General features: G+C 40.3%; 4 protein-coding genes across 7 annotated transcripts in view; 1 reads left to right on the top strand and 3 right to left on the bottom strand.

Annotated features, from left to right (window-relative positions):
- The window catches only part of cita (citron rho-interacting serine/threonine kinase a), a 39,305-nt gene extending 4,441 nt beyond the window's left edge, over positions 1-34,864 (bottom strand). The window contains exons 1-40 of one of the 4 annotated variants that reach the window (XM_085353918.1): positions 34,763-34,864; positions 34,506-34,647; positions 33,964-34,139; positions 31,817-31,918; positions 29,584-29,726; positions 29,120-29,213; positions 28,828-29,034; positions 28,497-28,650; positions 27,057-27,246; positions 19,717-19,822; positions 18,970-19,113; positions 18,280-18,399; positions 17,470-17,640; positions 16,638-16,691; positions 16,445-16,533; positions 15,993-16,206; positions 15,744-15,872; positions 15,158-15,253; positions 14,743-14,859; positions 13,989-14,098; positions 12,663-12,837; positions 11,475-11,672; positions 11,203-11,256; positions 8,640-8,837; positions 7,515-7,708; positions 7,265-7,400; positions 7,046-7,150; positions 6,755-6,895; positions 6,442-6,549; positions 6,151-6,343; positions 5,759-5,914; positions 4,866-4,889; positions 4,255-4,392; positions 3,688-3,868; positions 3,498-3,589; positions 3,240-3,344; positions 2,855-3,024; positions 2,418-2,462; positions 483-563; positions 215-350 (exon numbers count right to left, since the gene is read on the bottom strand). In XM_085353918.1, the coding sequence (XP_085210044.1) occupies positions 215-350; positions 483-563; positions 2,418-2,462; positions 2,855-3,024; positions 3,240-3,344; positions 3,498-3,589; positions 3,688-3,868; positions 4,255-4,392; positions 4,866-4,889; positions 5,759-5,914; positions 6,151-6,343; positions 6,442-6,549; positions 6,755-6,895; positions 7,046-7,150; positions 7,265-7,400; positions 7,515-7,708; positions 8,640-8,837; positions 11,203-11,256; positions 11,475-11,672; positions 12,663-12,837; positions 13,989-14,098; positions 14,743-14,859; positions 15,158-15,253; positions 15,744-15,872; positions 15,993-16,206; positions 16,445-16,533; positions 16,638-16,691; positions 17,470-17,640; positions 18,280-18,399; positions 18,970-19,113; positions 19,717-19,822; positions 27,057-27,246; positions 28,497-28,650; positions 28,828-29,034; positions 29,120-29,213; positions 29,584-29,726; positions 31,817-31,918; positions 33,964-34,139; positions 34,506-34,647; positions 34,763-34,864 (5,290 nt within the window). The remainder of the gene's footprint in view (positions 1-214; positions 351-482; positions 564-2,417; positions 2,463-2,854; positions 3,025-3,239; positions 3,345-3,497; positions 3,590-3,687; positions 3,869-4,254; positions 4,393-4,865; positions 4,890-5,758; positions 5,915-6,150; positions 6,344-6,441; positions 6,550-6,754; positions 6,896-7,045; positions 7,151-7,264; positions 7,401-7,514; positions 7,709-8,639; positions 8,838-11,202; positions 11,257-11,474; positions 11,673-12,662; positions 12,838-13,988; positions 14,099-14,742; positions 14,860-15,157; positions 15,254-15,743; positions 15,873-15,992; positions 16,207-16,444; positions 16,534-16,637; positions 16,692-17,469; positions 17,641-18,279; positions 18,400-18,969; positions 19,114-19,716; positions 19,823-27,056; positions 27,247-28,496; positions 28,651-28,827; positions 29,035-29,119; positions 29,214-29,583; positions 29,727-31,816; positions 31,919-33,963; positions 34,140-34,505; positions 34,648-34,762) is intronic. The other 3 variants (XM_085353920.1, XM_085353919.1, XM_085353921.1) reach the window with 3 other exon arrangements.
- Positions 34,865-36,023: 1,159 nt separating this feature from the next.
- On the bottom strand, positions 36,024-37,877 carry LOC146631813 (beta-crystallin B3-like). Its single transcript, XM_085353917.1, has 6 exons — positions 37,609-37,877; positions 37,165-37,246; positions 36,946-37,061; positions 36,692-36,824; positions 36,460-36,602; positions 36,024-36,300 (listed from the first exon to the last, which is right to left on the bottom strand). The coding sequence occupies exons 2-6, from the start codon at positions 37,237-37,239 to the stop codon at positions 36,024-36,026; spliced, it is 744 nt and encodes a 247-aa protein (XP_085210043.1). The 5' UTR covers positions 37,240-37,246; positions 37,609-37,877.
- Positions 37,878-39,997: 2,120 nt separating this feature from the next.
- On the bottom strand, positions 39,998-62,159 carry LOC146631812 (uncharacterized). Its single transcript, XM_085353134.1, has 10 exons — positions 61,983-62,159; positions 58,343-60,031; positions 54,637-56,776; positions 45,137-45,255; positions 44,662-44,752; positions 43,472-43,616; positions 43,247-43,374; positions 42,907-43,106; positions 42,710-42,795; positions 39,998-40,564 (listed from the first exon to the last, which is right to left on the bottom strand). The coding sequence occupies exons 2-9, from the start codon at positions 60,019-60,021 to the stop codon at positions 42,720-42,722; spliced, it is 4,578 nt and encodes a 1,525-aa protein (XP_085209260.1). The 5' UTR covers positions 60,022-60,031; positions 61,983-62,159; the 3' UTR covers positions 39,998-40,564; positions 42,710-42,719.
- A 1,703-nt stretch (positions 62,160-63,862) lies between these two features.
- On the top strand, positions 63,863-69,846 carry LOC146631811 (protein unc-119 homolog B-like). The gene is made up of 6 exons (XM_085353916.1): positions 63,863-64,183; positions 65,005-65,118; positions 65,561-65,660; positions 65,881-66,053; positions 68,529-68,658; positions 69,370-69,846. Exons 1-5 carry the CDS (start codon positions 63,949-63,951, stop codon positions 68,639-68,641), a joined length of 735 nt encoding a protein of 244 aa, XP_085210042.1. The 5' UTR covers positions 63,863-63,948; the 3' UTR covers positions 68,642-68,658; positions 69,370-69,846.
- The last annotated feature ends 244 nt before the right edge of the window (positions 69,847-70,090 follow it).

The raw sequence follows: 70,090 nt of genomic DNA, 5'->3' as shown, positions 1-70,090 counted from the left end.
ATGCGCATCATCTTCTCTTTACTTCACTTTCGTTCGCTGTTACTTCAAAGCACACATTATGGCTTCTAAAAGATAACCATAATGTGATGTAATGTGTTACAATAAATGCACACTATCCAGAAGCATTATGTTACAGCTGAAACAGTGTACCAGGAAAACATAAATCTGATAATATCATAAAATAACTTCAATATAATGGCCTCCATTAACTGACCAGTGATCATCAGCAGCTTATCAAGCTCCTTCAGGATCTGGATCTGGAAGACGGAGGTCAGGCCCGGGATGTGAGTCAAAGAGTTCTTTATCACATTCAGAGCATACAAACCCTCCTCAGAACCAACCAAGACAATCTGCAAGAAAGGACGAGATCACCAGAGCTTTAAAAAAACAAAAAGAAAGAAAGAAACATCCAGCATGGTGATGTCTAACTAGAAAGCTGACCAATTAGGTTTTTAACTCTGTTTACATGTTTGTTTTTATACCTGGTCAGTGAGAGGCAGAGTGCAGTTGATGTCCAAACGGTCGTCACCCTCCAGCTTCAGCAGAGAATTGCCCAGAAGTTTCTATGGAGAGAGAGAGAGAAAGGGAGAGAATGGAGCAGGGGAAGGAGGCGGATTAAGACTTCCTGCAAATCGGGAGCTTTAGCAAGACAAGCTAACACAGCAGGGATGCCAGCCGGAAAGCTGCCACAAAATAACCACAGCAACATAACATTAAAGATGTGTCATAATTTAGGTGAATCTGGTGTCTAAATGAGCTAACAGTAAAAGATAGTGAGAAAGACAGGGAGAGAAAGAGAGAGCCTTGCAAAGTCTTTCCTGTTGAGACTGAAGCTCACTTGCAATGCTAACAACAGAACAACTACAGAGCAAGAAATACATTTTATGTTGTTTAAAACAGACAAGCACAAATGAGCTATGTCTGACCATTAATAAATGATATTTTTAATTTGAGGACACACTGCCTTTTGTTGACAAATGGTCAGAATAAAACCCTCCAAGTTTATACATTTCATGACTGTAATGGGTTCTGTGGAGAGTGGCTCTTTGTTTCCACTTTATACATTAAAATCAATGATGAAGCACAAGCTCAGCAAATATCACAGTGCCATTTTTCCAGTAATGTTGGCCTTGAGGCTTTATCACTGAACATTAGTGCCTGACCTCAGTAATGTTCTTATGGTTTAGTGGGAAGAAAACTCCTCAACTATCTTAGCGTTAGATCTGCAGTTACATAGCCTTTTCGAAAAAGCTGATACAGTTCAACAACAGTCTCTAAAACCAGATGAGAGGCTGTGTAAAATACACATAAATGAGAATGGAATGATTTGGAAATCATTTAGACCCTTCATCTAATTTAGAATATTAGAAAGATAACATATCAAAGTATGGAACAGAAATGCTGTCTGGGGGGGGGGGGTTATTTTGAATTTGATGCCAGCAAAAAAGTCTGAAATAGTTGTTGATTGTTAGCAAGAAGGAAAACCCCACACACTCAACAATATTTAAATAATCCAAAACAGCTCAATAACATAAGAATTAATGATAATAATGATGATAATAATGATGATAATAATAATAATAAGCAAAACAGGTGAGGAAAAAAAATCCCTTTAGATACAGGAAAAAAAGGTGCTGCATATGGGTTAAAGAACAGAAGGGAGAAAAGCTGCTGGCATTAATTTAAAAAAAAATATGTTCACAAAAGCAATAACAGAGTCAACGAAAATTTCACAGATTATGCATTTCATATGTTATCTTTGAAGTATTTAAATAAATATGGGGTTAAATGATAAGCAAAGCATTGTCATTGGTCTTATTTACATTTTACACCCTGCACTATCCTTACTGTATGCTGTACATACAGTAAGGATACGATGTAATCAAGCTGCCGCAAGCTGCATGTTCAACTTTCCATATTTAGTAAGTGATACAACTGAAAAACACAGCAATGCAACTTTTTGAGAATACTGAAATACACTTGTGGAACCATTTGACTTCCTACTTCACTTTTAATTTAAGGGTCATTTTGCAGAGAACATGGAAGAAAATATTTCTTCAGTTTCTTCTAAAACTGCAAGAAACACAGAAGCGCCAACAGCCTATAGCTGCACACTGAAGTTAAATTGCTCAAGGTCTGTTTGTGTGACGTCATATTTCTGAGAAGGGGGGCTTAAGCAGTGCATGGGCTTTGCAGAATCATGCATGACATAGCATAGGACACCAAATAAATGGTGCACAGCAGTCTATTCACATCCATGCACTACATATGTTTCTGTGTGAATACACACACCATATTCAGGAACTGATTCAAGGACTGTACTTATAGTGCATCAGTGTCATATGTATGTACAGCTACTGCATGCTCAGTCGATCGGTCGACTGAAGCTCAAGCATTCGTGCAGCTACTTACTGTACCTGAACCAGAGGGGACAGGTTCTTCTGTCTTTTAGAAACACCTGCCTATAATATGATTCACACAACCGAGTTGAATGGAGATACACACACAGTATAGTTATATAAAGAAAAAAGACAATGACAACAAATAAACACAAGACGTGGATGTTGAGAACATGCAGAGAGAGAAAGAAGAGGGAGGGGGAGAAGAAGAAGTGAAGGCACTGGCTGATGTTTAATGGAGGTACTCAATATTTTACCCAATTTTCACACAAAATGACACAACCAGCTTTGTATTAATTTGCTCATTCATATGGGCCTAACAACAAAGCTTGTGCTGTGTAAAGGAGGCAATGGCTTTTTGCAACACCCCAAATACAGTAAGCCTAAATTATGAACGCTATCAAGCCTGACACAAGGACATTCATAGGTATGTAATATGCAGGCATGATACTTACAGCATCAGAATCCACTTTCTCTCTAGATCCACGACTACCACCCACAACAGACTCCAGTACTGCCACCCAGCGCTGCTTGTCAGGAAAGCTAGGAGCCATGAAGTAGAGGGACTGGCCAGGCCAACATGTGGTGTGCGGATGTGATTCCAGCTTCAACACATACGGGATGTCTACGCACAGACATAAAAAAAATGCATCAGTTTGTTCCTCTGCTAGCAGCTTAATTTCACAGCTGAGCAGAAGCGTCAACATTTTTGCTGTATTTTGTGTTTAAACATTTTAGACAGGAGAGGTAAATCCAAATCAAAATTTGGAGAGAGGATGATACACTTAATATCCTACAACAGATTGAGTACACTGGGATTAACTAGTATTGATCCAGTACCAGACTTGGCAGTGTTGATGAGCTCAGAGGCTCCAACAGCTCCATGGACAGTCACCTCTCCATCAGGCAGACAGAGCTCAAACTCTTCCTCAGCCTTTACAGAGTCTACAAAGAAGGGAAGAGAAAAACAGAGGATTCTCCAATTTGACCTACATGGTAACATTCACTATACAGTTGAATTATGAGCAAAAACAAAGACAGAATCAGTCATCTTGAAAAATAATAAAATAAATAAAAAGAATTTAATGAAGTACTGACCTTCTCTGGGCTCAGTATCATAGATGGACACTTTGGTTCCATCAAGAACCACATATTTCCTCTCCCAGCCTTGTTGCCCACGCTTGCCATTTCTAAAGGAGTAAATATACAAATAGGCAAACTATATTCAATGCAGTGTACATAACATACTGCATACATTCAGGATGGCAGTAAGGACTTAAATAGTTACCTAGGCTGCTTCATCCATCCTTCCAAGCGAACATGCCCACTGGCTTCTTTAACCTGCAGTGCAGGTGAGTTTGCCTTTTCTCGGCACAGGGCTTCTGAAAAGTGAGTGGCATACTCAGCTGGCAGACCACAGGTGGCCGGAAGACACGGCGAGCATTTGGGATGGCAAATAGTGTGGCACTCTACAATGAGACAAAGAGAAGGATGAAAAATCTGATTGGATTTAGTGAAAAGTTCTTTACCATGCTGAATCTTGTCAATAAAGAAGGCAAGAATACAGAATGGTAGGGATCATCACATAAAAAAATATCCAAATTCTATCTATCAACATTTCATTTGTACAGCTGTACATATAAAACATGGAAGGGTACTGTTCTAAAATGCTGATTTGGGAACACATCCAACTTATTTTCTAAGACTCACAACACTTGGAAGGCAAGACTGATTCCACCATGTGATGGCGATGCTATAATAACTATTTCCAGTATTTTTGTTAAAGCTGGCCAGTAATGTATCTTCTGAAATATTTTCACATTCAGTCTGCCCAGCTACAGCACAGGATACAGACCTAGACAAGTGGCAGCTTGCCGTCCAAAATGCACAGTGTCCAGGCAGACGGCACACTTGGCAGCCCTCATGTTGAGGCCCACGGTGAAACGATGAGGGATGTTGTGATGCATTCTTTCTTTCACACGATGACCAAACTCTATAAAGCAGTACAAGTAGGCAGTGTAAGGAGTTAGTGAAAATAGGCATAGTCACTTACAGTCTTAATTACTTAAGAGTCAGCAACAGTTAAATGAGATCCAGCTCTTTAAAGCAGTATGAGGCAATCCAAATAATGATTTTTTTCAATGCAGATATTGCATATAAATGAAAGCTCAAGTACCAAAGTAGTTGACTGGAATCAGATTGTGCATGCCAGTGTGCATGGGATGTATTAAAATGTTTCCAGGTGAAAAGGTACCTATCCTACCATATGCTATCTAAATCATGACTCCAGAAATGAGGGGGGGGGGGGGGGACTTGACTCCTAAAAAAGCCTTTGGTCAAGCTACAGTTAGCCAGTGGACAAGAAGACAGATGTATAATACAGCAATGAGCATGTGGGTGCACAATTTACCACGAGCAGCAGATGAGCACATGTGTGAAGAGACACTGTAGTGGCTGCTAACTTACTTTCAAACGTGACCCTCCTCTTTTCTGTGAGGAGCAACAGGAAAAAGAAAGAAAGGAGAGGAATCTAACAATAGCTAAGTGAAACCAAAAGAACATGGACAGTAAGGAGCTTGAAACACAAAGCAAGTCCAACTTAACCACTCTTATGGATTTGGGCAAATCATTGTTTTAGGCCGGTCTGTAAATACAGACTAAAATAGGGTATAGCAACATTCCCTAAGTACTCCCTAAGCACCTTCTGTATCATAAAAATCACTGTATTAATGGACTCATCAATAATTTGGAAAATACAAATATAGTTATTTCAGGTTTTTCCTAAAGAAGTTTATTAGGAGACTGTTTCTTTATACCTTTGGATGTGATCTATTGAGCAAGCTACACAGCTATGACAGAGTATTCAGCAAATGTTCAGTTTCCATGGTGATCAACAGCATAAAAAGATATAATTTTGCTTTGTGATGGTGGAAACCCTGGACTAAAACCAATGATACCTGCCCAATCCACTGTTGCTTTGCTTTGTGAGACAGACACGAGCAGGATTACAAAGTCAGCTGGATAAATGTCGTGAATGAAACCTAAAACAATGATTTTTGTTGCTTTGTGTCAGCCCATGTTCCTGTTTGGAGCGAGTTCTAGTCTTAACATGTTCTGAGAACAGTTATCCAACTTTATTTCACTTCATAATCCTGCTTTGTGAAACTGGTCACACATTTAAAAAACAAAACAAAACACAACGTAAACAAGACAAGTGATTGGGGAGTCCATTTATTAGCATAAGGTGGAATGCTCCTGTAAGAAAACTGTACAGCCTCAATTTGGGAATCTGAGGTTCAAATTTGGCTGCATTTAGATGAGCTGTATATTTGTTTATGGTCTGTGTGTGAATGACTAACCTTCAGGTGTAGATGTCTCCTTGCAGCGGGTGGAGGGGTTAAGCAGGCTGCTGGGGTTGGGCTGATGTTCTGGGGATTTGACAATGGCTGACATGAGGATTTGATGTCGAGCCTGGGCTGGTGTGGAAGGGGCTACATGGTCCTTGAAATGAGCCGCTTTGGGAGTTTGGGAGGAAAAGGAATTATAAGAACACTGTTTGCAAAGACTGAAGGGCTTACTAGAGGGTAGATGTATTTATTTGAACTTTTGTCCTTTTCTGGGATGATCACAATCCAGTGTTGTCTACATAAAATATTCTGACAGATTTTTAGTCTTGCTACATGGCACTTCAGTAATCACCACACAAACAAAAACTATAAAGACTAAAAACACTCAAGATTTCCGTCCTTACCCTCTTCTCTGAGGGACCGCAGCTCTATCCTCATCTTCTGCAGAGCCTCCTCCAGCTCTGCACACCTTGAGCGCTCCTTCTCCAAAGCTAGTTTCATGTCACTGTACTGCAATGGAACTGCTGGCTGGGCCTGTGGAGCTAATGCCCCATTAGTTGTGGTGCCTACATCTTCCCGCCGCCGCCCAAATATACCCTGCTCAGAGAGGAAACAGTACTCAGTTGGCTTTACCTTGAAGCTGATTATTAATGTAACATGGTTTGTACATAGATTTTGTAAATATTTTCCCACACCTTCTTTTTTTTAGTGGGTTGGTCCATTTTGGCCTGGAGGAAGTCAATGAGTTTAGTCTGCTGGGAGATTGTCCCCTCCATCTTCACCTTCTCATGGGAATATACCGCCTGTAGGCAGGAAAACAAAAGCTCAGAGAAGGAAATACTTCTGAAGACAGCTATGAGAAGAATTTCCACTGGGATTGCATGACTTAAGATTACTTTATCCTTCTTATGCACCGGTATCAGTGGCACTATTTTAATATCCAGCTGGGACTCCTCCTCCCCAGAGACCACAGTATTTTATCTTACTGCAGAGGTTTGCACTGAGCACCTGTATATTCTCCAGCTGGTACTCCAGATCGGTCCTCTCTGTCTTGAGCATGTCGGTTTGGTCCAGAGCATCCTGCAGGCCCTGGGTCAAACGGAAAATGTGGCTCTTCTGGAGGTCCATCTGCTGCTGCAGTTTTGCTTGCTGCATGAACACCAGCACACAAATCTTTTTGGTACAGTTTGCTAACAGCAGCAATAGAGCAATAGTTACAATAAGTAACAACAAGAAACCCAAGTTTCTTAAATATATGTGTAGAAATATCATGCAGGTTAATTGACTTTCACTTCCTACCTCTTCCATCAGCCTTTGTTTCAGTTCTCTCTCAGTCTCCAGCTTCTGCTGTAAGCTACGGGCATTCATCTCCAGCATGGCATGTTTCTTCTCCAGATCATTGAGCTGTGAGAACATGTGAGTGCCTGTTAACCTCTAATTCATCCCAGCTACAAGTCAAACCATATTTTTGAAAGATTGAAGCTGGGGTTAAAGTTAGTTCATGGATAACAGACTCACAGTATCAGATAGACTTTCAGCCTTTAGTCTTTGCTCCTTCAAAGCCTGTTGTAAGGCCAAGATCTCAGCCTTATGCTCTTTGACTGCCAGCTCTACTGCCTGGCGAGACTCAGTGCTGCGCTGGTCTGCACGCAGCCTTTGAACACAACAATAAAGTGTTATGACTGTAATAAACTAATTTATAAATAGAAATGACATACAATGACCACTTTCTATGTAATAAGCGCAAGTATAAATTTAAGAATGTCACCTATTCTGCTTCTCATTGTCCAGCAGTCTTTGCATGTCCCTGGAGCGTCTCTCAGCTTGGCTTTTTTCATCTTCCAGAGCTGCTCTCCAAGCCTCCCACTGCCTCTCCTTCTCCAGCAACTCATCGTTTAGGGACTCCAGCTCCACCACCTGCTCCTCCAACATGCTGCATGTGGTCTTCAGTGTCTCAATGTTCTGAGAGCATAAATGAAATAACAGACTGAAGAGAACATCTTTCTCAGCGTTTGGCAATACCACGTGATTGTTGTCTCTATTCAATGATCTATGATGCATCATAATAAGTTCTCTGGCCTTGAATATTTCAGACAAAAAATACAAATAAATTGTGTTTTAAAAAAAGTAAATTAAATTCAAAAAGGATTATAAATTGTTGCTTTTTTAATCTGCTGGCAATATTTGAGCAATTAATAATGAATCTTTCTACTCCATCTACTAACCTGTGGTAAGCATCTAATCTTTTAATTTAGGTTTAGACTGTTTCAGAGATACACTCCTTCCTATTCAGCTGCTGGTATGAGATGGTCTCAGCACCGTAAGTGAATGGCACGAAGCTGACAGAAGACACTGACTGCATGCATTTAGTTATCAGAAGGACATTTAGCTTAAACACCCCATACAGCACTAGACAGCAGCAAAAACCATCCATGACATGTAGCAAAAGTGCTAACTTCATTAATTACTTCTAATAAAACCTGGTGACGAGATTGAACAGCAAATTACACTGTGTGCACCGGTTCAAACAGCTGAGCCACACAGAGGCACAGTTTATAAGCTAGTTTAATATTGTCTGATCTGTTTACCAGTGCTGCGTTGTAATGTTTATGGAAGTGTTCCCATAAATACTAGTATATAACCCCTCTAGTTATTAAAACAAGTAGAAAAATAGAATTGCCTTGTGCAGAAAACTCTGATCTAATATATTAAGTGTTACTTTGTATGTGTCACTGTCAAATCTCACCTGTAAGTTCATAAAACAGGCTCATTCAATAAGTGTTGTGGCAATGTCTCACTGAAGCAAGGCACATTACCATGAAAATGATTTACATCTGAATGACACTCAACACACTGAGAAGCCAGCAATTTGTCTGGAAACGGTTTTTGTTACCTGTTTCTGGTTGTTGAGGTGCATCTCACGGTCAGCCACCTCCCTCCTCAGGCGGTCCACTTCCTGGCTGAGCTGCAGCCGATCCTCTCTCTCATCTGATGCCTCATCAAGCTGTTTGGACAGGTAGAAGTTCTGGCGATTCAACTCGGCGTTCTCCTGACTAAGCTGTGTCAGCTGTTCCTCTAGGTCAGTGATCACCTGAGGAGGCACAAACAGGTAAAGGTTTACACGTGCAAACAAGAACACATTTTAAGGCTTTATGCACAAAACTGGCTGTGTTGTAATAATTCTAACTCCAATTTTTTTCATTTCATGATGTTCAAAATGTTTTCAATTGGTGAAGTTTAGAACTCGACTCTGTAATATGTGCAGTATGCAGTTTAGCATCGTCTTGCTGAAATATGCAAGCCCTTCCCTGGAAAAGATATTGACTGGATAGGAGCATATATATTTTCTAAAACCTGTATACACCTGTCAGTACTGAAGGTGTCTTTCTAGATGTGCATGGTGCCAATTCTACAAGCACTGATGCACTCTCATTCCATTAGAGCTGCAGCCTTTTGAACTGAGCGCTGGTAACAAGCCAGATGGTTCCTCTCCTCTTTAGTCAAAAGGACATGAAGTCCATGTTTCCCAAAAAGAATTTTACATTTTGATTTATCTGACCACAGAACAGCTTTCCACTTAACCTCAGTGCATTTTAAAAGAACTTTGGCCCAGAGAAGACGTCAGCGTTTCTGGATCATGTGCATATATGACGTCTTTGCGTTACAGAGCTTTAACCTGCATTTGTGGATGGCACGGTGAACTGTGATCATAGACAGTGATTTATAGAAATGTTCCCGAGTCCATGAAGAGATTTCTGGGAGGGAATTGTATCTGTTGCTAATGCAGTGCTACCTCATGGCACAAAGATTACAGGCATCAAATTTTTATCTTCAGTCTTGTCTCTTGCACACAGAAATTTCTCCAGATTCTCAGAACATTTTGATGATATTATGCACCATAGATGACAAGATATTCATAGTTCAATACTAATTAAGATTCTTATATTATATTATTTGTAGGTGCGAGTTTTGGCAAATTGGTGAATCTCTGTCCATCTTCTGAAAAACTCTGCTTCTCTTGCTACCCAATCTGCTGCCACTTAATTAACTGATTTAGTTTCAAAACATCCCTCAAATATTTCATGACAGAGTAAAATGTTACAGTTTAAAGATTTAAAGTTTTCTATATTCTGTTAGGAATAAAATAGAAAATTTATGAGATTTCCAAATCTTTGCATTCTGTTTTTAATTTATATCATCACAACTTCTTTGGAAGTGGGATTGTAATAGCACAGCTGTAGTGAGTATAATTTACAGGTGTAATGAGTACAGTGACAGCAAGTCATTTCCAGTCAGAGAAATAGGAAACATGTTTTTGGCACATATGAACCACACTTTAAATGTAACATAATAAGAATTTGTTTCTATTTTAACTCCATGACAAATAGTGGTGCAACGGATCAAAAATCTCACGGTTAGGAGATTTTAAGTCACGGATCGGATCAATTTTCGGATCAGCAAAAAATAAAAAAGACAAAAATTTAACATGTGATGCCTAATAAGTAACACATTTACTTATCGCACTCCGCTGTGATATAATGAGCTGTCACGGTCACGTAGCTTTCCGTTGCCCTGGAGGTCCACCCATTTGTAGTAGTTAGGGCAACAGAAGGTGCCTGGGACAGTTCAGCCATAACTTTAAACTTTTGCTGCTCATACATGCTTGGAACGATCTTGCCACTAAAGTGGACGCGCAACGGGATATCATAGCATGGCTCAAGCACGTTTATCAGTTTAAACCCCTTGTTTTGCACAACGGAATACGGCCTCCCGTCTGCAGCTAAACACCCCAATAGCTTTTGTAATAGCTTTAGCCCGGTCGGATTGGGCAGCAAAGGGCTGCTTAAATACCGCAAACTCCTCTGCTCCTCCACTTGGACCACTAGCGCTGGCCGTAACTATGCTTGTCAGACCCACCACGTGCACCATACACATACTTTTTTTTTTCTCTCTCTCTCTTTTCTTCTGTGGATAGGGATCGGTTCGGATTACGGATCAACCATGATCCGTTGCACCACTAATGACAAATAAGATAATTTGTTGAAGACGATAGATGGACATGTTCATCTTACATTTACAGTACATTTTTAAAAAGAACTGCACAAATTGGAAGCTACCTAACAGTTGAATTAAAGTGGTCTCAGCACTACTCAGAGGTAACTGAAGTAATGTGTTAGCTGCGCATCAAAAAGATTTTTGTCTTTGTGACAACTGTAATGGCACCTTTTATAAAAAATAAAACAAAAACAATTCACCAGTAAAATGCTAACAGAGTGCTCTGCACAGCAAGCTGCATTTTGCTGCCAAAGATTGATTCAGTAGACTACATTGTTACATTAGAACAATCTTTTGCAGCTACACATGAATCACTATATATTCAAGGGTCTTGTGAAACCTTTGAAGAATTTTATCTCCTGCTGCTGAAAGCACAGACAAAAGGCTGTGGAATCACTTACTGAACAACTGTCTCTTAAGGCATCAAACTTCCGCTGAATATCGTCTCTGTGGTTCTGGAAGAAGAGCAAATGAAAAGAAAAAATACAAGCAAATCTGAGTATGCATAATGTGTAATCGTAAAGAATGCCATTCATACTAACAGCACTATAAAAAAAAGTTATTATTGTATTAATAATACAGGCTTATATCCATATATAGGAAATGGTGAATACCACCATTACTTTGGGTGACTGTGATTGCATACATGTGTGCTTCCTCTTGCTCGTCTTACCCTGAGGGCCGTGATCTCCTCCTCAGCCTCAGCAGTTGTCTCTTCCAGCTCAGTCTTAGCTTGCTGCAGCTGACTCTCTAATGCAAGACGTGCAGCCTGTAGGCTGCTGATTTGGGACTCACGCTCCTGGAGGGACAGGGTCAACTCTGACACCTGCCTCTTAATCTCCAGTTTCTCCTCTTCATGTTCTAGGCCCATCTACAACACAGAGAGGGTTAGTGTGAATACTGCGTTGATATTGAACAAATCGAACCTTTAACACTTTGTATTTGAATATCATTTTCAGCATAACTTTAACCTTAATCACATTGTTAGGAAAGCAGAGTGCTACTAATGAAAGACTGCTGGAATGAATATGCACTTTTAGTTAATCTCAGGTTCTGCACTTCTTACTGGCAAATACAGAAATTCAGTCTGCTGAAAAATACACAAGGGTTCATTTAGCTGTTTCATAAGTGTTTGACAGATGGAACGGCCGATCACAACTGAAGTACATATTTGTGTGTGTGAGGACAGTGTGTATGTGTTTAAGCGAGGGTGCAGAGAGGCCAGCAATTAGTGCCAATCTGTGTATCATGTCTCAGTAGCGAAGACCGTGTGGAGGTAGAATATGACATCCAGTCAGCAGGCTGTCGACCAGGAGCGTCGACAGACAAGCACACTGGGGGGTGAGAGCGTTCAGAAGAAAGGGGGCATTGTGTTCCTCAAAATTAAGCCGGGACTTCTTTTTATTGAGCAGATTTGCAATGGGTTCATAAAGACATCATGAAATTGAGGGGTGCGCTTCTCAGTGACTGAAAACATTACATACATACGAGTATAACTTGAGTTTAATGCTTGCAAGCAATTATCAGTCATCCAGTTTGAGGGTAAAATGTTGACTGTCCATGCCAGAACTTCTGGTCCTGCTACATTTTCTTATGGTTTAGGATTTTATCAGTTGTTAGCTAATAAACAGCACTGCTCCAGAGATAATACAGGAAGAGAACTGCAATTTTGTAAAGAGTGCCATTACAGATCTGTTTTTAATTAGCCGTTTATCTGAAAAGCATCTGAGCTCGCTTGCTGATCAGCTGCCCTAATCCCTTTTGTGGATAGTAAGGCTACACTGTGTGTCGGCTAAAGTGAATTAGTTAATCTTGAGCTTGAACAGATTTTGTACTGTCTCTCGGCCTCCTGTTGCCTCACCTCCCGCAGCCTGCTCTCCAGCTCCAGCAGCCGGGTTCTCTTGGTTTGCTCCTGTTGACTCATCTTCTCCAGATGTTCCTCTAGTTTGGCATTTTGGGCCTCAAGCTTGCCTGCCTGAGACTCCAAATAAAACTTTTGCTGTCGAAGCTCTGAGATCATTTCTTCCTGGGCTTTCCTGACAAAAATACAAACAAATGCCAATTATATCTCCTGTTTTGAATTTATATTCGTAAAACAAAAGTTGGAGCTTAATGTGTAAACAATTTAATTGCACTAATACAAAATGAACAGTGCAGCAATTTAAAACATCGGTACCTGCCATTAGACTAATTATTATCTTAAAAATCAATATTAGACAGAAATTTAGAGTCTGTGCATCTCTAATTGTATTAAACAATCGTGATACGATGTAAAATATAAAGAAAAGCACAATGCAATCATTTTCATTCTATTAAATGTGCAAATTAATTTCACATTATTTACATTAATTGCATTTTTTTTTCAAATTTGAAATTAATGTGAATAATGTAAACCTGATATTTCCTTGAAAACACTACAAAGCCGAGTTATCAAATGTTGAACCTGAGAAGCATATTTAATAATATAATAAGCATATTTTCCCCCCGTGCTGCAACAACGCAGTGCAGGAAAATATTCCATTCGCGCTGCAGGCAAAAGCGCAGGCAGGCCAGAGTTTTATAATTTTATGGCAGAGCTATGCTGCAGTAATGCACACAAAATGTAGTTTGCCATGTTCTTGCTGAAGTTAGCAAGGCCTTCCCTTAAAAAGATGTAATCTGGCATTGTATGTTGCTCCAAAACTTTATCTTTCCTCTTAAGTAGAATAAAGCGTGCATGGTTATTATTCTTGCCATTTTATATTGAGAATTGCTGATTAATTTGCTCTTTCTGTTCACTTTTTACCTTCTAAAGACTCTGGCATTGCTTGTATTGTACTTAGTTATTACCTACTGCTACTTAATATCAGTATGTTATTTGAAATATGTAACTGGTATATAATTGAAACTAAGAAAATATTTTAGCGTTTAAAGTCATCTTTGTACCATTTTGAATTAAATAGCATTCAAATGGTTAGTAAGCTGTTGAATTCTGTTTTTGTAGAGCAGACTAACTTCTTTGGTAATAGGTTTGTATATTCTATTAAGACTACATGAAAAATGCATTTCCTGTACTTAATCTTAAAGATGACACTGTATACACACAGCGGGGACAGATCAGCCATGTTGCACAAAGATGTAAGTGCAGTCAATGTGTGTGGACACACTCATCAAAGCACAGTGTGGGCAGAAGGTCTAGTTAACTCACATATTCTTCTGGGTGTAGATGCTGCTGTTAGCAGCCAGCTTGTTAGCCTCTGACAACTCGGCGATGCGCTGCTCCAGGTTCTTCATCTTTGAATCCATAGCATTAATGGTCTTTGGGAAAGAAGAAAGTGCAAAAACATGCTGTAGATCACATCCCAACACAAGGATATATTCTCCACTGACTGATAACCAGATTCGGGCTAGAATATGGGACATTCACATTTTTTTTAAAGGTAGAAAAACCTTTTACTTCAGAAAAATCCTATTAGAGACTATTAAGGTGTTGCCTGAGTCGTCTACTGTCAATGTCAGATGACTACCTCTAAAAGCTTCTTAACTGCCTCAAGTCTACCATATTAACCAGATTAGAACTTGAGCCCAGCCTTTATAGTGCAACATGAAGGATACTCTAATTTAATCTGTCTTTTTAACCTGTACATTTCAAAACAAAACAAAAAAATCACTACTATAGTACTATAACAAATTATGGTGTAAAACAAAAAATTATATTTGTCTAATCCTTAAAATAAATGCATAAGAGACAGCCTATACCCAATGAGATTAGATTGGGAATGCTTAGTATATGTAAAAGGGAATAAAATACTTTAAGCAGCCGATAAATTGCATATATTGTTTTTCTTTTAATATCACAAAAGTTAAAGTTACCTTTACTCGTTTTAAATATGGCTTTGTGTCAACCTGAGTATAAAATTTACAGCAAATGCCTGAGATGATATGAGGTTTTGTTGCCTTACTGCTTTCTGTTCACTGATGAGTTTACAGTTCTCCCTTGACTCCTCCTCCTGCTGCGCCCTTCTGGCCTCAAGGCTCTCCTTGTCAGCCAGGTCTGCTTTCATCTGGGCCTCAAGAACCTTGATGAGCGAGAACCAGTGAATAAATCCCGTTTTAATTTGACACATTGCTATTTAGATTCCAGCCTCCCATGTGAAGCAGTCATTCAATGATATGGTTGTAAATTTATAACCTGACGTGGAAATATTAATTAGTGTGGTGTCACATCTCACCGTAAGACATGTGACAGCTCTGATTTAATCCAAAGCTACACTTATTTGAAATGTCAGGACTGACTAAAACTGACTGGAGCAAACATATATGCTAATATTTCTTTAAAATATCTACAACAGTCTGAGAAACATTAAGCTGACTCACTTTGATCTTGTCTTCATAAAGCCTTTCCTTTTGAACCAGTTGCGTTTCCATCCTCTGGGCAGTTGACTGGGCATCCCTCAAGTTTTCCTCCAGTTCCTGGACAAATTACAGTTGTAAATGGATAAATCTAACATGATGGCCACAGATTAAAAAAAAACAACTACATTTTAACAAAAATAATAATTTATAGGCATATACACACAAATTCTGTATTACATACAAAGAAAAAAAAAATGCTAAAACACAGATGAAGCAGATGAATTAAAAACTAGGCAAAATGCTCTACTGCACCAAAAACATTACAAAAGAAACTTGCATGGAAAAGCTGGAAATCCACAAGTCGACTGCAGTGATGCCTGCTCATGCTGACACTGGTAAAATCATGAATATGTTAAAGCCTATTTATGTACCAATACTGGATGACTAGTAGCCATTTGTGATGGCTCAGCTATCTAAGTGAAGAGTATGTAGTGTGTACATGTATGTTCTCCGATATCTGTTGAGGATAAATGGACAGAGGGCTGGTTGAGTAGGCAGTGGGGTGAAGTGATGGAGAGTATTAGCAAGTCTTATCTGTAGCTCTCACCAGGATCTTTTCAGCCATCTGCTGAATCTGTTGGGATTTGGTCTGAATGTCATCCTTCAGCTTATTTTCCCGACGCTCAACCATCTCCAGCCTTTTTACCTGATTCTCAAGTGTCTTCCTGCCCTCCTGCTTACACAACAAAAACGTAGCAAGGCTAATTACACAGAAAATTGTAGGGTAGTCCAACTGTCAAAAAGGTTATTTAACATAGGACTAGAAAGCATTAGCATTAGCAGGTCAGTCTGGTACCTCCGTCTCCCTAAGACGACGTTTTAAAGTGTCACTAGAGTCGGTTTTGCCTTTCAGGCGCTCCAGATCTCGTTCCAGCCGCTCTTTGGCCTGCCGAACATTCTGCAGCAGCTCTGTGGCTTCTGTGCTCGCTTTCACTGCCTGGGGAAAAATCAGGAGGTCAAAGGTTGTTAGTAGATCCCCAGACAAACATATTGATATGCTTGTGCAATTTCTGCCCACTAGGACAAAGAGAAAACATAACAAACCAAAAAAAAGACAAAAAACAAAAGCAATTCTGCTGAATAAATAAGGAACAACAGCAGAAATGGCTGCACAGCTTCATCCTGGATACATACACATATAATAGTGGTCTTTTTTGTTGTTGTTTTTTCCTTTTTCAGATAAATAGGAAAGATTACAAAATCCAAAGTCTTTAGTAATTTAAATGTAGGTAAAAAAACAAGCAACACAAAACACAATGAAAGACAGTTGTGAAAAAACCTACCTTGGACAGTTTGTCTTGGAGCTCCTGAATCTTCACCTGCTGCTCAGAGTTTGTCTTAAGGGAATAAAAAACAATTTAGAAAGTGAAAAAAAAAATCAAACTTTGGGGTAAATACAGTTCTGTAAGCTCTGTACACATTTTTGAAAAAGGAAGAAAACCTTTTCAAGTTTGGAGAGAAGCTCCTCCACTTCAGCTTTTCCCTGCTCTTTTGCCTAAAAACATTAACAATATGATAAGAATTGAGCATAAATTCATCCTGAAATATTTGATTCACATGAGTAAAAACAGCTTGGATCCAGAAATTACTAATGATGGAAAGAGAATGAATAAAAACCTATTTGATATTTACTGCAATATCCTACAATAAAGTGTATGAGGCCCTTTCTCTGATTTATAGTATGCATATTATCATTCATTTATTCTGCAAGAGGGTAAGGACAGCAGCAGAGAAAGCACTTTTCACACATTTTTTCTTCTGAAGGATCCCTCCCCTGTTTTTAGGTCAGCAGGGAGATGTAATCACTACAGCAGTGCACCCTGGGTCTGCTCTGGGATCTCCTCACAGTCTGCCATGCCCAGATCACTTCCAAAGGGAGGCATTCTGGGCCCTTCCAAACCACACGACTGTACCGATTCAAATGAGACTAATAGTTTTTATCATCAACAAAACTGTCAAATATTAAACTCTTGATATCCAAGTAAAATGCCCCCAAACTAGGAAATGCAGTTCACTTGAATCCAACTGTATTTTATGATCAAAAGCCAAAACAGAAATCATCTTCTCTGTAAAGTGACACAGTCATGTTCATAATTCATGAGTTGTGCAACTTGTAGTTTCATTCCAATCCCTCTTAACAGGTTTGTGCTTTGCTTTTTAGAGCAGATCAAAAATACAAAGCACAAAGTGTTCCTGTTATTTGGTTCAATTTAGATTTAGACATGACATGAACTATAAACATATATGGTGAAAACATATACACATTTACATACCTTCTGGATCCTTTGTTGGTATTCCACAGCTTTTCTTTTGAGCTCCTCACTTGTTTGTCTCGAGTCTCTAAGTTCAGCTTCATAGAGGTCGCTGCGACGTCGGGCAGCGGAGAGATCCTCCTCCAGCTGCCTGATGGTCACCTGCATCTCCTCCAGCTGGGCATGGTACTCCTGACGTTAATAAGCACAGAGTGGTTAACACAATTAATTAAATTAAACATAAAATTTACTGTAAAAGCAACCACATGTTATGCAAGCTAAATAATGACCAGATCCAGCTCCTCAGTTGGGTAGAACGAAAATTCTTTTGTACAGATTTAATTTTCACCTCAGTTCAATTTATAATTTTCAATTAAAATCATGAATTTATATTAAAAAGTGTAAACACTGTGTATCATCTCCCTAATTAAAGGGTCGATGAATCTGTAGATTAATGATCAAGTCGCCACTTTTGTACCTTGCAGTTATGCCATCTGCAGGAATGACCTTTGAGCGCTAAGGACAAGGGAGTCCTTAGAGGGAAAGCCCTCCCTGTGTGACAGGGACACACTGAGAGGAAAAGTAATCTCATCCCTTTTTCAAGGACTGCACTATCAGTTACAACGGTACAAACAACACCGTGTCAAATAATTTCCCCAAAAAACAAAAAACAGTATGCATATGCAGTTTAAAGGCATTTTTCCCCATTTCACTAGACTGTTTTATTATAAATACCATGAAGTGTCCATGAAATAATTCTTCATCTGCCCCACATCATTATCATGATGAGGAGGAGGATTCAGAATCATTTAAATGAGAAAATTTACATACTTGCTCCTTAATTTCTTGCAGCTTGTTGCTCTGTTCGCGTATGTCGTGCAGCAGCTGCATGGCCTTGTCATCCTCTCTAGAGACTTCCACTCGTGCCTCCTCCAAGCTTCGCTTTAGGCTCTGCAAACAAATACGTGTTTCAGACTAACACAAAGTGCACTAAGATTTAGAAAATAAAATAAAATAAGTTAGTTTACAGTATTCTACCCTTCTTTTTTTTTCAACTACTTAAGCTCTAGGCTACTGTCTGACATTTCCAATTGAAAAAACAACCCACAATTTCATCAGTAAAAGCTGCAAAACTTCAAGTTGTATAACAGACACTTAAACAGGAATTTTTACAGAGTTTTTTTATTACAAGGCTAGAGGGAGTTTCAAAAAAAACTATGGCCAATAGTGCCATCAACATTTCTGCTAAATCAAAACCCAAGTTTGAAAGGAAACACTTTGTTTGTTTAACCTGTTCTAAAAGTTGCCAACTGCAACTCTACCATACTTAGTACAACAGAACTTAAACCCATATAGCATTGTCATGCTTAAGTCATTATTGTATGCCTCAGTGATTGTACTACACTTGCAGTCTTCATGAAATGGTAGATGCATTTTTATAACAGATGGAAAGCCTCCAGGGTAGAAGAGGTTAATTCAATAAAACACAAATGGACATGCTGGTAGTACAGTATGACTCACGCTGCACTCAGTAATGTAGGTGGCAAGGTCTTGCTCCAGGATACTCCGCTGAGTCTCAGAGGCCTTCAGCTCCACATCCTTCTGGTGGAGCACTGACTCCAGGTCAGTCATCTTACGCTGGAACCTGGAGATTTCCTGCTCCATCTGAACACAGCAGTGAAAACATCACTTATTTAAAATCTTCACCTGAAGGTTGATTAACATTGCTGGTTTGTGTCCCAGCTGTCTTCTGCCTGCGTCAGAAGTATAAGGTACTTAAAGTGGCTATTTACTTCACTATAAATAAGGGGTCCATTAGCTGTAAATTATTTTTCTAACAAATGGCCAACCAAGAATGCTTTAAAACGAGTAAGCTGCTATGTTTTTCACACTACAAAATGAACTTGGCTCATAACAGCACCAACAGACGCTTCCTTGATCTGTGTTAGGCCAGTCAGCCAGAATAAACACAAGAAATCTGCTAATAAAATCCAGAATAATGAAGTGATGTTGCTCAAAACAAAGTTTCAAACTATGGAAGTCCAATTTCACAGTTTGTCTAAAAATAAAAAGCCTTCTTTCCAGAATATGTTAATGTTATTTATTTGCTTATCAAAGGAGCATTTTGAGTTTGCCAAAATAACAGAGACAGAAGACAAAATATACTGCGGATTTACTAAATTACGTTAAAGCTGAAAGCTTTGTTAACAAAGGTTTGTAAAAAAACAAAACAAAGAATGAGAGCCAAAACAGGCTGTAAATGCTCACCTTGTGACATTTGTCTTGAGTTTCTTGTAATTCTTTGCTTTTAAGGTGCAGTTTCTTTTCCATTGAGTTGGTCTTAGCAGGAGAGTTGAGGCCTGCAGACACTGACCTGGGGCAACAACATTTACAGAAATTCTTGAAACATTAATATTTCAACAATCAAACTGGCGCACATAATTTGAAATGTGCATTGCAATAATTTTTATTTAAACACAGAGACATATCCACTCTAACTAGGGGCAATGTTTTCTCTCTGGCGAGCGAGTTCCTGTCAACCTCTTTATAATCAACAGACCAGAGAGCACAAAATGCTTCGAAAATCTTCCTTTTGTGCAACAAACTATGACAAAAAAAAAAAAAGAAAAAAAAAAAAGAAAAAAAAAAAATTAATTAAAAATGCAACCAATGATTCGAATAATCAGTCAGACTAATGAACAAGAATGGGACTCGGCTGGCAGTCTTATATTGCCACATAAGGACACAACACATAACAGCAAGGCCTACAGTCATTGTATCTGTAATGAAGTCGGTCAAAACGCAGACACAACACCCACACTTCATAAACGAGTAACAGAAACCAGGAGCATAAAAGCTGACTCAACCTTCCCTTTGGAGTTGGCGAATGAAGAATATCTAGTAATGACAATTATTCTTTTGACAACAGAACAGCTGAGCAATTTTTATGCAGAGCAATCAATATATATATATATATATATATATATATATATATATATATATATATATATATATATATATATATATATATATATAAAATATACATACATATACATATACAGTGGGGCAAAAAAGTATTTAGTCAGCCACCGATTGTGCAAGTTCCCCCACCTAAAATGATGACAGAGGTCAGTAATTTGCACCAGAGGTACACTTCAACTGTGAGAGACAGAATGTGAAAAAAAAAAATCCATGAATCCACATGGTAGGATTTGTAAAGAATTTATTCGTAAATCAGGGAGGAAAATAAGTATTTGGTCAATAACAAAAATACAACTCAATACTTTGTAACATAACCTTTGTTGGCAATAACAGAGGTCAAACGTTTACTATAGGTCTTTACCAGGTTTGCACACACAGTAGCTGGTATTTTGGCCCATTCCTCCATGCAGATCTTCTCGAGAGCAGTGATGTTTTGGGGCTGTCGCCGAGCAACACGGACTTTCAACTCCCGCCACAGATTTTCTATGGGGTTGAGGTCTGGAGACTGGCTAGGCCACTCCAGGACTTTCAAATGCTTCTTACGGAGCCACTCCTTTGTTGCCCGGGCGGTGTGTTTTGGATCATTGTCATGTTGGAAGACCCAGCCTCGTTTCATCTTCAAAGTTCTCACTGATGGAAGGAGGTTTTGGCTCAAAATCTCACGATACATGGCCCCATTCATTCTGTCCTTAACACGGATCAGTCGTCCTGTCCCCTTGGCAGAAAAACAGCCCCATAGCATGATGTTTCCACCCCCATGCTTCACAGTAGGTATGGTGTTCTTGGGATGCAACTCAGTATTCTTCTTCCTCCAAACACGACGAGTTGAGTTTATACCAAAAAGTTCTACTTCGGTTTCATCTGACCACATGACATTCTCCCAATCCTCTGCTGTATCATCCATGTGCTCTCTGGCAAACTTCAGACGGGCCTGGACATGCACTGGCTTCAGCAGCGGAACACATCTGGCACTGCGGGATTTGATTCCCTGCCGTTGTAGTGTGTTACTGATGGTGACCTTTGTCACTTTGGTCCCAGCTCTCTGCAGGTCATTCACCAGGTCCCCCCGTGTGGTTCTGGGATCTTTGCTCACCGTTCTCATGATCATTTTGACCCCACGGGATGAGATCTTGTGTGGAGCCCCAGATCGAGGGAGATTATCAGTGGTCTTGTATGTCTTCCATTTTCTGATGATTGCTCCCACAGTTGATTTTTTCACACCAAGCTGCTTGCCTATTGTAGATTCACTCTTCCCAGTCTGGTGCAGGTCTACAATACTTTTTCTGGTGTCCTTCGAAAGCTCTTTGGTCTTGGCCATGGCGGAGTTTGGAGTCTGACTGTTTGAGGCTGTGGACAGGTGTCTTTTATACAGATGATGAGTTCAAACAGGTGCCATTCATACAGGTAACGAGTGGGGGACAGAAAAGCTTCTTACAGAAGACGTTACAGGTCTGTGAGAGCCAGAGATTTTCCTTGTTTGAGGTGACCAAATACTTATTTTCCACCCTGATTTACGAATAAATTCTTTACAAATCCTACCATGTGGATTCATGGATTTTTTTTCACATTCTGTCTCTCACAGTTGAAGTGTACCTCTGGTGCAAATTACTGACCTCTGTCATCATTTTACGGTAAGTGGGGGAACTTGCACAATCGGTGGCTGACTAAATACTTTTTTGCCCCACTGTGTGTGTGTGTGTGTGTGTGTGTGTGTGTGTGTGTGTGTGTGTGTGTGTGTGTGTGTGTGTGTATTTTTTTTTTTTTTTTTCTTCTTCTTCTTTCTGCTGCAGTATGATTAGGACAAAACAGACGGCATGAACAAAATGGACCTGCAGACCCGGGAATGTTTGCCGTTAGCCTGACAAAATAATTTGACAGGAGAATTTGGGATATGCTGTTGCGTGGGGCTGGTCTCCAGAAGACTCAGTGTGAGTACAATACACTCTTTTTTTGTTGTTATTTGTATAAGGTAATGTTCCATTTTGTTTCCATTCTCTGCAGCAATCGAGAGCACTAAGTGAATTTTTCCCATTTTGCTGACCAGAGACAAGGCAACTATGAATAGAGGTCCTCTAAATAAATGAATGAATCTGTATGAATGAGTTCACAAACACTGCAGAAGGATCTTTAATAAAGTTGACTCAGACTGAGTCACAGTGTTAAAAATAATCAGAAAAGCAAGCACTGCTCCCTTTGCCTCTCTGCACCGAGAAGCATCCCCCTGAAACACACACACACACACACCATATATACAATATACAGAAAAGTGTGTACACACACACACACACACACGGCTCGTACTGCTGAAACAAAAACAGCAACACCCTAGGCAGTTCTTTTTCACAGGCCTCTAGATTAAACAGAAGCATTTCAGCCAGATGCCAATTAAAAATTGATGTTAGACATCAAAATTCAAGTGGGAGATGGGGGGTGGGTGGGTTTTTGTACAGATAATGTGGCCATTTAAGAAATTAGCTGGAGATTTTTGCTTGAGTTTCAGGAAGCATAGGTAATACTTTAATAACGCTAAACATAATGTGGCCATGAAGAATTTAAGTATTTAAAAGAGAGAAAATGTTAGACCACTCTTTCCACTGAGGAATGGGAGAGCTGTCATGTTTTTGAACTGTGGAGGAAAAAGAAATGAGTAACCAGTGCAAACTGCATTATTGAAGAGACTCAGAAAGACAATGACACAAAGAAAGTTAAAAGGCTTAGCAGCACTCATCAGGTACGCAAAAGGATGGATAACAGTCATGTACACTGAAGGAAGAAACAAACACACGTAATACTAACAAGCAGTGTGATGAAAACAAGGCAACCTCTGGGGAAATCTTTTGTAGGACATGCAAAATTCCCAATAACAATTTATTTTTTCAATTTGTGCTTAAAATAAAATAACACACACACACTAATGTATGCATGCATGCATGCATGCACACACACACACACACACACATATATATATATATATATATATTTTTATTTATTTATTAGGGGTGCAACGATATTCGTATCGATATTGAACCGTTCGATACAGTGCTTTCGGTTCGGTACGCATATGTATCGAACAATACAACATTTGTAATTTATTTTATCAATTTTCCTTCTGACGATGCTGTCTGTGTTGAGCGCTCAGTGAATCTGTGTTCGACTACTCCGCCTAGGCTGCACTGTCCAGCGCAGATCCACTGAGCGCTCAACACAGACAGCATAGTCAGAAGGAAGAGCGCAGGGCAAGCTAGCGAGACAGAAGTTAAGCTCTGCTTGCAACAAGCAAATTGAACCTCATTCAGATCTGGCGTTTGGAATTATTTTGGTTTTCATGTGACGTATGACCCTGAAGGTAAGCGAGTCATGGACTAAAGTAAAACAGTATGTTGGATGTGCCATGCAATGCTCAATTACATTGGTGTGAACTAGTGTGTTAGCGCAGTTAGCTCGTTAACGTGTTGGCCGTCTAGCCCCATGCACGGAGCGATCGGCGGTAGCTCGTTAACGGAGATTTGCCGTGTTGTGGCGTTAAGGTCATTTCAACGAGATTAACCTGAAAGCACTAGTGGGAACACAACGAATATGACTGCACATTTACGCCGACATCATCCTAGTGCAAAGACAAAAACAACAAGCATGCTACTAACTTTAGCCGAGTCATTTAGACAGCTGTTAGCACATGATTCTCCTTATGCTGCTGAGAATATAGCCCAGAAGAAGCGGATAGTATAGCTTTTATTTTGGAAAGAGCCATTTCTCTGTAATAAACTCTCTTTTCCAAAGATGAGTGATTCCTCAATCAGATACAGGGCTTGCAATATCGCTAGCCCGACGTCCCGGAGCTAGCGATTTTTTCAGTCGGGCTACCAAAATCTCTCTCTTCCCTGCCCGTCGGGCTATTGTACGAAAAATATATGTCAATGCTTTTGCATTCTTTCAGAAATGTAGCTGGGTAATTATGTCATTGGCATCGGTGAGCCACTGTCAATATGTGACATATTGAAATCGCGTTTGAATTTGCGCTTGTTTTTTTGCTTTCACTTTGCAATCGTGCGAACTGTGTATAGAGAGCGACAGCACTGATCTGTGAGTGATGAAAATTTGTGCACCAATTCCTCTGACATCGTCTTATCAATCGTTAGCTTACTATGCAAACATGACAAGTGAAATCTCCCGCAGCTTAAACATGTGAGAGGTTGGTCGCGCAGAGAATCGCTGAGCTTATGTGAGTGCGTGTGTAAAAGCATTTCAGTTCTGCTGAGCCAAATAAGACAGGTCAGGGTGAAGAAGTGACAGCCAAAGAAAAGCTTACCACAAAACGGAGAAGTTATGACAAATCAGACTATAAGGCAAAAAGAAAGTGCAGCTTTATGGTTTCATGGACAAAAGAATTTCTGTGGCTGCAATATGATGAGCTAAATAACCAGGGCTGCACATAAGTGGTCCGCAGGTGCGCATTCGCTGTCAAAATAAAAAACACGCACAAGGGTTAGGGTTAAATTTAAAAACTGTACTTTTGAGTTAAAATATATATTTATAATTTTAATAAATGACAAATTAAAAATGCATGAACATTTTTTTGTATCGAAAAAAATATCAAACCGTGACACCAAAGTATCGAACCGAACCGTGAATTTTGTGTATCGTTGCACCCCTAATATATATATATATATATAATTTTTTTCTCTGTTTTTAATATAAGTGCTAGAAGACTCTTCTTCTCCTACCATTGCCAACATTCTTTTGGTCATTCATGTGGTACATGTCCTGGGGCAGTTTGTTCAAAAAAAAAAAAAAAAAAAAGGGGTCCCCCATGAAAAGCTTTGACCCTGATGGCACCACTGTAAATGGCGGGAATTCAGTACAAACACAAATTTCTTTTCCAAAAGCCCATGAATGTCCTCAATGGATTTCCTACATACTGTGTGTGTGTGTGTGTGTGTGTGTGTGTGTGTGTGTGTGTGTGTGTGTTGCCAAGGTACCTTGTAAGACAAAAATCATAGCCTATATTACAGGATTACATTTGACGCCAACGAAGGAACAATGGGCACCCATATACCTTTACCCAGTATCGGTAGATATTTGGCACGACGTTGGATGCCTGACCAGACAGACTGACCTAATAACACCGTTTTATGTCCAGCTCCAAACAGGCAAAAACAGATATTTATAAACTGTAAATACTGCGCATGTTGTATTAACCATCTCAGAATTTCCTTAATCCAGCCAAAAATCCTAACAATGTCATTTTTTATGGGTGTTTAGTATGATTTTCCGACACTATACCACAGACAGCTTCTTATAAATTTGAGGCAAGTTTTTAAGAGGATTTTGCTGTTAAGTTTTTACTAATGAGGAGTGAGACAGACAAGTTCAAAAAGGAGAAGAAAAAACAAACAATAGCAGGAACCCCCAAAACAGATGATTAGCATTTCATTATGCCTGGCTCTAGGTTCATTTCTCTTTCCTATTTGGCATTGTAATGAATAATGTGTACACGGATATGCATGCTCCCACACACGCAACACAATTCTGACACATTTTATGAACACTGAGCTCCTCTTAATCAAATGCAGCATAGAAAATGACTGGCTTCTGTTAAAAACCTTGAACAGATGACTGATGGTGTAACAGCAAGGCGACTTAGACATTAGAAGAGAGAGAAATAACAGGAGGAGATGAGACGGGTAAAGATGGGGGGTGGGGACAGGGGGAAAAAAAACCAACAAAACCCCCCCCCCCCCACACACACACACACACACACACAAAAACCCCCCCAAAAAAAAGCATCACGGTTGTAACCATAGAAATAATTCTCTCCCCCAATCTGAGCTCTCATCCTTTTTCCCAGTCTAATCTGCTAATGCTTTTTCTCCATTTCTGTTGCCGCTGCTGTCATGATCTGCAGTCTCCAGCACCATTAACCTGCGAGAGCACTAGCATGGGGCTGCAAGAACAAAAACCCATCCTCTTGCTTTATTATCAGGGGTTAAGAAGCCAAACACAATTAGGTATAATTACAGTCCCAAAACCCATGCCGTAAAAGTCAGGAGCCTATTACGCTTCACAGTAACAGAGAAGGCACAATAACAGCAGTGAGGGTGGGAGTGTGTCTATGTGTGGGGTTCCACTTCTCAGCAAACCTCATCGGCACACTCAGTCGCATACCAATCAGTCGATGGCAAGATAACACCAGCTAACATCCTCTGAGCCATTCATTTGATCTATCTGCGCACTGGATCACTTACGTGTGATCTGAAGGTACAAAAACAAGAAGTCAGTAGGAGAGAGCACCACAGAACAGGGGGATCCCTCCCTTTTCTCATTCCTTGTCTGACACAGCATATAGCCAAACCCTTTTTGGCCCCAACAGGCACAACACTAATGACAGGGACAATACCAACTGCCCTGGGCACCATGCTAGGTCACCTGAAACAAGGCTACCTGGAAATTGTTGCCGTGGTAATGAGGAGACTAATGGCAGAACAGCATTCAATACTAGCATGGGGTCTTTACCAACAAAAGGTATTAGAAAGGTGCATGCAAAAGGTCTCTGCATCATCTAAAGGAAAAACAGGCTTTAGTCTACTTTGAATGATCCCAACAATGACTAGTAAACAGGTACCACTTACTCAGTTTTGGCCAACAGTATCAACGCTCTGCTGAAGAACCAGCCTAGAAAAGGCAGATCCTGGCCCTGGAAGCCCGCCGGCAGAGCTCCTTGCTGGGCTGCTGAGGCTGGCCAGGGGGCTGCCTGCTCTGGTTCCTCAAAATTAGAGGTGTCATCTTCAGCATGCAACGCAGGAACGAAAGGCGGGAGAACTGCAGGGGAAGAGCATGAGAGGTGGGAATAAGAGAAAGGGCAAGGGAAAAAGGAAGCCGCTATGAACAAGGTACTTAAAAACAAAAAATGTAAAAAAAAATAAAATTAAAATAAAAAAATAAAAAAAAAAACACAAGGAGAAAGGGGAGAGAAAGGAAGGGAGGAGGAATAGAGAGCGGAGAGCGGTGGGAGCCTAGAGAGCAGTAAGTCGCGCGTTGATGCACATGCTGCCTCTGTCCCTCCCTCCTCTCTTTCGCGCTCTCTCATACACACATGCTCACTCACTCTCTCACTGCAGCAGAGCAAGCTAATCAGCTGGACCCAAAGCTGATGCATAAAGCTCTATCCGTGCTCAGTTGTGAATAAACAAGGATGATATTTTTAATGCAGACATTTGTACAAATATGTATTTTGAGGGTTTTTTTTGCTACTACTCAAACAAAATCAATTAACAAAGAGAAAAATAAATAAAGAAAAACTATCAATCTAAACACTTTATCATAGACAAATCAGTGCTAAGAGGAAACCATGGGCATAGTAATGTTATATAATTACTTTATAATGGGGGGGTGTCATCTGCAGAAAATACCTATTTGGTAGAGCCAAAACAAACACCAATCACCCCTGCAGATACACTTGTGAATTACAGTAGCACTGTAGGCATGTGCCTCTTCAATGTGACCATGCTTCACTGAAATTATCTATTAATTTGAGTGTTATGGGTGTGTTTTCCAATGGCCAGTCAGGGGAAACTGTGAAACTCACTGGCAACAATAACATTTAACAAACGCTACAAAGAGCATGTCTGGTGTTGCCTGTGTAAACGATGCGTGCTGCATCTGTTGAGAAACAGATGAGTCGCAGATCTTAACGGTCTGCCTTCCCTTCCTCAGGAAAAAAAACCAAAAAAAAAAAAAAACCATGGCTTACTGCCAACAGCGCACAGAATCTCATTATTTTACTATAGACAACACCAACACTATTGTTGTCTATGAGCTCACCCCCTGAACACACACAGACGTAGACTAGATGCTGTTGGGTGGGGTTTTGTTTTTTATATATATATATATATATATATATATATATATATATATAAAAGAATAAAAACCCAAGCATTAGAATTTGACAACTAGTAATATATCAACTGTGTTGTAACACAATTACAACAAGAATATGTCATTTCAAGTGAAATTGAGCACATCCACTAAAAAGATTGCAGAGGAGTCTCAAGGGAGAGGAATCTCCTCACCTTGTCGCAAGTTGTTCCAGTCAACGCTGGAGAAGAAAGAGTGACAGTGGAGTCCCTGGAAACCCAGTCGCTCCTTTGCACCACAAAGTAAGCTCTGTACCAAGTCTACAAACTGCTTACTGGTACGTGGCTCCTCTGGAAACTTTAAGCAACGCTGTAGGCAAAAAAAAAAAAAAAATTGAACAAGAATTGAATAAATATTTCATAGACTGATTAAATATTGCCTAAATTAGACTGCATATATTACTGACCGTAACAGGAATACTGATTACACCGTTTGTGTCTGATCTGTTATAGATATTGAATACATAAACAATGACAATGTCAGCACCTGGAAGTTAAGGATGTTGTAGATAGTCTTGGTCGAAGTGGCTTCAGAAAAAGGTGACCGGGCATAAATCATCTCATAGGCAATGACCCCAAGCGACCACCAATCACACTCAACTCCATAGGTGCTGTTAGAACCCCCATTCATGGCTGTCAGGACTTCAGGGGAAAGAAAGTCCTGGGTTCCGACAGGCACTGTGGAAGTGGCCACCTGGGAAAACATAACAGAAACTCTGTAATGTCATTGTGAAGACCAGTGAAGTTAATACATATAGCAAAGCCTATATTCGACTTACCGTTTTGTTAGCAGTCAGCCTGGCAGCTGATCCAAAGTCAGCCAGCTTAATATGACCAGTCCGATCAATGAGAATATTCTCTGGTTTGACATCTCTGTAAGTGGATAGTTTAGTAGAAATTTGATACGGCTTTTACAGAGCTGTTTGTTGTCTGAGTACTGTAAAATGCTCTACTGCTCCAAGCATAACAGAGACATTTGCAAACTCCACAGCATTTTTATAACATTTGCCATCACACTGTACATTAAATTAGTTAAAGCGATAACAATTCTCATGTACAGGATCCGGTTATTGTGGCCTTTTCAATGAAAACGAAAGAAAAACATTTTTAATATAGACCTGGAAGTCGAGAAACCCATTCTACGGGAACACTGCCACTCCTTCATTGATCATGTTTTACTGTTAAGTCTTACTTGGCTAATCCTCTATCAATAACAGGTTGGATTTCATAGCGGGTATTTTACCTGTGGACGTAGCCCAACTGGTGGACAGCATGAATGGCCTCTACCAGCTCAGCCAAATAAAATCGAGCCATGGACTCATCAAACTGATCCTCATATCGGTTTAGGAGAGACATCAGGTCACCGCCTGGCAAGTACTCCATCGCCTGAAAGCATATGTGTTTAAAGTGAGGAACTGGCAGGATAAGACTATAACCAGTACATAGCATTTGAAGGATTGTGTGTTGTTGTTGAAGGCTGTAAAAGCTTTAAGAACGCCTCTAAATGTGTCTATATTTAGAAGGAAAAACAAAGCAACAAGTGTAGGGCCATGTGTCTGAGCTTACATCAAAGCTCTGCTCCGCATAAGCTTATAGGGTGGTTCTCCTCATTATAGATTCAGTTATATAACACTGGGTACTATTGCTGATTTATCTATGATACTGCAGTCAAAGTATTCCTGTTCAATTGCTAAAAATATGTCAAGAATAAATGCATAATCCCAGTGTAGCCTAGAATGAATGATCATAGGATGAAAGAAGACACATTTAACTCAAAGCAACATACTGCAACCATAACATAGCCCATTTGAAGACATGTAGTTTTGAAAGTTTGGAAAAATAAATCAGCCTTGGTTAACGTTGCCTAAAATTCTTTTTTTTTTCCTGCTGTCTGCACACTGAAATAAAAGGTGCTGTGCCAAGTTGATTTGAGCTATATGTTTAAAGCCATACAGCCATAAACAGGCAAAGCCCATGCACATGAATGGTCAGCGAGTCTCAATGAACAGGAGCATTCTCCAGTGTTACCTAGCAACAGGGAGACTGGGTGCCTCTCTGACACACGGATAAAGATGGATGCTTTGTATTTTCCTCCATGCTCAGTTAAGGAGCAGAGAGACAGAGGGGGAGAGAAAAAAAGAGGAAGAATTGAAACAGATATGCAGGGGACATAAAGGAACATATATAGATGGTGAGAGAAAGAAAACAAAAAGGGCAGGATAAAATATAAGGCCCAGCTGCACAAGAAACTGACTGCACTCTTTCCTACTACCTAAGACAACCTTGATCATAAGGAAAAATACAGATTCATTGTAAGTTTAACAGCTAACTGTAACTGACAAAGTGCTAAGATTGCATTATTAAAAGGGATACGTTTCCCCCTTTAATTAGTTACTCATACAATAATGCAGCATAAAGAGTATACATTCACTGAGTGTTTTAAATGGTAAACAGTAAGTTTAGTTTCTGATTTCCCTCCTTATTTTTCACAGTGATAGCTTAAAAAAATGTGATACTGTTTTGTTAGTTGCAGTAAGCTTTTAATTTCAAGAAAAACTAAAACCAAGCACAGCATCTAAAAAGCCACAGGAGGAGTCAGTAATGAATGATGTGATTTATCATGAAAAAATCCTGGTCACTGTGGAACATACTGATGGCAAAAATAACGACTTAAGAATGAAACCTTTTTTCCCCTGCTACAAAATATTTTTCTTGTACAAACAGATTGGTCATTTTATAATTCCTCCTTCACATGCCACTTTGAGTGACTGCCAGTTTTGTTGGTCAAATTTTGAAAATCAAAGATAGAAAGCAGGTAACAATAGGCAAATTTTGATGATTGTATTTCTAGGGTTCATGTATAGTGTGGGTGTTTGTTTTACTTCTGAGTCTAGCCATTTTCCCCACAGTATAATTTTAGAGTTTGGGGGAATACACAGTGTGCTTATGATACTTTGAGTGAAAGCTAATATGTCATACCAACTCAATTTTTTGTTTCATAGCACCAAATCACAACAGGAGTTGCCTCAAGGGCCTTTATATTGCAAGGTAAAGACCCTACTATATATATACAGAAACCCCCCAACAGTCAAACAACCCCCTCTGAGCAAACACTATGGAACAGTAGGAAGGAAAAACTCACTTTTAACAGGAAGACACCTCAGGCAGAACCAGGCTTAGGGAAGGGCAGCTATCTACTATGACCAGTCACTATACGGTCAGTACTATTTTGTAACACTGGGACTAACACTACATCGAGGCCTACACTACAAAATACAAGGCCTTTGCTTTATACATCAAATATAGCACAAATATTGTATTAGTAAGTACAGTATGTTGTGTGTGTGCCATTTTCTCTGTGTGTTACAAAAGATCCTTAAAATATTCTTTTGATTCAGAAAAAATTAGCAAACTAGTCATTTCAATTCATCATTAAGATAAAAAAGAAAAAAAAGAAACATGTGCCGCAGTCTCACCAGGTAAACATCATCTTTATCCTGGAAGGCATACAGCAGCTGTGGGATCCAGGGACTACTGTTCAGAGCCAAGATCCTCCGCTCCTCTTCATGAAAAATCACCTTTGAAGAGTTAGAAGGTGAGCAATGAGCAGTTATACTGTTTGAAATGTAAGCAATACAAATATACACTGTGATTAGTATAATGGCCATATAAACAGATGTGCCTGAAACACAGAAACTTCCATATTAAGAAACTGAATGTGGGTTAAATGTAATTGCATTTTATTTCAGATAAAACTGTGAAAAAATCTACTTTTTCTGGTGATTAGAATTCTTGCCTTTCTCGTCTAGCTTCAGTTCTTGTTCCCTCTTTTTATAAGCGACAGATGAGACTAAATTACACTAAACTGTCACAGGTGGCACGAAGAAGACATTTCTTGTTCATTAAAACTGTTCATTCTTCAGCTCCCTTTGTGTCACAGCTCATGTACTATTCTGACGGAGATCTGTCCGATTAGTCATATGCCAGAGAGCACAGCTGTGAAATATTGGATCCAAGTGACATTTGTTGTGCTTAGCCCTACAGCACTCTCCAGTGGACTTTTTTAGGAGTACAAATTTGAAACACCAAGTAGCTGAGACACAGTTAACAGTACTTGTGTAGTAAATGTGAAAGTGAAAAATTCAAGCCCCTTATTCTTTATACACTTCAATACTCCTGAGGAAATCATTTCATTAGAGGACTATTATAACAAAAAAAAAAAAAAGATAAAATAATTATCCCATGCATCCAGGTTAACTGGTGTTTCTAAATTGCTCATCGGTCTGAATATGAGAGTGAATAGTTGTCTCTGTGTTAAAATAATTAAATAAATACTTTTCAATAAATGCTATTATTACATGATTGTTCTCAGTGAATTTCATTCTGACAGAAATCCATCTCAAGTACATGAACCTTTCCACTCCCATTAGACGGACTCTAAATCTACCCGTTTTATAGGGTTTCCACTTGTGGTAGTGAGCAAACCACAAGTGGTATTATAAACATTAATTAAACATTAATAATGGGCATTTGTTCCACTAATCTATGACAGTGTATTCAAAGAAATCCTGAAACAAAAGCTACAGTCTTGAGAAAAAGAACGTTTTTTTCAGTGAAGTACACCCTTACTGTGTAGGAATTAAGAGGGTAAGTAGCAGGCAGATGCTGCTGATCACCAGCAAATGTGACCACCTCTGCAAAAACAAGTTCAACAAAGTAATCCAAAGGTCAGATGGCCCAATATTCAAAGAAATTTCAAAAAACAAAAGGGCTACATCTCAGGCTCGAGTTAACATGTTAAAGTTTGTAACAACACAACTAAAAAAAAAGAGTGAAGAAGTATGTCTTATTTGAAAATGCCCATCTAAAAAGAAGATGGTAGCTCAGTTTAGGTTTGCAAAGTTGAATCTGAACAAACCACAAGATTTCAAGAGCAATATCCTTCAGACAGACAAGACGAAAGTGGACATGATTGGCTATAATGCACAGCACCACAACTGGTGAACATCAAAGACAGCATATCAACAAAAATGCCTCAAATGGAGTTCTAGAGGCTGATGATTTGGGCTTTTATTTCACCCACAGTACCTGGGGTGCGTGCAGTGGGAAGTAGCTATGAACTCCTCTGTATGCCAAAGTATTGACGATTGAGAGTAAGGACATCTGTCCAAAAGCTAAAGCTACACCCAAACTAGGTCATGTAACGTAACAATGACACCAAGCAAAGCAACAAATCTACAACCGAATGACTAAAAAAGAAAAGAATCAAGGTGTTGCAATGGTCCAGTCCTCAACTAGACTGAAGTGTCTAGAGGAACCCAGACATTTATTTGCTGTACATAAACAAATTTTCACAAACCTCTGCAAACAGAAGCAACGTTGTAAAGCTACAAAACTGTTAAGTGCAGAAGACTGCTACAGTGGAATCCTTAAAACTTTCTTTTTCACACAACTTTAAATGGAACCAGCATACATTTATTTTATTACTCCCACCTCTGGTTTTCCTTCTGGAAAAAAAACTATTAACAAATAAATAGCAAACTACCAAAATTTCCTTTTTGTGTCCCAGACATGGATATCAAAACTCTCTGGTACGATGTAGTTCTTAGAGGACGAAACTTACATTTTCTTGAGTGCGTAAAACTGTCTTCTTCATGACTTTAAGTGCACAAACACCTCCAGTAGCCTTCTCCCGGACAACTCGGACTTCAGCAAAACGACCCCGACCCACCACTGCATGCAGGTCAAAGTCTTGAAGCCTGGGCTGTAGGGCCCGCAGCTCCGAGACAACTTCAGAAACTGTTTCAAAAAGCACGAACAGCTCAGCTCAGCACAGCACAAACAACTTTTTCACCCTTTATGGCTTCAAAATTTGAAGTAAAACCTTTAAGACATTTTTATGAATGCGAACTATGAGCTAAACACCTTATTCTAACTAGACCAACAGCAACATACTCTTAGTACAATTATCAAAGTCCACCTTACAGATATTACAAAAAAGGCATAAGCCTTGTAGTATGCTTAAGAGCATTTTAAAACTGTGCATCACAAATATAACTGCTCTTAATCAATTTCATCAGTTGATATAATCAGGTTTTGTTAAAACGGATGACGACTGATAAATAAAACAAACAAATCTTGCTCATATTTAAAATGTATGCTTACATTTATTGACGAAGTTTGCCACATGATGTATTTTCATAAGTTCTGGGGAAGTGCACTCTTGGTAGAGAAGCAGCAAAGCCTCCAGAAACTCTTCCCGACCTAAAGTGCATCCTCCCTGCTCCCCACACAGACTCAGTCGTCCCTGAAAACAATACACAAACAAGAAAAGTGGAATTCACAGGAGTCTGCTATTCGGGATGTATTTAAACTGAATTTTAAGAGATCGAAACTACACCTAAACTGATCCATTACTTTACCTGAAACAGCTGGTTGAGTCGTGAGCTGCGGCTAGTGATAGGGTCAGCAGAGGAAGACGGTGTTTTCAGGTTTCCCTGACTCACGTATTTAAACTTCAGCATGGTCTCTTCACAGCATAAAAGCAGGTAGCAAGTCGAGATTTAAATCCAGGGCATTAACGAAATATTGATACCTACAGACCAAGGAAAAGCTGTCACTTGGTGTCAACAACATGCCCCCCTTTAGCGCGCTAAGCTAACGGTGGGTAACGTTCGCTTTCTAACTTAGCTTATAAAACAACATTAAAGACGAAACACTCTTGACATATGAATAAAATTAAAGCGGTCTGTTAGGAAATTACTCACCAGCTAGTCGTTTAGGTAGCTATTATACTCTTTCTAAGTTATATAGGCATATTTATGTGCTTAAGAGCACACTATTTTCTACACAGCCACCCTGTTTCCGGTCAACTTTCAAATTTTGCGCGTTGCCCGCCCAGCTCACGAGCCTGCTGAATGAATCTTGGTTCTGATTGGATGTTCCATTTTATGTGGGCGGGCATAAATGCAGTTGTTAACCAATGAGAGTTGAGCACACCAAGGAACGCTGGGAAAGGTTCTGAAGAGGGGGCTGATCGTGTTTTTTATCAACAAAACAGTGGCTGAATATCACAGTTAGTTTACAATCTAACAAGTGCCTAATAGTAAAAAAAAAAATGTATAAAAATAGCAAAAATTTTATGAGCATTAATTACAATGCCCCAGAGTTAAAAAGAAACGGGGCCTGACTAGATTCAAAGACTCAGAAGAACCAAACATCAGGTCGACAGTGACTAAATAATTGAAAAAGAATATCAGGTTATCAGTGGTAGTGTAGCAAGGATTTCTAGTGTCACAAAAAAAACAAAGTTTTTTTTTTTCACATCACGCACCCTTCTAATGCCAATTACTAATAGTTGATAATTATTTCTTTCTGGTCTGAATTATTGTTTACTTAATTTTAATATACTTATAAGTTGTTTATCTAATGCACAGATCGTTTTAACACTCTCACTCCAATCCCATGTATTAATTTATGCAAAATAAATGGCATGGAATAATTTACAAATAACCAGAATCAGGGCCAAAACTTTTATTTCCAACAGAGATGCATGGTTAATTTTTTCAGTTCCAGTTTTCCAAAAGCCTAAACCAATAAAGAGCTTTAATAATGAGAGACTAAGGACTGGCCAGCTGCCTTCAGCATTCACCAGTTTCTGTGGAAGGTGTCAGAGGTGGGAGTTTAAGCTTCGGGCTGAGTTTGGGATTTGGGGTTGGGATTAGGGTTAGGATTGGGTGGTGTAGGGCCAGGGGCTGGAGCTGGGGCTGGACCAGGAGCTGGGGCAGGGGCGGGGGCAGGGGCAATATAGCACCCTCTCTTATGCCACTGCATGTCCCGCACACGTCGGACGGACTGGATCTGAGGTGCAGTGGCTCCCCAATCATTCCAGTGCTTGAAGTCTCCTTGCTCAAACACATACTGGCGCCCTCTGTAACCTGGATACATGTATCCTACCCACCTTCACGAGAAAGAGAAACAGTATCACATTTCTGGGACAGTGATTTTTACACAAATTTAGTATCATTTTGCACAAATGCACTTCTATCTTACATTTCATGGCTTCAGTTCTGATAAGTGGAAATCATTGTAGTGAGAGACTGAGAATGGTGAAACTTACGTTCCATTGACAGCCTTAGCACTGGCCACACGGTCTTGGAAACCATGAGCCCACAGACTGGGGACATCATCATCAACAATCTCCATTTTTCTGCCTTCAAAGCCAGCATTCTCAAACAGATGTAACTTGTGATCTGCACTGTCCTGCAGAAAACAGTATATTTCCACATGTTTAACATCAACCCTTGCAAAATCACAAAATGTCTGAGGTTCATTTCATTTCAAGTACATACCACTTTCAGAGGCCTAAAGGAGCTCAGGCTGTAGCTACTCTGGCAGTTGGTCCAGGTGCTCCAACGAGGATACTCTCCTTTCTCCAGCACAAACAGCTCTCCAGCAAAACTTGGACGCTCAAACCCTACCCATCTGACAACATGGAAAATAAGCAAGACATATAAATGCACACATTTGTTGAAAGCAAAGGTAACAGCTACAAAATAGGATCTACATGCAGTGAAAATGAAGGAAGGGTAACTGAGTCACTCACGGTCCCGACTCCACAATGACTGAACCAACCCTTTGTGTCTTCTCCAGCACATCTTTACATTCACCAGACAGCTCCACCTTTTTTCCACGAAAGTTCTCATACTCAAAAACCACCAGCTGCAAAACAGGGACAGGTGGAGCAGTTGAATGATGCAGTCCATAAGCCCGTGGTCTTTTTGAGCTTGTTTAACAGAAAAGTCCCTCTTGTTAAATCTGGTACCTTATATGTTGCTCCAGCCCCTCCTTGGCCCTTTTCTGCAGGCAGCTGGTCTGGGGTTCCCTGCTGGTCTGTCATTTTTAGTCTACAAAGCACAACAATCACATTGCTTAGTGTCAGATTAAATACATACACCTGATATACAAAATAAACATTCAAATAAAAATGATGAGATATGAGCTATTGACTTTATGCACTTGAAAAAGGTTTTCCTGCAAGATTGGATTGCATAATACAGTTTAGATTAGCATAATCTTGTTGTTCAGAAATCAATCAGGAAGTAACCTGCAAACTTTTGTTTAGCTTACACAAATCTTACTTGTATCTGTTAGAATAGCACACTAATAGTCCCTCTGGATCCACACAGAAGAAGTTCTTGAGAGAAAACAAAAAAAAGGGAAAATAATTATCTTGGTTCTTTTTCCCTTTTTCTTTTTTTTTCTTTACCTTGATGGCTTGTGCTTCAATGCACCCCGTACAAGCCACGTTTTCCGTCTTCCCTCTTTCTTTTCTTTGCCCTTTCTGTCTGTGACTGAGTGAGGATCTGTGTGGAGGCCTGGTGAGCGGTTGGTGGATGCCAGTGGGGGTATTTATGGTTTATTTCTAGCCACAGCAGCAAAAAGCCTGTTGATGCAGCAAGTCTGTCGCACCCATTGTGTCCATCACACTGCTTCTCAATAGGATTGCCCTCTGTCCCTGGCACACTGGCAAGCGCTGCCCAGCTCTCTGCCTGTGCTGCCATCCTGACCATGATCCTATAGTGGGTACAAGCTCTGACTGCCAGCCAAGAGAATGAACAGAGATCAGTCTCACTCAGCACTATTGGCCCCACCCAGCTATCTTGCTCTCCACTCTCCACTCTTCTACCCCTTTCTTTACCTTTCTCTTCATCCAGTTCCCAACAGAAATTGCATCCAAATTTTCCCTTTATGTGCAATTTCAAAAGAATAGGCACATTTTTATGAATAACTCCAAAAAAACGACAAGAGCAAAAGGATTTGTAAAACACAATCGAAGAAGTCACTCAACACTTTTTAGGCACACCTATTCAACTGCTTGTTATCTAAGCAATCAATCACATTGACACTGAAACTGCATTAAAAAGTGCATTTAGGCATGTGGTCAAGACGGCCTCCTGAAGTTCAAATTGAGAATCAGAATGGAGCATAAAGGATGACTTAATTGACTTTGAATCTGGCATAATACCAGATGGGCTGGTCTGAATATGTCAGAAAGTGCTGATCTACTGGGATTTAACACACAACCATCTCTAGAGTTTACAGAGAATGGTTTAAAAAAAAAAAGAAAATATCCAGTGAGCTGCAGTTCTCTGGGTGAAAATTCCTGGTTGATGCCAAAAGTTAGAGGACAATGACCAAACTGCTTTGAGCTGATAGGATGAAAAAAGTAACTTAAATAGCCATTTTTTTACAACCAAGGTATACAAAAGACCATCTCTGAACAAATGACACATTGAACCTTGAAGCAGACGGGACCACACTGGGTGCCACTCCTATCACCGAAGAACAAGAAACTGGGGCTACAGTTCAAACAAGCTCACTGGAATTGCACAATGGAAAATTGGAAAAACATTTCCCAGTCTTGATTTCTGCAGTAACATTCAGAGCATAGAGTGAGAATTTGGCATAAACAAAATAAGACCATGAATCCATCCGGGCTTATATCAATAGTTTGGGCTGCTGCTGGTGTGATGATGTGGAGGGATATTTTCCTGCACCCTTTGCTACCAACAGAGAATTATTTAAACACCGCAGTCCACCTGAGTATTGTTGTTGACCCTGTCTATCCCTTAATGATCACAGTACACCCATCTTCTGATGGCTGCTTCCAGCAGGATAACACAGGTGACAGAAAGCTCAGATTATCTCAAAGTGATTTCTTGAACCTGACAGTGATTTCATTGTGCTCAAATGGCCTCCACAATCACCACATCTCATTCCAATAGAGCTCCTTTGGGATGTGGTGGAAAGGGAGATTCACATCATGGATGCGCAGCAGCTGAATATCTAGCAACTGTTTGATGCCATCATGACAATATGGACAAAATCTCTGAGGAATGTTTCCAGCTCCTGGGTTGAATCTATGCCACAAAGGATTAAGGTAGCTCTGAAGGTGGAAAGGGTGTCCAACCCAGTATGAGTAAGGTGTACCTAATATATTGCCCAGTTAATGTATCTATGCTTTACTGCCACTGAATACATGCAATAGGAAGTTCAATGTCCAAAATAAATCAATCAACCAACAAATAAATAATACACTCAACTTCATTTCATAGAAAACATTTTAATAAAATTCCCCCAATTTCCCACTAACATACAGTAAGTTGATCAATAATGAATTCCATTTTGATGACATTCATTCTTAAACATTAAAAAGGCACATAAAACCTCCAGCACATTATTGCATTTTTCTCCTTTAAACATTTTTTTTCTGACTCTGTTATTGCACCCCAGAAATATCCTCTCAGCCCACTGTTGACGCTCTAACCAGCTAGTGGGTGGGTTAAACAAATCAGGCAGTACTTAATTAAGCCTTGTGAGATCTTGTTTTAAAAAGTAGATAGACACTAATGATGTAACAAAATGAAGAAGGCACAAAAAAATCCCGGGATTCTGTCACTACAGTTTTTACTCTACTGCTGTTTGGACGGTAATTTGCTAGAACTTTTCTTAAAGTGCTTCAAGCCTTACTTGAGATGCTTTGTGATCGGTTAAACAATATAAAAGGCATTTTTGTACAATTAAAACTAAATACACACAAGGTGCATTATTTATATTTCGTAATTCTGTACACATGTGTTTCCTCATCCGTGTATTTCTGTGTTTATGAGGATAAAAAAAAAAAAATTCTAAATCACAGTGAGGGAACTTCTGCATTGTGAGGATCCAGAGCCTCAAAGGTCTCTTCGAGGGTTCACACTTGATGATAATGATGCGGTTAAAATTGGATTTAGAACATGACAAGAGTTGGGTTGGGAGAGCGGGTAGGCAATGTGATCAACGAGTGTCCTCACAACTATAAAAAGGCCTGCGTGTGTGTGAATGTAGATATCCTGCTAAAGGCCTAGTGTCATCAGTCCCTGTCAGTACATGACAGTCTTACAAATTTACACAATCCAGGCAGACAGTCCATGACTTTGCTCCAAATGACACTGGGGTATTTGCTCTCCACTGAGCTTCTTAAACAACATTTCATATAACATGTACTTGGCATTAAAACATCACAGGCACGTAGACTTGGCATTATATTCAATTTCAAAGGCGCGTTCAGCAAAAGTGAACATCCCAGTGAAGGTACAAAATAAGGCACTCTGGGCACACGATGGAGCGGTCATGTCTGCCGGCAGCAGCAGCTGAGCTCAATGGCAATGGCACGGTGTTTCCTAAAGGGTGGACAAGATGCAGTAAGGTCAAATGGAAGCATTGAATATATAAAACTCATAATGTGGTAACATCAGTAACACAATGTGTGTTTGGTGTGTTCATAAGCCCTTTATACTTCCATAATTCTCCCTAAGCTAGTCAAAACCTGTGAGAGTTAGGGTTAATTTTACAGGCAGGTTAAAAGCACATCAAGCAGAATAAAGTACATTTAGGTACAAAATGTTTTCCCCCAGTGTCTGGTTCTCATTGTGATAGAAGAAAAAAAAAAAAGCAAAGATAATGGCCTGTTTCCCGTTGGGGTTTTTTTTTGTCTTCGCTGTCGGTTTTGTCATAGCCTGCCTTAGAAAAAAATGCAAAGTAAGCCAAATGTTAAAAAGGTCAAAATGTTCATGCTTATCTACAGCCAATCCTGTTAAGCCCTATAATTATACGCAATGCACCAGTCATAAAAGGGTTAGAAGTAGCAGAAAAACAGCTGATGAATCTACAAGTCATTCAAAGAAACCTTTTGCACAAAAGACTATTAGATCACTTTTTGGATAAGAAAAAGTAATTAAAAAACCCTTTTACCCCCTACTGACAACTACACTGAAGGAAATAATTATTTGAGCCCCTGCTTAATTACTAACTTTACTCACAAAGAAATCAACAGTCTCTACTTTTTGTGATAGTTTCATTTTAATGGAGAGAGACAGAATATCAACCAAAAATCTAGAAAAACGCATATTACATAAAAGTTATACACTTCTTTGTGTCTGTCCATCCATTCTCTTCTGCTTATCCTTATAAGGACCGGGAGGGGTGTAGTTGGATCCCCAACTACAATAGTGCAGGAGACAAGGTACACAATGGACAGTTTGCTAATCTGACACAGGGATAACACAGAAAAAGACCTAACTTCACTAACTGCATGTCTTAGGGCTGCGGGAGGAAGATGGAGTAACCGGAGAGAACCCACGCAAACATGCAGTCCCATATGTATGTCACTGAATGAAATAAGTATTTGATCACCAAGAAAAACAGGACTTAGTCCTTCTACTTAGTAGAGAAACCCTTTAGCAAGCACAGTGGTAAGATACTCGTAATGGACTGCAATCCTGTAGCGGCTGTGGGGGTCCACCTGGTCAAGAAGGCACATGTTCAGGCCTGTCGTAGGTTTGCCAGTGAACATCTAAATGATTCAGAGAGGCTTGGGAGAAAGTGCTGTGGTCATGTGAAATTAAAATTGAGCCATTTGGCGCCAACCTGTCATGAGAAATACTGACCCAAAGAACACCATCCCCACAGTCAAGCATGGAGATGGAAACATTATGCTTTGGGGTTGTTTTTCTGCTAAGAGTACAGGACAATTTCACTGCACTGAAGGCCCAATGGACGGGGCCATGTACTGAAAAATCTTGGATGAAAACTTCCTTTCTTCAGCCAGAAAACTGAAGATGAGTTTTGGATGGGTCTTTAAGCATGACAATGACCCAAAACATACCGCCGAGGCAACAAAGGAGTGACTAAAAAAGAAGCACATTAAGGTCATTTTGTGGTTTAGCCAATCTCCAGACGCCAGTGCGACAGTAAATCTGTGGAGGAAGCTGAAGCTTCCAGTTGCCAAGCAACAGCCTAGACAGCCAACTGAGCATGTCTTTGCCATGTCTTTCTTTAAAGTTTCTGTAAAGGGGAGTAGGCCGAAATCCCTCCTCAGATGTGTGCAAACCTGGTGACCAACTACAAGACACATCTAACCAGTGTGCTTGCTAGCAATGGCTTCAGTCATGTTTTGCTTGGGGGATCAACTACTTTTACCAAATTTCAGCATTTCATGTTACTATTATGCAATGCAGGGTTTTTTTTCTGTATTATTGGTTGATTGGTTAATACTCTGTCTCTCTCCACTAAAATTAAACCAACATAAAAGTGTTTGTCTTTGCAAGTGATCAAACTTACAAATTCTGCATGTGATCAAATAATTATTTCCCCCACAGTCATACAGCAATGTAGGAACTTCTGTACTGTAACCTAAAAAAATCTATATATTAAAAGCTACAGTAATACGTTTTTACATTTTTAAATAATACTCAGAATCATATTTTAGCATATAAGTAAAATACAAAAATCATGGCAAGCTTTTTTAATTATATTAAATCACTCACCTCAGTCTGGCTAAGCGTCACTGCCGTGCTGACTCATACGCTTCTTAGATTTCAGCTCTTTCAGCCAAGCAGGCGAGGAGGCACCACTGAATGTCACAGACGATATTTCGATATTTCAGTCATCTTCCCCAAAGATATCTGGATCATTTACACAACATATATATTTGTTTTGGTGAGCAGCGCTTCTTTCTGCTTACCCTTCTTCTTTGTTGCCTATGAGTGGCAGCACCCGTGTAGCTCCAGCCAGACGGGCAGGCGTGCGAGGAGAATGTGAGAGCTCCACGGAAGATGGTGCCACTTCTTCATCTTGATGTTCCTTCTCTTCGCTAGCTTTGCTTTCTACGGTTTCCTCTTTCACTGCAGTTCCTCCACCACCTGTTTTCCTTTTAAGTTGAGCCTTAAAAAAAGCAAATAAATACAAATAAGTACTTAATTTAATAAAAGAAAGACCCATTTGCGTCATATTACATATATTATTAATAAAAAAAACACATTTAAAATAAATTGAAGTTGTTCTTGAATGCTTTGAGAACTTACAAGCAAGCCTGCAGGACTCATACCAGGAAACACTGGCACTCGCTGGGACGGGGAACAGACTACCTTGGGTTTAGGCTGTTCTTCCTCAGAATCTGACTCCCTTTCTTTTGCAACGGTCTCTTTTTCAACTGAAAAACACAGACACGAGTCAAAACAATTCGATATCGTCAGCTGTCTTTATACCACTGACGCTTTCACATAGAACATTACAGATACTCTAATAACCTGTGGAGTCCTGGGTCCCCCAATCCTGTGTTTCCGTCTGAGCTAACCCTGCGGTCAGCCTGCGTGATGGACGTGTTCGAATACGCCTCTTTCCCAGATCCGCCTTGGATCTTTGTGCACTGGTGTCAAGGAGAGGAGTGGAGCTCTGTACAGAGACACATATACAAAATCTAACAATAAAAAGCAAACGCACTGGCCACAAGTGTGCATTATTTATTACTAGAAAATAATTAGAAATATAAAAAGTAACTGAAATTTAATTCCTTAAGGTAACAATAAATAATAAATTATATAATATTCTGGAAGTCACATATTGAACACATTAGAAAAAAAGATTTTAAATCAGTTATGACACTGTATGAAGTCAAAGATTTCATAAACCACACTCTGTGCTTGCAAACTTCCCTTTATGACATAATGTGTAGAAGTATGGGGAAACACATCCAAAAGAAATATACAGCCAATATAAATATTACATAAAAGAGCAATAAGAATAATTAATAACACTGGCTTCAATCAGCTGTCACTCTTCGTCACTCAAAAAAAAAACAAAAAACAATTTAGTGACCTGGTTGAGTCGAAATTGTGTACAAAGCAAGACGACAGGAGTTTCGCCCAGAATTTGTTTCAAGCCAGACAAAAACGTCACGCACAGAGAGAAAATTATATGTTTAATAAGCTGGGAGAAGAGAGAGAGAAGAGAAAACACTGTGGGAAGACTGCACAGAGCCAATGACTCACTGCACAAGTTCACACAACTGTATTGAAAAAATCACGTGAATATGAGGATGAATTGGCTCCGTAAATAAGTTTTCTGTTTTGCTGAGTTCTGACTCTTGTCTTCTGGATGCCACTGTTTTCCATTATCAATGTTACGTGTACATATCTATAACTATGTGAATGTAGGCAGCGTGTATAAAGTTTAGTTGGTTTTGTTTTTGTCTTGATAACTCTCTTCAGGAGTTGATAAAATTATTTCCACAATGACGAGTTAGTGTTTATCTGTTACAAACGTCATTGATATCTTTGTTTTGTGCTTCTATCTATCTTGCCATCTATCCATGCTTCACACTACAGAAAGGCACAAGCACAAACAGATATTTTCTAAAGTAAGTTTGAAAAGTAACAACTGAATTCCATGTCACCTTTTTTGGTTGATGGCACAGGGGAAGATTTAAAAACTCACTAACCTCGGGAAAAGGGGCAAACTCTGGCTCTTTCAGATCATCGGCGGTGTCTTCAGATGAGACTTCAGGTACTTCGTCAGGGACTGGCTGTGGACTGAAGAGAACAAAAGTGTAAACAACGCTGAAGAAGAATGTTCATAGGGCATTGCCAAAATGCTTTTGGCTCATTTCAATTTGTTTTTTTGTTTTTAATTTCACCACTCCATTAAGCATATGTGCCTAACTTTGTTGACCACAAGGGGGCACAGGGAGCTCAACTTTCAAATGCCTGACAGCACATTTTAATGTGCATCTGCATTCGGTTAAGCTGTCACAAGATTTCTGTTCCTAAACACTTTCCCGAAGTCTAAATTATGACATTTGGCCAAACAAATAAAAAAATAGAAACGTTTTAAAGGCTTGAGGATTAACATTGTCATACAAGTACAACGAAAACTCAAACTACTTATTTTTTTAAATAATGCAAATGATTTCCTACCTGTTTCTTTCAGGTGTTTGTTCCCAGACTGGATCCTGCTGGTCATGAATAAGGCCAAAGTCTATCAAAGCATCGGTGTCCTTGTCTTCATTTTTTGTGGAGAAACTGTTGGTCTGATCCTGCGAGATGGACAGAAAATTTCAGGCAAATTCAAAAGGAAAACACATGCAGAAACCAGAGAAATCGTCAATTCTATTTTATTCATATAACCCAAAATCAAAACAACAAGTATATAAAGTAAAGAACCTATAGTAAGACAGAGAAACATGGGTAATTTAGAATCACCAATTAACCTAACCCCACCAACTGCATGTCTTTGGACTGTGGAAGGAGTAAACCCGCACAAACACGGGAAACGCATGCAGCTTCCAGACAGAAAGGCCAGATGGTGGATTCGAACCCAGGACCTTCTTCTATGAGTCAACAGTACTAACTGGCAGATCACCATCATGCTTCCCTGCTAAATGACATATTTGGCTGAATACCTTAACTTAAATTCTAAGCTATTGCTCTGTTCATGGATTGAAAATCCTTTTTTTCAACGACCCAAATGATCCTCTACGTCATATAAATTTATGAACAAGAACTTTAAATTGTAGAGTTAAAACAAGGAGAAACTAAACTGTGTGCTGAGCCAAAACTCACCAGCTACACAGAGAGAAAGGACCAGCCAAGCATGCGTCTTTTAATGAGCCGGTCACAGAGGCTGGGCTGTCCTCAATGAACACCGGGGGCATGAACATGCGCACACAGACACACACGCACTGGCGTACACACCTTTATGCCTCAACAGAGACAAACTAAGCACACTCATGATGTCACGCCCACATGCTATACTACACACGCACACACAAGCATACACGGACGCACGCAAACATGTTCCAAACAAAAGCAACCACTTCCTCGTAAAACATTCCTGTATGCTCGCTTCATATTTTGTTGAGGGGCGCATCCCAGTGCTGAATGGCCAGACACTGTCACCTGGATACAACACAACAGTTGAGTAAACATCTCATCTCTTTTGTGAGGCCATTTATTACTCAGGACGCTCAGGGCAGCTTCATTTGCACAATGCCTGTTATCTGGCAGCATCACAGCACAAATGAATAGGCTTCTAGTGATTTTCCTATAACTACACTCCATGTTCAGATACAGAGAAAAAACAAAGTGCTTTTTTACACAAGCCTTTCCTCTGCGATGCGATTTATCCCGTGTCTGTGCCACCTTTATCACAGAGCTGCAGCTGTCACTCACAAAGTTCTAATGTTGACTAATGCTTCCCAGCTGAGTTCAATAAGAAAACAAAAGAATTTTTCAAATATGCAGTTATTCCTGTTTGGGTGAATCTTAAGTATGCAAAGGTTAGAAAAACATTTGTGCAAGAGATAAAAGAAACAGTGAGGCATTGTATCGTGTGATTTGGAGACAAAAAAGAAAAGTTACTTTAGGATGACCCCTCGTCACAAGTGGGCACCACAGCGGGTAGCTCTGCACATTTGATTTGACCGCAACCCCAAAGGGGATTCTTATCTCTGTCTGGAACGGAACCAGCAAAATTTAGCTTGTCAACCAAATGCGTAAACCGCCACACTATGGAGCCAGTTTCCTCCGTTTTAAAAATTCAAAACGAACGGCCTCGTCTTCCTACTTTGGCCATAGCTAAAGGAGTGCTCAATAAATTAGATATTAGAAACATGTTTAGAAGTTGAGCAAAGATATTGCAACTATTGAGAGATACGTTTGTGAACTGGAAAAGTATCCAGTACTCCCGTACTCTCCTTTTATCTCTGCTTTGGTCTCCACCAACTCCCAAGGGAAATTTCTGGGATGTTCCCCACGCCATAAATTTATAGTCCAGTATTTGCCATGTCCTACGTTCAGGGTTCTTTGTTCTTTGTTTTATGCTCCCCAGTTCAATATTCTGTATACCGTGCAATGAGAAAGTCATTCCCCTCAAACATAATAACAGATTGTGCCACCCTTGGCAGAAAGAACTGCAATCAAGCATTTATAATAAGTGGCAATAAATCTTTCACATCACTGTGGAGGAATTTTACCCCACTCTTCTCTGCAGAATTATTTTAATTCAGCCACAAGGGAGGGTTTTCAAGCTTGAACAGCCTCTTTGAGGTTGTTTTTAAGGCCAAAGCATCTCAATCGCATTTAAGTCTGAATTTTGACTACATCACTCCAAATACTTCACTCTGTTTTTGTTTTTTAAGCCATTCAGAAGTGCTGGTGTGATTCAGATCATCGTCCTGGTGTATAACTCAACTCGGTTTAAGCTCCAGGGTACAAACTAACACCCGAACATTCTCCTCTGGGATTTTCTGGTAGACAGCAGAGTTCATGACTCCATCATTTACAGCAAGTGAAGTAGATGTTGTTCTGGGGTTTTTTTGTGACCTCCTGGATGCGTGTTGGAGTGATTTTGGTAAGCTGCCCACCCCTGGGAAACGGTCTTTTGCATTTACTCAGTTCATCTTTGTCCAATAATTAATTTGTTTGATAATATGAAACAATTAAGCATTTTACACAAATGTGTAAAAAAATGAAGGAGTCAGAAAAGTCGCAAATTTTTTCATGGCACTGTAACTTAACTTGGGTATGCTTGGGTCAGTCTTATTCCTTACCTATGTCATATCAACCCTCTGAGGTGCACTTTATCAACAGCAATCACTCCAACCCTAACCTTAAGTCTAACTTAGACAATCATCAATTAAAGGAATATTCTTTTTTTTTTTTTTTAAACCCAAGAAATCTCTTTTATCCTTCTACAAAACGCAGGGTTAGATTAAGATTTAGCACTTATAGTGATTTACATCTCTGAGGGTTAAATAAATCCCGAATTCATTTTTCGGATTCTTGTTATATGCTATAGAAATCTGGTGAATAAGGAACCCTGGGCCTGTAGAATCTAGGGCACAAGGGCACTTTTGCACTGTAAGAACCAGGGATGAAATTTAATTTCCACCAAGTCCTGTTGTTGATTGGTCAGGCAAGCTAGTGTTTTTCTCAGCATTTACTAACTTTGTAAAGGTGTGTTTCTACAATAAATATCCGGCCTAACATAAATTTGCATTGTTAGATGCAAAAGCGATGCAGTGACATCGATCCTCCCTTTCCTAACATTAAGAGGATTTTTTTTATGAGCTAAATCTTTCACTGGATCCACTGCTAATATATTAAAAACATGAGGGTGCAGCTTAATTCATCTAGCAACATTTGAAGATTTAGGACAAGAACTTCTAAGTAGCACGCACACCTACTATAAAGGATAAAAGCACTACCTCTGTGTTTGCCAGTATAAAATGTGCTGCTGAGGGCGCAGGATGTGCTGCACAAGTTAGGACAGAGTCTGCTTGATTATAGTTTACCTGCATAACATTTTTGTCATGGTCACTGGAATGTATATGGAACCTTGTTTGCAGCTAAGTGGAGAGAATAAAAGTACAACTTAATGAGGAACAATCTGATTCACAACGACTGTGAAGGAGTGTCACCACAAGAATCAAAACGACAGATCACCAGATTAAGGGAATTAAGCCGGAGAGATAATCTTTGTTTCTCCTGTGCACCCACATGTATGATAAAGTTACAGACAAATGTACATGTTATATACTTAAATATAGTGTAAACAAAATGTTTTTTGGTTCCAAAAAATGTGCAAGGATCGCTTGCAAAATCAAATATAATCTATTATAATATAATGTAATGAGATGTAATGACATACAATGATAGAAATAGGAAGAAAAAAAGGCATTAACTAAGAACGGTTAGGCTGTGAGCCAAAGGCGGCCAGCTCAAACAAAAGGCAGATGCAGATATGGAGCTGACACCCATAAATAACAACAGTTAGATAAACCTTGTCTAAGTGTGTCACACTTTGTTATTGTCCGGCGCGTTATCTCCCACATACACCACAGACAGAGAGGGAAAGGCCGTGACTGCGCACTGATAAAAAAAAGAAAATACAAGCAGGAAACTTCATCAGATATCTCTGTCCTTCCTGAAACACACTGCCACTGTGTGCTGCACTCCCTATTTACATTTGCATGGTTATCTTTTAACCCATGTCCATGGAAATTTTGAACAGGCTAATAAGTTACAGGGAGTTTTGAAGCATTTTCTAACAAAACTCGCCCTAAAAGCTTCGGCTTTGATCATTGCACACAATGATAATGGAAATTAGACAGAAAAGCCTTTAAATATAGTTACTGTAACTGTATATTTTTACTGCTTTGTGTATGTCAGCTCTTACAGAACAGGTTTTAGTGGCTTTCCTCTGCAAAGTCTTGCGACTTCTGATGGAGAAGCGATGCAGGGATCTCCTGCTGCGACTGGCAAAGCTACGGAGCGGTGACATGGCCCTCTGAAACCTTCCTCCTTCATCTCCACTTTCCTCTTCTTCATCTTCTTTATCATCCTCTTCCTCCTCCTGCTTCTCCTGGCCCCACACGAGCTCCAGAGCCCCTTGCAAGGACCGACGTAGGCTGCCCACCCAGCCCGCCACCTGCAGCTGGGCGGCCGACAGTTTTCCTTCAAAGTACTGCATGCTTGAAAAGCTCACACAGCTGGCTGCACTGACAGCAGGGTCACCATGGGAACCGGTTCAACAGAGAAACTGAGGTTCAACTTTATTAGAGATGAAAGGATTTTGCGGGTGAGTCAGAAAGCTGGCTCTGCGATCCAGCTGTCTGTTGATATTTCAGAAGGTATGCACAGGAAAAGTTATATTTTGTAGAAAGAACTTTTCTGACATCACAGAAGACAAAACGTAGTCCATCTGTCATTTGAAATGGATGCTTCCTCTCTCTGCATATTTTTACGACTCAGCTTACCCGAACTTCCTGGAATAGTCTACAATTTGCCGTCAGTGAAGAAGTAAATAGTCCAGCCAGCCATGTGTTTGCAGTGTGACGACACTATTCCACTGTCACATTAACTATGATTGATGTGAGACAGCGGCATCCTAAAGAAAGAGCTTCCCATCATTGATTAAGCATCGATTTAAAAGACAAACCGACTGAAGCCTGCTTCAAAAACTCCTCTCTGTCGTCACTTGGGAAGCAAAAAGAGCTTCGAAGGTTTCAGTCTAAAGTTGGCAATTTACATCCTTTTATCTCTTTGACTAAAACCTCTTTGACTAAACCTACCCACGTACTTCCGAGTTCACAAAAACAGGAAGAAAAAAAAAAATCACATGGGAAGCATCTGACACTCCAAACATCCAAAGGCAAGTACAGAGAGACAGATCACCCCTTTATCACCGTCAGACCTGAGTGATTTCACAGAACGTCAACACAAAGCGGAGGTCTGTGCTCGGATGTGGAAAATCCCGAGGGAAGTAGGAAAGGTGCGGCCTGGCTGGGCCAAGGTGCTTTCTGTACCTCCCTCTGCCGGTCTCATCCGTAGGTAAATGCAGGCAATGAATGAGCCAGGTTTTTGTGAGAGGAAAAGGCAAATGAAGCAGCAGAAAACACACAGACAGTAGACGTGAACTTTCTTGTCTCTGGATTAGACCGTCCTCTTTGTGTGCCAGAGAGTGTGTTTGTGTGTGAGGGAGGGGGGATGACAGGCTCTCTCTCAAAACAGGGTGGAGAGATTGAGAGACAGAGACAGAAAATGAGAGCAGACATGGGGCACCATGTATGGTCATTCTCACATCCTGCTCTGCTGGAGAGACCCAAAAGAGGGCATGCTGACCACACAGCACCTAGGCTCTTCTTACCATCACATCCTGCCATCATCTGCTCATCTTTCTTTCAATCAGAAGCCTGACTGAGGGTGCACGATCAGCTGCACACCTTGTGTTTGCCTAGTAAACATTTTCTCCAGTATGCTTTGTCTAAAAATGAAAAGCTTTTTGTCAGTTTTCAGGTTGGCATTATTGCATCAAAAGGGAAAGAAAAGAAGAAAACAAACGATTACACTTATGAAAACATATAGTTTAGTGTTACAGAGGTCGTTTACTTTTAGCTGATTTTCAGGTGCCTTATATGAGATAAAGTTCACCATTTCTGCAGCACACAGTGAGGAAGTGCAAAGTCAAAGAGCAGCAGCGCCACTCAGTGGTGCAAATAAGAATGTACTCACACAGACAGACAAGCAAAGCCCCTTTACAGCACTCAAGTGGTTGCATACATTGCCCTGTATGTCATAGGTTATGTATGGTAAGGTTTGCTTGCTACAGCACTGACAGAGCAAACACACACTCACAGTCCAGGGTTGGTTCACTGTTTTCATTAAGTCTGCAAAAATGTTGCATGTTCAAACAGGCGGTGAGCCCATCTGTCTTAAATGTCATATCTCTGGCAGCCCTGCTCTCATTAAGTGCAGCTCTGCTCTGTTCACCTGGAATTTGTTGGGTTTGCTGCCTTTATTTTTTTTAAATGCTGTGTCAAAATTGAACATCTGTTCACTTTGCTATCTACTTGACCTGTCACCTCCAATCTCAATTATAAAAGAAGAAGTTTGGACACTGTCTAAGAAGTTAGTAGGAAAAGAAAAACTTAGATTCAAACAAAAAGTAACACAAAGACAAAACATAAAAGGTTGATGCAGGTAAAATGTATGCAATAATATAAATGATTAAAAAAAGACCATCTAAGACAAAACTGTGAGGTGCAAAGAATAGCAGCCGTTCACTACTATTAAGGCAACAGTTCAGCTATGTGAGAATAATATTTCACAATATAAAATTGCATAACAATAAGTTTCTCTCATGAGTCATTAGAGAAAAACACAACATGGATTCAGGAGCAGCTCTGAAAACAACAATGTCAAACCAAAGTCTCCGATTTGCATAAAAATTTCATGGTACAACGTTTGAATATGTAATAATTGCTATAAATACGTATTGAAATATATTTTCAATATGTATTTTTTTTTGCCCAGTGAAATTTGCAGCAATGTTTAAATTCTAATATCTAAAAAGATAAAAGCCTGAAAATGTATCTTACCATGAAAATGAATTACAATGTGTAATTTGGGCCAGATACATCAAAAATGTGAGTATTAGGTAGTTAAAATATGGAAAATATGTAAAGCCCTATATTTGAGCACACACACTAATAAAGCTCACATTGCAAAAGACAAGTAGTCCTAATGTCTGAATGGTTTATAGTTACTTATCATAATACTGTAAAATAAAACATATAAAACTCTTTTTAACATGAAAAAAAAACAAAGAAAGTGCTACTTTCACTCAACTTTCATCCTGACTTGAGCAAATATTATAATTTGTACAACAAAAACAAAATTATACAAAAAAAAAATGATTTTAATGTACCGGTATATGTGCATATTTTTCACCTCTGAGACCTTCTCTACCCATTTCAAGACCTGCTGCTCTGAAGCAGGCTAATCATTCAGGTTATTCCAGGTATTAAAACGCAACAATGTAGCATATTCATACATATTAGTTACAATTCTTGCGGCCTTCATTCACACAGTTAGCATACAGATTGCCTCTTTATATTTTAAGTACCCAATTATCTTTTTTTCAAATGTATCCATTCCAAATTACAGATCCTGATTCATTTTGATACTGAGAAAATCTTTCATCTTTAATAGTTTTTCAAATATTCATGTTCAAACACTGCCTCAGATTTCAAAAAACGTGCCTGAAAGTGGGTCGACTAACCTTTTTTTCCAAAAGATACATCCTGAAAAGTAGTTGATATAGGAAACTAAACTTTCACAGCACTCATTACACATGTTCAAACTTTGGACAATAAATCTTTTATGTAAATCAGAGATGACTGAGCAAATTTGAGATGGAATGACCCAACAGTCAGCGAACATAGATTGCAGCTGCGTTCACAAGCTCACTTATTATGAACTAACGAGCAGTGGAACAGTTTGTGGTCTGACCAATCGAAATGTGATATTTTATCAGGAGACAGTCTGTGCACCTGTGACGCATTAGTGCATCATATACCTTATTTCAGCAAGACAAACTCACACGTGTTGTGAAACAGGACACATAGACATGTGAAATCAAACACATCGAAGCATTTTTGGAACAACTAAACTTGGCGAACTAAAACTTCAAACTGCAAACTGTAAAGTGATCATGTTTATTTGCAGACGTCAGTCTTGCACTGCAGCTGTTCTGCGACTTCATTGTCTCTGAATGTCAACTCAATACTCAATCACTTTTAATCACTTTTACACTGAGGGTTAGATAAGTGCAATACCAAATCTATTGATAATGACTCAGCATTATGACTGAAGAAGATATGACTGTCATTTCTTTGCCTCTTCTCTTTAATGGATAGCACAGTAGTGCAGAGTGGACAGGAAAGTGGAGGCAGAAACAAAACTTTCTTTCCAGCTTTTGTGTTAAACTATGCAACTGATGCCATTATTTTTGCTACATACACAACTTCAATGTTAATTGCCTCACAAAATTCTCAGTAAAAGAGAATATAAATGCTTTTGTTTGCAAAACGCTGAACTACACCTTTAGGCAGCACTTCATATTACATAATCGTGTAAACTAACATCTTCACTACCAACCGAATTTGCTTGCAATGTGGTAATATGACAAGACGTGTGAAATAGAAACACATGACCCATTATCTGACGGGTTATAGCCCTATGGCCCACATCATCACACAGCACACTCTTAAGTAACACACACCTGCCTTACACTCTCCACACATTCATACCAAACCTTCTTCCTCGTAACATGCGTCTTTAAAATGTTTGCGATGCTTCTACTTAAAAATGTTTCTTGCAAACTGAAAGCAGAAGACACAGAAGATAGACAGCTTCTGGAAACACACACAGGAAGTGTAACCCATCTTTCTGCCGTCAAAACTTCGCACTGTCATCGCACTTCTATTCTGATCTCGCGCTTACCACAATGAATGGCAGTAATTTTAAGAGCAGAAACATTGAAACGTGCACATTAGCAGTTTACCTCGCCCTAGCCTTCTTTGATGTTTCTCGCTGTAATAAAACAAGTAATCACTTCGGGGGGGGGGGGGTACTATTGAGATATGTTTATGTTTATGTTGCCTTCAGAAAACAGTACAGTAATTTCCCTGAGAATTAACAGTATCATTTCCTGGACCCAGCCTTACTTTATAAGGCAGTTATATAAGGATAGTTAAAATGAAGGAGTCTCCCCAGCTGTGTTAACATGAGTAATACAAGTACACGCACACACACTAACACAGTCATGAGTTCTTAAGCTGTGACTTAACCACACTGAAGCAAGTACGACAAGATATTTCTCTCCTTGTCTTACAGGAATGGCAAAATGCTGGTGCAGGTGAGGTGTGTATGGCTGCCTGGCTGATGTGATTCATTGACAAAATAACCACATTTACTAGTGGTGCACACCCCTGCTTCTGTTCCTAACCTCACCCTTTCTGCATAAGTGAACAGTTGGAGCTTTCATATAACCATAGTGATGTCCACAAAACAAAAATCTAATCAAGCGTGACAGAAATACAAATATAGCTAGAACCTAACCAAATAGGGCTCACCTCTTGGTTGTCTTCTTCCATCTCGTCCTCATCCTCGGTTTCTGTCTCCTTCTCCTCTTCCTCCTCCTCCACATCTAGAGAGATGAGCTGCTCCTCTTTCTTTACATCTACAGAGATGAGCTGCTCCTCTTTCTTCACGTCTAGAGAGATGAGCTGCTCCTCTTTCTTCACGTCTAGAGAGATGAGCTGCTCCTCTTCTGGCTCATCTTTTATCTCCTCCACCCATTCTCTCTCCTGCAAAGGAGGTGTATTCGGACACTGCTCTGGTTTTTCCATTTTGTCTTCCTTGGCTCTCTCAGTTTTGACGTCCACAGGCACCAGTCCCTTCACTTCCTCTATATCCAGAAAGTCATCCCAACTACGGAAAACTGGACTGCTTTCTGTTTTACGCCGTGAGATCACTTTTATCGGTTTGACTGAAAAATCATCAAATTCTATGTTGATCGGATTCTGTTTGACCGAGAAGTCATCATAAACCACATCCATCAGATTCTCTGTGGGCCCAGAGGTGTTTGGTGAGGGGGAATGTGCTGATTTTGACTCCTGAGGCCAATCTTCAGATTCAAAATAGTTTAGATGAGGCTTTGATCTGCGCACCAAACTCTCCTCTTGCATGTTGTTCAACCCAGATTGCTTTGTTTCTCTCTCGTCCTCTAGTCTTTGCTTTTCTTTGAGTTGGTCTGCCTGCCTTCTTTCCAGTTCCTCTTGCATTTTTCTCTCCTGCTCCTGCTTCTCTAGTCTTTCTTTCTCAATCTTCATCTTTCTTTCCTCTTCCCTTCTCTCCTCTTCTTTCTGTTTTTCTATGAGCCTCTTCCTCTCCATCTCTGCCTCTTTTTCCTGCTGGATTTTCATCTCCAACTCCAGTTTTTCTTTCTCAATCTGCCTCCTTTCCTCTTCCCTTCTCTCCTCTTCTTTCTGTTTTTCTATGAGCCTCTTCCTCTCCATCTCTGCCTCTTTTTCCTGCTGGATTTTCATCTCCAACTCCAGTTTTTCTTTCTCAATCTGCCTCCTTTCCTCTTCCCTTCTCTCCTCTTCTTTCTGTTTTTCTAACAGCCTCTTCCTCTCCATCTCTGCCTCTTTCTCCTGCTGGATTTTCATTTCCAGCTCCAGTTTTTTTTCTTTCTCAATCTTCCTCTTTCTTTCCTCTTCCCTTCTCTCCTCTTCTTTCTGTTTTTCTAACAGCCTCTTCCTCTCCATCTCTGCCTCTTTCTCCTGCTGGATTTTCCTCTCCTGTTCCCTTCTTTTTCTCTCTTCATCCTCCTCCTGTTTCAGCTTTAGCTCTTTATCTCTCTCTTGCGCTTCTTTTAGTCTCTGTCTTTCTCTTTCCTTCCTCAGTCTCTCCTCTTCCTTTAGCCTCTCCCTTTCCTTCTCCTCCATCTCTTGTTTAATTTGCTCCTCTTTCTGCCTTGCCCTCTCCTCTTCCTTAAGCCTGAGCTCTTCCCTCTGTCTTTCCCTTTCTTTTTCCTTCTCTTCTTCCACTCTTTTCTGCTCCTGTTCTAGCTGAAGCCTTGCTTGTTCCGTCTCCTCTGCTCGCCGCTGTTCTTCAAATTTCAGATGTTTCAGTCTTTCTTCTTCTTGCTGTTGACTCTCATCATGTTTTTTCTGAAAAATTCCTACTCTTTTATAGACAGGCACTAAATCAGGGACTTTCTTTTCAGCTGTAACTCCAGGACTCTCCTCCTCCTCTTCTTCTTCTTCTTCTTCTTCTTCTCCTCCTCCTTCTTCTTCTTCTCCTTCTTCTTCTTCTCCTTCTTCTTCGTCTTCAGTGTCAGAATCAGAATCCGAGCCTAGGATCAGTGGAGGCCCACCATCATCACTCTGCACGGTGCCAAAGCGAACAGAGCGACGTTTGACATTGTCCCTCTTTGGTACATCTTCACTCAAGTTAGGGGTGCGCAACTGGACGTCAACCTCTGTTGATTTGTTCGCCTCTTGTGGGCTCTCTGCAGCACTTTCCGATGATTTCTTTTCAGTTCGAACACCTTTTAGCATTTCTGTTGGGGACTTTGTTGGTTGTTCAACAGGAGAGACCTTTGACGGGGGGTCCACAGTCGGACTCTGCGGCATTTCTTCGGCAGAAAGTCTGAGATTTGAAGTTTTTGGTGTTTTCACTTCTGTTGGAGAAGTTGCGGGCTCAAAGCTGTGGAGGAGAGAGCAATCATAGCTTTTCATTGTGAACAACAGAGTTTTAATGACGTTTTGTTCTTGTTTTGTTTTGGGGGCTTTTTGTTCTCAACATTCAAGAGTCACTGAGCTGATAGCTAGGTGTCCTGTTACATATAGCAGTCATTTTGTAGGCAGATAAAAAACAGCAAACCCTGCTCTAATGTGATTGGTCTATACCACATGACTACAAACACAAACAAGAAAACTTCTGGTAGGTTGTTTCTAGAGATTAACATGAAAGTAACAGACAACAACTAGACCTAGACCTACAACAGAAGATTGACACCACCCTGTGTGTACGTCTGTCTGTACATTAAATACAAAGCAAATGTTTAGCTTAGTGTAGCGCTGGGGGAAACGGCCTATTTGCACCCTGGAAGTTCGCGAAATAACACCTTGCGCGTCGCTTTTAACCAACACAAAAAGTCAACTTTAATGTTAACAAAGTTTTACAGAGAGCAGTGGATCTAATGCTTATTCAGACCAGTGACTTCCACGAGTCTTCATTGGTTTGCTGGCAGCCTCATAGGAATCCAGGAAGCATGTGACATATTTATGACACCCAGCATAAGGGCAAAGAGAGGTATATATCTAATCCAGCTGTCAGTGAGAGCATAAATTACCTGGAAATTGTGAGCATTTACTTAAAAGGTCTGATTTCAACATGAGTAAAAAAACAAGGTTTTTACTTATCCACTCAGTGACTGGTCACTTAAATAGTCTTGATGGCATTTCCACACAGTCAGCAGTGCTTCAGAGATAATAATGCGTATTCAGTACATGGAGTAGTAGTTCCACTGAAAACTTCTGACAGTGAAAACTCTCAAAAATATAGTCAAGATGCAGATTTTCTGAAAGATTCATTTCCCTAAATGTTATTTAGGAAACTGTAAGCAAACACAACTAAAATCCCATTAACATCCACTATAGGGAATGGCTAAATACCTGAAGCTATGTGCAGACAGCTGGATGTCTAATCTCAAACCTCACACACTTCGGTAGCTTAGTTTGCTTTCTTATCTAACCTTGGTTATTTAAGGACATAAATCTGGCTGCAACATCGATACTGCAGCAGCATTTTTCATTTACCACGCCCGGATTACTTTCCAAACACACTGAACACGGAGGAGCATCAAGAGAGCAACACTCAAACTTTCCTTCCTCAACAGTTCTAGACTTGCACTCTTGCTACAGCTGCTCACAGAAACCAGAAACTGGGGCCGTGCTTTCTGTCTAAATAAGAAATGCCTGTATGTCCTCGTAAATCCAAACCACTAACATAAAGAAAATCTAAATCAAGAGAAACCACATACAATCACACACCCACATAAAAAGTTTTTTATCCAACATTTGCTCACCCAAATCAACAAATGAATCACATTTAAGGTTAAGGCTTCCTAGACACAAAGTCATAAATCATCTACATCTGACCAACGAAGATAGGCTTTGGGATTTGAACCTGTGCTTGCAAATGAATGCTCACTTCCTTTTCTTTGTGTCTAATCTTGTCACTGCACACAAACTGCAGAGCCTTACTCACCTTCTGGAGCGTGCTCGGGATGTAGCCGGAGGCTTCTTCTCCATCTTTGGACCCTCAGAAGTTGTTTCTGCAGCCCAATTTTTGATGCGCTCCTTCACCCCTCCTATACCGGTTAAGATTTCCGGTTCATCCCTCTTCGGCATGGCCTCCGGCCTCGACGCAGAGTCAAACAGTTGACTGATTCTGTTTTTAATGCTGTTTCCCCCGGTGTAGTCCTCTTTCACTCCACCGTCATCGCTCTCTCTGTTTGAAGGCTCTGGAGATGCCTGCTTCGGCTCCGGCGATGCCTGCTTCGGCTCCGGCGATGCCTGCTTCGGCTCCGGAGATGCCTGTTTCTGCTCCGGAGATGCCTGCTTCGGCTCCGGAGATGCCTGCTTCTGCTCCGGCGATGCCTGCTTCGGCTCCGGCGATGCCTGCTTCGGCTCCGGAGATGCCTGCTTCGGCTCCGGAGATGCCTGTTTCTGCTCCGGCGATGCCTGCTTCTGCTCCGGAGATGCCTGCTTCGGCTCCGGAGATGCCTGCTTCTGCTCCGGCGATGCCTGCTTCGGCTCCGGCGATGCCTGCTTCGGCTCCGGAGATGCCTGCTTCGGCTCCGGCGATGCCTGCTTCGGCTCCGGCGATGCCTGCTTCGGCTCCGGAGATGCCTGCTTCTGCTCCGGCGATGCCTGCTTCGGCTCCGGCGATGCCTGCTTCGGCTCCGGAGATGCCTGCTTCTGCTCCGGCGATGCCTGCTTCGGCTCCGGAGATGCCTGCTTCGGCTCCGGAGATGCCTGCTTCTGCTCCGGCGATGCCTGCTTCTGCTCCGGCGATGCCTGCTTCGGCTCCGGAGATGCCTGCTTCGGCTCCGGAGATGCCTGCTTCGGCTCCGGCGATGCCTGCTTCGGCTCCGGCGATGCCTGCTTCGGCTCCGGAGATGCCTGCTTCTGCTCCGGCGATGCCTGCTTCGGCTCCGGAGATGCCTGCTTCGGCTCTGGAGATGCCTGCTTCTGCTCTGGAGCAGGAGATGCTGGCTTATTTGAATCACGTTTGGTGTTGTGTGTGGAGATAGCTATGGTAGGCTGGGGGGGCAGAGAAAGACCGCCTGACTCAAACTTCGAGGTGAGCTCCATGGACAGACGCTTCCTAGCACCACCCCAACTAAATGTTTCATCGGTTGAAGAGGCTCCATCGCTACCTGAGTGATTCCGCATTTTGACAACAGACGCTCGAGCTTCATCTTCCTTCGCTTTTCCGTTGTTCTGCTCTGAATTAGTTGCAACATCTCCAGAAGCTTTGTCGTTTGTTTGGATGATGTCTTTCTGGACGAGCTCAGTTTTCTTTGTCTCTTCGGGCCGACTGGTTTGTGAGGCTGTTTTTCCTACACTAGAGTCACGAGTTTCCTCTTTACCTGCTTCACTAGCTTTGGTTGTTGTTGGGTGACTTTTGGGAAGCTCACTTTGAGAGCCTGGTTTGGCATTTGAGGTGACAGCCGGCTGAGATGTTTTTTGAGCACGAGGGGTCAAAGGCTCTGAGTTTTGAATTTTCGACGTAGCGGGGAGCGTCTTTGGGGCATGAATGGAGCGGATGGTGGTATTCTTCTGCAAAGAGAAGGGCTTGGGAGCGAGGCCAGGTTTGGGGGCCAGCAGTGGCTTGGGTTTCGACATGACCCTAGTCTTGGAAGCCTCGACGGAGCTCTCCATGGCCGAGTTGCTGAAACAGGACGAGTGAAGAACAGAACATGTTTATCCACAGCAAACTCCAAATTTCCATTAATGAAAACCCATTTCATACTCAGAACAGAAAAAGCCAGTCGGTTATGTTGTCACAAAGAAGACGGGAATGGTCTGGTTTGTCTAGATTTTTTAAAGTGCATTACTCTACTACAGAAGCAAAGAGAAACTAATCAATCATTCTGAACAAACATCAGCCACTATTTAAAAAAAAGTCTTCCTGCCACTCGCTTTAATATTTTTTCCCTCAGGTTTCAGTCTTTGATTTGGTCTTTTGATAACATAAAATGCACTGAACCTTTCCTTGATTGTTTCTCTTTTTCTCCAGCTAAAATTAAAATAGTTAAATGGTAAGACTCTCACACACAGTGAAGCTCTGACAGCGTGTGATGACTCATCTTGACTGAGGATGTTTAGTGATACGTAAAATGGGAAACTAAAATTAACTGATTGAGAATGAGCAAGATAAACTGCTCTGAACAGGTCCAAGTGATAACATTTACAAATGTTAAGTATTACACAACGATGAAAGTGCCAAGCATTGAGGGAACACCTGAAAGGAAAAGTAATCAAGATCAAAACAGGCAAGCAGGGAACAGGCCTGGTGAACCGTACCATACATCTATAATACAATCTACAACTCTGGCACAGTCAAAACCCGGAGCTGGCATTGATCTGAAACCACTAAAAGATAAACAAACTGCAACTGTCCTGAGCAACCTGTCACATGAGCACTTTGACCAACAGAAATGGCCTCCCTCCCTCCCCACTCACAAAAAAAGGGCCAAATTTACACACCGTGTGAAAAAGATAACAGTAATACAATATGTGACCAAATCTGCTACACTAAATACCACAGGCATTGTGTGCAGCATGTCATCTGGTTTGTCCTGTAAGACTAAAACCGGTAACTCCACACCCTGCAGTTTTAACACTCTCAACACTAACTAGTACAGCTTGAGAAAGAATAGAAAATGCTCATAGAGCATTGTTATCAATCTGCAGCTGGTTTGCATAAACTGTTTAGATTCCAAACAGCAGTTTTCAGTATGTGTGCACTTAGGTATTTTTACATGGGATATGCAATTTACTTTTTTTCTTCTTTGCTACACTTCTTAAACACAACACCTCTAGGTGTGCAAGATATTGTGTAATGAAATCAGGTTGGACTACAGCTGTGTGCAACACCCAATGATTTTTTTAAATTTTGTTTTTAAGTGTCTAGTTTGTTTCTACCCCTCCTCTATTTTCCCAGCAGCTAAATTCCTAAGAAACAAACACTCTGGAGGAGAGAAGGCTTTCAGCCCTTGCTTTTGTCAGTTATTTTCGATGGTTTCTGCAGAGCTCGGTCTCCTGTAGCACTTTGCTTGCAGGCTTTTAACTTTCTTTATCTCTGTTTGCCTTTAGTGCCCCCGTTGTCGTGTCAAGGCCACACTGGCTGCCTTTAGTTTTTATGTTTAGGTCAATTTATTCTCCCCAGTGATGCTGTGAGAGCGCGCTTACTTCGACGTCAGTTTGGTCTCAAAGAGCCAATCGAAACGACTTCACCAGCTAAACCAGCGTTATATCCCTGTGTTTCATTTCGAGTTGTTAATAAGTTACTAGTAGACGCGTCAATAGTGAACTCCGAGCCGGTGTCCGGCTCTGGGTCCTCTCAAAGTGGACAAAGAAAGGCGATATAAGCGAAATGAAAGAGTGATCCGAGCTTGTGTGTTCTGGACACAGCTCTTAAGTAAGGATGCGAGGACTGATAATGAGGATGTAGGTCAGCCAAATTATTTCACAAAGCTTGGAAAACACCCATTACACTGTCACAAAGGTTGTGCACCTGTCCCTAAACTTACCCCTTCCCATTATTAAGATAACAACATAAGCACTTAGCTTTTTATAAAGTTTTCTTTCAATCTTTTTGCGTGCAAGTGTGTGTTTACCTTTCGTCTTCACGAAGTCATAAAGATGGAAGGGGGGAAGGAAGCGGGAAGAAGATATAAAAGAAAACTGTTCCTCCGTTTCCCGTGATCGTCTCGCCTGCCGAGCTGTTGTCAGACCAAGTGTGTGTGTGTGTGTGTACGTGTGTGTGTTTTCAGCTCATTCACACCAACAAGACGTCAGCCAACTCATACACCCAGCAGACACTCCCTCCACCCGCCTCACAGTCCGAGCCACGCTGCCTCCAGCGAAAACACCAGGAGACCGGAAGAAGCGTGTGTGCACTTCAAAATAAAAGTGCATTAACAGGAGTCGGGCCCGGAGAGGTTGTTTGGCTGAAATATATGTTTTTGTTTGAGTATGAAAGCAGAGCTGACAGTAAGAAGTGCTGGTTAAAGTCTTTCACATTTGGATCCACAAAGAAAAAATATTATCGAGTTTTGAAATTATTAAAACCACAAAAATCTTTATGTGACATAATATGCTAACATCATTTTATATTTCACTGCTTTGCAGCCTAATAGCTTATTAAATTAAATTAGTATTAGTATTAAATTAAATAGGCGACATTTTACTAGCCTGTAAAAGGAGCGTCTCGTGAGTTAAATGGGAAATTTCTTTGCTTAAAGCTTCTGTGGAATAATTTTTCGTACTCTATTTTTTCCTTTTAATACTCTGACCTAGTGTTAGCTTCCTGTGTGGCTTAAGAATTGTAACAGGTAAGATAAGTTTTAGGACTCTGAGATTTAAGGAACGGGAATAAAACAGCTAGTTTATTGCATTAGCGCAAGGTAAATTCTCAGTTTGCAAAGGTGGACCAGTATCTAGTGCTTGAACATACCTGGAAAAATTTAATAAATAAATAAATGGCTTAACTCACTTACCATTAATTGAACGACAGCAAAACCCCTTCCAACTCCTTGTTGTTTTGAAAATTTAGTCCGGAGGTTCTCTGTGAGTTTATCTAACTTGACGGTAGTTTCCTTTTCAGTGGACTGGATTAACAGGTTCTAACTGAGATGAAAAGCCACTTTGCCCAGAGAGAAAAGGAATAAGATCCGTCCAGCTCATACTGCTTCATGGCAGCGAGGGTACCTTGGGTTTTTTAACAGCAGGCATCAGCACTCACACAGTAAACCTGAATTTGCATAACACCTGAGTCTTTACGACATTAATTTGCGTTGCATGCGCCAAGAACAAGAAACAACTCACAAGTGAACTTTGTGCAAATCTGAGAAGAGTGACTTCTTTGAAAACTAAGAAGGCTTTTTAATAATTATTTCAGTGCTAGATGTGTTTATGTGTGTGTTAGTGACGTTTTCGGATGCGGGAACATATCAATACAGAACGGTAAAAATACATTTCATCATCACAGAACCAATCACAACCAATAAAAGGTACTTCCTTATTAATCAGCAGTGGTGTAAAGATCTCAAAGTAGGATTTTTTTTTATTTTAGCCTGTGTTAGTTTATACTCATACTCAGCTGCTTTTATCCAACTATAGGTGAGTCTATAGGTGATACTTTACAGATTTTTACATTACAGATACGTACAGCGTTTCAACGTTATAACAGTTTTTAATACAAAGCTGCAGTTTAAGAGTACTGATAAGCAAAGAATTCATTCTACATGATGGAAATTATTATCTATTTTATTTTATTTTATTTTATTTTATTTTATTTTATTTTATTTTATTTTATTTTATTTTATTTTATTTTAAGAGCTAATGCATCATCCACCCCCCCTTGTGGAAGTCTCGGGGAAGTTCCACAGTTCACCGGGCTCTAGGCTCGCCAAGCAGGTTGTCATGGCAACTGTACAGCATGCGCTTACAAAAACAAGCGCTTGACCGTTCACCCACAGCTCTTTCGACATTCGACATCCCCGGCGCCATCTTCTTCTTCTTTTTCAAGCCTTTAGATAAGCACTCGTTTAAATAGGAGGGAAGCTGAGGAGTAGGGGGAGGATGAGCGGAGCCAAATCCCGCGGCGACCTGCCTGTTGCTGAAAATGTCACCAGCGGCGGGCACGGCACTGCGGCTCCTCCGCGGGACCGCAAGCCAGGCGGAGGAGTTCTGAAGAGGCTCAAGTCCCGAAGGAGCCAGCAGGTGGACGGCAGGGCCGTCACGGAGGAAGACCTCCGGGCACGGACTGGACACATGACCCCGGAGGACGTGCTGGGACTGCGAGTAGCTACTCGAGGTTTGAGCCTCTGTCTTTGAAACAGCAGATTAAATTTTGACATAAATCTAGAGCAAGCGATACCCTAATAACATGCTGTTCGAGATGGAGAGGAGAAATACATACCTGACAACACAAACAACTGTCACGGCAGTAGCCAGTCTTTCTATTTTTAAGCATCTTAATGGGCACTTGAATTGTAATAAATAGCAGACGTTTTCTATTGTCACAGTTGGCTAGTGCCAAAGATCATATTAGGACTTTAAACTCCTAACAAATGTCCGACAAACAAAACAAAGCACTGCTGTGTACACAGTGGGGCTGATCTGGGTGGTCTTAGGTAAGGTCTTCGTTAAATTAAAAAAATACAGCTGAGTAGATTATGATATGTGCTATGGCCTACATGTATAGCTGTCGAGAGCACATGATCTAAGAAAGAGAATTAAAATCGTGGAAGCCAAATAACAAGCTTTGTGTGATAATGTCTTTGTTTATGACAACTAAATTGTAAAAGCACGATCAATGCTTATATTGATCTACCCTTTAATATAAGAACACAGAGTGTGGCTGTGCATTTTGATCCCTGATAGACCTGCACTGAGGCAAAAGCTCCACAGTTCGACTCATTTTATGGTTGTATGCCATAAAATAAACAGTGTATGTGTATATATTCAAAGTTGCATGTGCAAATGTGGACGCAAAGCTGTGTAATCAGAGTCTGAGCATTGTCTGTAACACATTTTGCAAAAATACAAAAGCAGCCTGCTTTTATATTTTAAGAGCGATAGCTCGGGAATGATTCCGGGGGGAATAACTCCTTTGGTCTCTCTCATTATTTACAGGGTACCTCTGTAAACCCGAGGACAATATTTACAACATCGAATTTGTCCGCTTCAAGATCAGAGACCTGGAGACAGACACGGTCCTGTTTGAGATTGCCAAACCCCCACATACAGGTAGTGTGTATTAGCTCACTGCTTGTGTTTTATTTATGTGGTAATGTAGATGCAGATTAGCTCCATAGTAGTGTTTTTTGTTACTGTTGCTGTTATTGTTTATTTGCCTAAGAAGCAACAAAAAAAAAAAGAAAAAAAGAGGGAAATCCCTGGTTCAAGCCCAGGAAGAGACACCTGGAACTGAGGGGAAACACAAATCAGGAAAGGTTCTGTGGAGGTCACCCCTTGTGAATAAGGAAGCAATCAAAAGTAGCTTCTGTAATGCAGGTGCAGATGACAGTCATAAGTAGCTGCCTCCAAAGGGCTTGACCCTCCTGACAAGGGTTCCTAAATGGTTTTAAATAAGCTGGGTTTGGAAACATCTGTCACCTGTTATTTTGATTAAAAATAGTCTTCAGTATGGATCATAGAAAACGTCTCTGCCTAATCTTGTTGGTATCAGATGATGATGAGGAGAACAGAGAGTCAGACGCTAGCACAGGCCGGTTTGTACGCTACCAGTTCACCCCAGCATTCCTGCAGCTGCGGACCGTGGGAGCCACGTGAGTGACTCACGCATAATCTACGCACACCTCACCTGCTCCGTACGCAAACAGTGAAAACAATTACAGCATTATCTTCTATCAGCTACACGCCCATGCCTACTATCCATGTGACTGTAATAAGCTTCTAATTTTCGAATTATATAAGAACGCAAAACCTGCAGTTGTTAACACCCTGATCTCCTTTCTTCCCTCTTTCTTTCTTACTTCATTCACTCAGGGTGGAATTCACGGTTGGGAACCGGCCTCTAAGCAACCTTCGCATGATCGAAAGGCACTACTTCCGTGATCACCTGCTGAAGAGCTTTGATTTTGACTTTGGCTTCTGCATCCCGAACAGCCGTAATACCTGTGAGCATATCTATGAGTTCCCTCAGCTGTCTGAGAGCCTGGGTGAGTCACCTTTTTAAAACTTATAACCATAACAAGAGCATACAAATGCCGAAACCTTCCCACGTGGAGATTTTAACAGCAAACTGTGGAAAAGTGATAGCGTTTTATCAAATGTTGATTGTCTAGAAGAAGACTAACTTTTGGTATTTTGTACCATGCACATACCAAAGGAATACATCAGCATTTCCTATTCTTGACATTTGCTTCAATGGATTTTTAAATCCCTATTTGTCATGCATCTAAGCACAACAGTAAACATTTGGTTACATTTTAGCAGGACTTTTGCTGGCGACGTCATCACTGATACACATATCAGCAGCTAGCCAAAAGGTTTTTGCAGTTTTATTAAGCCTGACCTATTTCTGCTCTTACATAGGTACAACCCCAATTCCAAAAGAGTTGTCACACTGTCAAATGTAAATAAAAACAGAATGCTTGAATGATTTGCAAATCTCCTATACCAATATTTTATTCACAGGAGAACATAGAAAGCATATCAAATATTTACAATCAAAAAAATATAATTTTAAGAAAAAAAATGAGATCCTTTTAAATTTAATGGCAGCAGCACATCTCTAAAATGTGTTACACGATCATTTATGGACTGCTGGTTTTAACAACAGTCCATAAATGATCTCTGGGAACCAGCTGCTGGACCTAAATGTTATCCTATTCGTATCTAATATAAGAATATAGTTATTGAGCAGTACCAAATAACTAAATTATAATTAGAAACGTTTTGTGATTTTAATTTTATGATGAATTAAAAATTTCAGTTGGTGAGAAGTCTTCGACAATGAAGCCATGCTGTTGTAATAGACACAGTACACAGTTTAGCATTGTCTTGCTGAGATATCCAAGGGTTTCACTGAAAAAGACGTCGTCTGGACGGGGGGATACGTTGCACTAAAACCTGTATATACCTTTTAGCTTTGAAGGTGTCTTTTTCCAAATGTGCAAGCTGCTAATTCAGTAGGCATTAATGCACCCCCATCCCGTCAGAGATGCAGGGTTTGGAACTGATAACAATTCAGATGTTCCCTCTTCAGCATTTCTCAATCATGTGCACATTATAGCTTTTTCTTCACTTGATAGCACTTTAACCTGAATTTGTGGATAGCACAGTGAACTGTGTTCACAGACAGTGATTTCTAGAAGTATTCCTGAGTCCATGATTTCCAGGATAGAATCATGCCTGTTTTTAATGCAGTGCTGCCTGAAGGCTTGAAGGCCATTGTCCACTGCGCACAGAGATTTCTCCAGATTCTCTGAATCTTGATGATATTACCTACTGTAGATGATGATATATTTAAAGTCTTCACATCTTTACATTGAGCAAAATTATTCTGAAACTGTTCAGTGTTCAATTGTTCACTGTTTTTCTGTAGATTGGTGAACAATTGACAATCTTTACTTTTGAGACACTCATGTAGTCATGCAGGCCATGGTAATCTAAGGAGCTCGGAAGGAAAAGCGACCGGACGTCTTTAGGTTTCTTGAAGACAGCTCCCATTAGGGCTTAAATACCTGGGACTCTCCACCATTTGGTCTTAGAACTGAAGAAGCTTTTCGGATGAGAGGTGTAAGGTCTTCAGGGAAGTTAAACAAGTCCAGATGCTTTTCTTTCCAACCTCTGCCTCTCTTTTTATGCCTAGTCTTGTTGCTGACCTGCTGCCACTTTAGCAGGTCAGTTAGAAAATTTTTTTTTAGTACCACTTCCTTTCCCAGGCTTTTGTTTGCCCCCATCCCAGCATGTTTTTTAGATAGACTCTTAAATAAATTTTACAGAGTGTTGTGTTTTTGGAAATGCGGCTCTAATTGTATCCAGAACATCACACAAATTCTCTGTATGAGACATTATGCCATTTTCTTCAACACTTGGCCATGGTTTAGGTTTTTAATCCTGCCTTAATACTATAATACTAACCATAAATGCCATATGTACTTTGAAACTGTTTTTGGCTGCTGTGATAGTTGCTACTCTTCACTCTGGCCAGGAAGAAATCCTTCTTGAAGCAACAACACACAAAACAAACTTTAGCCAAAGCTAATATGAAGCTTCAGTAACGAGCTAGCTAAACATAGTCGAAATCCAGACAGTCTGTGTCGGTTTCTTGCCAAAGTTTTGTCTGGTAATCTACACTCGACTATCACAGAGGGATCAGATGAAGCAAAACACAAAGAACTTAAAAAAAAAAGCAAAAAAAAAAACTTTGAAAGATGTAATTTTTATTGCTTTTCCAGTACGTTAGCATACATGACAGTGTATAATACACACAGCATTACTGTTTTAATAAACAGTTATATTTACTTGGGTATCTGTATGCATACACTATACCTTGTGATGTTGCTGAGTCTTTTCTCAAGGAGCAATAGTTACTGAAGGTTTTTTTTGTTTTGTTTTTATTTTTAAGTTTTACTTACATGGATATTTAAAACGTTTTCACTGACATGCATTTATCATCTGTTTTGCAGTCCATCAGATGGTGGAGTGTCCTTATGAGACTCGGTCAGACAGCTTCTACTTTGTCGAGAACAGACTGGTCATGCACAACAAGGCAGATTATGCTTACAACGGAGGACAGTGATGTCTGCCTGCTTGCGTGTAACCACACACACAAACACACGAACATGCTCATACACGTCCATCTGCTCACTTTTATTGATATATACATAGGCACACGTGCATGTTGCTGAACATACATACGGCTCATACCTGGCCCGAGAGCTGCTGCAGACACGGTTCAGTTGCCTCCAGTGTTTGTAAAGATGAATTACCATTCGTTGCAATCACTTTCAGGAGGTGTTTTGCATTAGTGTGAGACAGAGGTTACATTTATAGGCTTTTGAAAATAGAGAAATCTTTAAAATCCGAGAGAGTTTGCAATTTGCAGCCGTGTATAACACGTGGCTCAGATTGATCAGATGGACATTAGTCTTCTCTTTACAGTTTTAGAAGTATCCTAACAGCCATTGAGTGAACACACACACACACACATTTGCATACACACGCATGCACACTCAATCCCCGAGTGACACACATAGTGTTTACACAGGGTTTGTCAGAAGCAGCTGTTCTCAGAGCTACCGCCTCCACAATCCACTCCAGACAATGTCGGGGGAGAAACAGAGGAGCCATCCACAAAAACACTCCTGTCAAACGCACATGGTCACTCCTGCAGCCCCCTCCCTATCTCCCTCTCCGCCCACACAAACTGACACGTCAATAGTAGTACTGTATAAGACTCTGAATTCAACCAAAGGTTTCTGACATTATCACTGTTTTTTATTTATTTATTTATTTTTTATTTTACAGTTCTGTGACGGCTCGTTAAGAAAGGACATGTCAAGTAGAAATTTCCCCCTGGTATCTTCAAAGAGCAGCAGAAGTGTCCCAAATATGTTCTGGTTTCCTTATTTCAAAGTGGAGCTGTTATGTTTGTCCTTATTTTCTGTCATTTACCGTTACGCTAACAGATGCTGATTTATAACAAGGTCTCAGATAACAAGGTCAGCATATGTACAAGTTATCACCACAAGCTCTTGGCTCTGTATGATGCCACAGAGCTGTGATATCCTTAAGATGGTCATCTCTCACTGTGAGCACACCGGCAGCACCCACCTGCTATTCAAACCTTGTCTTTGCAAGAGACAACAATCAAATGTAGATTGTTTTAACAGGGGTAGGGAGCTTAAAATGGCTTTTTTTAGATAGAGGACGTCCCACTGTAAGGTAATTGTGGATTATTAGAAAATGTGAATCACACAGCACTACTCTTAATCTGGAAATGAGCAAATTACGTCCCTTTTTCTTGGTGACAGCAGTCAATAAAAATGAAGATTTCTTTTTGAACATTTAGATTTGATTATCTGTACTTCCAATTCCTTATCACAAACGTCTTAAAAGCTTGATTATATCTGATATTTGAGTTTGTCTTTATCCTAACTGGACAGCATACTATCTCATGGTAATTTGTAAACTTTGGTGTTCGGGGTTTAAGGTGGTGTTTGTAAAGTATATACATATATATAAATAT

This window comes from Diplotaxodon limnothrissa, linkage group LG5 (assembly GCF_057381915.1).
Source record: "Diplotaxodon limnothrissa isolate DT_005_m linkage group LG5, D_limnothrissa_male_GT1.1, whole genome shotgun sequence".
Classification (NCBI taxonomy): Eukaryota; Metazoa; Chordata; class Actinopteri; order Cichliformes; family Cichlidae; genus Diplotaxodon; species Diplotaxodon limnothrissa.
Note: the sequence above shows the minus strand (reverse complement) of the source record. Positions and strands in the feature narration are given on the sequence as shown.

Bases quoted from the DNA above. Each gene is read 5' to 3' on its own strand.
- LOC146631811 (XM_085353916.1), top strand. From the start codon at position 63,949: ATGAGCGGAGCCAAATCCCGCGGCGACCTGCCTGTTGCTGAAAATGTC. The intron at 65,661-65,880 runs GTGAGTGACTCA...TCATTCACTCAG, and splicing joins CTGCGGACCGTGGGAGCCAC to GGTGGAATTCACGGTTGGGA. The intron at 66,054-68,528 runs GTGAGTCACCTT...TCTGTTTTGCAG, and splicing joins TCAGCTGTCTGAGAGCCTGG to TCCATCAGATGGTGGAGTGT.
- LOC146631813 (XM_085353917.1), bottom strand. From the start codon at position 37,239: ATGACAGACCAGCAGGGAACCCCAGACCAGCTGCCTGCAGAAAAGGGC. The intron at 36,825-36,945 runs GTGAGTGACTCA...CCATGTTGTCAG, and splicing joins GTCATTGTGGAGTCGGGACC to ATGGGTAGGGTTTGAGCGTC. The intron at 36,603-36,691 runs GTATGTACTTGA...TGTTTTCTGCAG, and splicing joins CCTTTAGGCCTCTGAAAGTG to GACAGTGCAGATCACAAGTT.
- LOC146631812 (XM_085353134.1), bottom strand. From the start codon at position 60,021: ATGGAGAGCTCCGTCGAGGCTTCCAAGACTAGGGTCATGTCGAAACCC. The intron at 56,777-58,342 runs GTGAGTAAGGCT...TCTCCTCCACAG, and splicing joins TCCCGAGCACGCTCCAGAAG to CTTTGAGCCCGCAACTTCTC. The intron at 44,753-45,136 runs GTAGGAAATCAT...TGTTCTCTTCAG, and splicing joins CAAACACCTGAAAGAAACAG to TCCACAGCCAGTCCCTGACG.